This window comes from Spinacia oleracea, chromosome 6 (genome assembly GCF_020520425.1).
Source record: "Spinacia oleracea cultivar Varoflay chromosome 6, BTI_SOV_V1, whole genome shotgun sequence".
NCBI classification, from domain to species: domain Eukaryota; kingdom Viridiplantae; phylum Streptophyta; class Magnoliopsida; order Caryophyllales; family Amaranthaceae; genus Spinacia; species Spinacia oleracea.
In genome coordinates, this window is record NC_079492.1 from 144,945,527 (window position 1) to 145,004,022 (window position 58,496).

General features: G+C 33.4%; 3 protein-coding genes and 1 long non-coding RNA gene across 5 annotated transcripts in view; 3 read left to right on the top strand and 1 right to left on the bottom strand.

Moving 5' to 3' along the window:
* Positions 1 to 4,313, top strand: part of LOC130463803 (uncharacterized) — a 14,546-nt gene extending 10,233 nt beyond the window's left edge. For both annotated transcript variants that reach the window (XR_008923968.1, XR_008923967.1), the window contains 4 exons: positions 2,197 to 2,267; positions 2,655 to 2,695; positions 3,526 to 3,728; positions 3,884 to 4,313. This is a non-coding gene — a long non-coding RNA (uncharacterized lncRNA). The remainder of the gene's footprint in view (positions 1 to 2,196; positions 2,268 to 2,654; positions 2,696 to 3,525; positions 3,729 to 3,883) is intronic.
* A 15,096-nt stretch (positions 4,314 to 19,409) lies between these two features.
* LOC110796518 (short-chain dehydrogenase TIC 32 A, chloroplastic) lies at positions 19,410 to 23,230 on the top strand. The gene is made up of 8 exons (XM_022001582.2): positions 19,410 to 19,923; positions 20,376 to 20,607; positions 20,690 to 20,769; positions 20,916 to 21,072; positions 21,726 to 21,807; positions 22,313 to 22,400; positions 22,491 to 22,537; positions 22,649 to 23,230. The coding sequence occupies exons 1-8, from the start codon at positions 19,800 to 19,802 to the stop codon at positions 22,832 to 22,834; spliced, it is 996 nt and encodes a 331-aa protein (XP_021857274.1). The 5' UTR covers positions 19,410 to 19,799; the 3' UTR covers positions 22,835 to 23,230.
* Positions 23,231 to 34,001: 10,771 nt separating this feature from the next.
* LOC110796507 (uncharacterized) lies at positions 34,002 to 43,549 on the top strand. The gene is made up of 12 exons (XM_022001572.2): positions 34,002 to 34,228; positions 34,321 to 34,586; positions 34,838 to 34,911; positions 35,001 to 35,095; positions 35,177 to 35,274; positions 35,414 to 35,497; positions 35,717 to 35,797; positions 36,175 to 36,258; positions 36,369 to 36,464; positions 37,539 to 37,618; positions 39,030 to 39,118; positions 42,424 to 43,549. The coding sequence occupies exons 1-12, from the start codon at positions 34,096 to 34,098 to the stop codon at positions 42,756 to 42,758; spliced, it is 1,515 nt and encodes a 504-aa protein (XP_021857264.1). The 5' UTR covers positions 34,002 to 34,095; the 3' UTR covers positions 42,759 to 43,549.
* A 186-nt stretch (positions 43,550 to 43,735) lies between these two features.
* LOC110796498 (uncharacterized) lies at positions 43,736 to 48,550 on the bottom strand. Its single transcript, XM_022001564.2, has 7 exons — positions 47,393 to 48,550; positions 46,604 to 46,694; positions 46,339 to 46,496; positions 46,201 to 46,252; positions 45,847 to 45,926; positions 45,667 to 45,760; positions 43,736 to 45,589 (listed from the first exon to the last, which is right to left on the bottom strand). The coding sequence occupies exons 1-7, from the start codon at positions 48,548 to 48,550 to the stop codon at positions 43,878 to 43,880; spliced, it is 3,345 nt and encodes a 1,114-aa protein (XP_021857256.2). The 3' UTR covers positions 43,736 to 43,877.
* Between the last annotated feature and the right edge of the window lie 9,946 nt (positions 48,551 to 58,496).

Below are 58,496 nucleotides of genomic sequence, written 5' to 3' on the forward strand. Positions count from 1 at the left end.
GTATTAACTGCTGAGCTGCTTTATGTTTCAAATTTGTTTATCTCTTACGCTAAAATCTACTTGTTTTCTTCTATGCTGCTTATTTTTTGAAACCATATAAGTTAATGTTAGCATCAACAATTGTCAATGTGGATCCAGTTGAGTAACCATGAACTTAAACCTCTGAGGTTTGTTACTAATTTCCAATGATAGAAGCACTTTGTAGCTTCTTTTGTTCACTGGTAATTCAGGGTGTTTATGCCCTTCTTTTTGTACGTAAATGACTTCATATTAGGTTGCCAAATATATTGATGCATCAATCACTGCAAAGTATTTATTTTGCTTGCTTTGCTTTGACCTATTAGTGCATCAACTATGAGAAAACTTTGACATTTTGCTACATAATACGATACACTTCACATTTCACCCCCCTAAAATGTTTGTCCAACAATAATAATGAAAATTTTAAGCATTTATATGTTTATAGTTGTCTACCTGCTTTCACATTGTATAGGATACCAACAATGTTGACAATACAAATATCATGCATCATGCTGCTATTGGTCTGAGAACCATCTGCATTTTTCTTATTTAGTTAACAATCGACCATTCATGTGATTTCATCAGTAACACTTTAAAATACTGTTGTATTCTGCATCTGATAAATATGCTAGTGCATGATATTTGCACTTTTGGTCTTGAGTAATTCTGATAGAAACGAAACCAGCAGCAATAGCATTGTAGCTGCTACATTTATGTACTATAAGAGTTCTGAATCTCTTTTCAGCAGAAAGAATTGGCCCAACCAGGAACTTGAACCTTTGGCAGGTCATTGGATTCCTCATTCCTTTTGTTTAACCTAGTTCCCTTGTTCTTTCCCTAGAAAGGTGCCTACTGACTTCTGGTCGACATACACGGAAAAAACATCAGAGATCTGTTGAGATACCTAGTCAAGTTTAATTAATAAGATCCTTTTCTCTGTTGCCTGTGGAGTGTGGACATGGCTAACTACCATATTGTTAGTGAATCGTGTAAATTTGGATTTCATTCTTTGTTGTTTGTTTCTTATTTATTGCATACGTTAAAACAGACCATAGAACATCTAATGCCCTAGCGGCTAGATATGCATAATCAATTCTACTGCCGCTACTCTGGTCAATACTCTTGAGTCTTGTCCGATAATGAGAATTTTCATAAGACCTGTATGTGTGGCTTCAAACAACTTATATCTATGGTCATCCACGTCCTACTACTTTAAACTAGTCTGATTATGAGATTGTGCAATTCTTCATTGTTTTGATACGTCAGTCGAGGAAATTATGGGAAGAATATGCTGCACCATCTGTGCCCACTGGTATACAACCAAAAAGGAGAAGCACTAATTATCTTCAAAATTGTCAAAAATACAGAAGTACTAGAGTATATTCCTTAATTCCCTGCATCATTTCTATCCAACGTCATTAAGTATGATATATTATTGAACTGTATATGTACTATGCTTGTCTAGGAAGCATGTAGTCATTCCTGGTTTTCGTAAAGTCTATGGGTTTCAAGAATTCAGGTTGCTTCTGTTTTCTAAGCAGTTAAAGACAATTTGGCACCATGGCAGAACAAGAAAAGTGAGTACTGGGCTACTGGCCAATGGCCATGACATATAGGCTTAGGCTGGAACAAAAGAAGAGCCTGTTTTATATCGTTTTTAAAAATCTTAAATTTTGTAGAATATTGAACTGTTTATTGAGATTTGAGAGGGCTAGGCTGTTAATTTTTTCTCCTAACTGAATAACTGTTAAAGTTTTGTACAAGTATATGTCCTTTATTCGTGTCAATACTTACGCAGATGTTATTCACCTGATTAAAACACGTCTTCTAATAAATATTCATGTATGAAGAGGTCGAATTTGCTTGAGTTTCTTTTGTCTATGATATATTGATATAAGGAGTATAAGCCTTGATGTGACTAGATGTTTATGTATGAATATTGATAGAATCAACGCCTTCAGCAACAGGAATAGAGCTGCTGCTTACACTCAGATTACTTGAACTCTCATCAGAAAGAATTAGCATGACCCGAATTTAAACATATGACTGATCTTTACATTTTATGTGATCTGTTTCAACTGTCTGTGTACAAAAGTTCTTCATTCCCTTAGCTCTACTTTTTTTTCTGCCTGTTCTCCTTCAAAAGAGCTTGACCCTATTCTGGTCAATATGCAGGGACAATACCATGGATCAACTATTTCCTCAGCTATCAGATATGCAAATCCATGCCACTGTTGCTAATCCAGGTATAATACTAAACTTTTGTCCTTTTTACGATAATTGCATGACATCGTAAGGCATAAATTAATTATATATTCCTGCAAACAACAAATATTAATGCTAATCCTGCATTCCTACTACCTTAAACAAGTCTGATTATCAGACTGTCCAATATTTTTGTTACGTCAGTTGAGGAAATTATGGGAAGATATGCTGGACCATTTGTGCATTTGATATGCACTAATTATATGGAACCATAAAGTAGAAGCATTATAATTCAAATTTTGTCATATTAAGAAGCGGAGCATATTCCTTGTATCGACGTAATTATATATATTTCCTGTCAATATCGGATTAGTGTACATATTTATCTAGACAGGTTGCTGATGTTCCTGTTTTCAATCTTCCAACAGGAGTCCTTATAACTGTACAATAATGCTCCAAGCTCAGTGGAGTAAGTCTCTTTGGCTACTTTAATTTAGTATTTCATGTCAATTTCGAAACCGCATTTTAAAGTTCCAACATATTTATATCAGCCTATCTCAAGTAGAATTGGTGATTGTATGACATAGACTACATTTTACCATGATTTCTTTTTTGTTTTCCTAGTTATACTCATATTTAGTGGGTTTTGGTTGGTCTTTCGTAAGTAGGAAACAAACCAGTAAAGAGTGGGTGTTCATTTACATAATTTTAATAAAACTTGAACTGAGCCGAGTTATAGCCGAGCTCTTACTTCTTTGGTCAAGCTCTGTTCATGAGCTCTAACTGAATCCTAAAAAAGTTTTAGATTCAGGTTCGGGAAAAGGGGAAAATGGAGTAACAAGTATGTTTAAAATACCAAGTATATTCATAATTAGCATAGTTTTGGTGATACAAATTCATGATTAGCGTATTAAGTATCTATCTATTAAATTGTACTAAAACAGACAATAAGAAATTAGTTAGGGTGAGAAATGAGTACGTTAAAGATTTATTAATTAGTTACGGAGTAAATGAGTACGTTAAACAAACACTAACTATCTATTACAAAGTATTAGATTATTAAATGAGTACGTTAAAGATTTATTAATTATTTAGGATAAGAAATAATGTTCAGTCAAATATATTGTAAAAAATTGGCAAATAATTCTAGAATATCCGTGCATGCATGAGACCTGATCTATTCCAGTATAAACTTTGAATAGCATAAGAGATAACGTACACTAGAACAAATGTGTTACCTACTATGATCGAGTTGTTTACAGACATTAACGAGTAAAGTACTATGCCGTTCTATTTCAGCTCATTTAGCTTATTAGCTTACATCTCCATAATCATCTTGTATGAAGAAGCTTGTTGATTCTTACAAACACCGGACCCGCCCAATATCCGGCGGCATAACCCATCAATACACCAAGTGAAGGATGTATCAACGTCGCACCAAAGCCTCCCCCGATAGCAGCAACCACCAACGACGTGGCGCAGTTGAGTGTCACACCAAGAAGGTCAAATTCCTCTGTTTTATTCACCTGTATTATATCATATTTAGAGCTAAATAATAAATAATAGAACAGGATGTTAAATATATGAATTCCAACTCGAACAATCCAAATTGCTAACACTCCTAAACAATGAGCTCTGAATATTGTTCTTGTAACAGCACCGAAGTAAACGGTTGACGGCATCCCTCGTTGTGCCTTACGGTTGGAAGATTCCGGTGCGTCTTTTAGAAGCTTCCGTGCCGTTCGCCGGGAGAAACAACAGACAACTAGATTTTCCAGTATACTTCTAATAGTAATGATACTAATCTCGTAAACAATATAGTTTATCCCTTGTTTTAACAATAATAATCTCAAGATTGTATGTGATAATGACGACCAATGAAAAGCCGAGAAAATTGATTTCGGCTTAATGTCGTAAAATTTCTCAGTTTGTGTTAGGGAATCTGGGTCCAAAACATGATTAGTAATGTCATTATCCTTCTTCTCATAATGATCATTATCAGTGGAAGAACCAAAAGGATTCAAAGATTTTGTTGAATTGAAGTTGGGATTTTTCCTTGACTGATTTAAATTTACGGAAATTTCTGACATTGTTTCTTCGTTAATTGATCCCGAAATCCAAGAAATCACGTCTTATGCAATACATATACTGCTAATGTATACCTTGCTCGTGTGGCTAGACGATTTCCCCCCAAAGTCTTCTAACTTTGGCGGAACTCGATTTGATTTAATAAAATTATCCGCCTTCAAAAAATATAAAAAATAAAATGTATACCTTGCTCGAAAGAATTGCGGATTGAACGAAGTAAGGCTGTCTGATTATAAGATTTTCAGACTGAAACTTCAGAGGGTTTTTGGAAAGGAGGTGACCTAGTTAATATTCCTAGGGCACTGCCTTTATAGAAAATATTTATCAAACCTAACTAAAAACGTAATAGTATATCGTTATGTTCCTTTTATATGGATTTACCAAAGTAAATTCGAGTAGAATTTGGTAATACTAAAATTCTATCGAGTTCCTTTGTAGTAATAAAACTCTATTTTGGGCTCTAATTACTAAAGGTCTTAGTTTGAAAGGAGTGATACGTATGCTTAAAGTCCCCGAGAATATGTTTTAACATACACCGTCTTAAGTTTTACGGACTAAAATATTAGTCGTACTCAAACTGTGTGATTGATTTGTTTACAAGCACTGAGTAGAGTACTATAATATTCGAATACACCTTGCTTTTTTTTTTTTATAGGAAAAATTGATTCTAAAAATACAACATTTAAGCGATTTGTTTAAAAATTGCTGACTTTATGTTTATCTAAAAATAACACAACATTTTGGACCTATCTCTTTTTAAAGGGCTCTCCTCGTAAATGACTTATTACCTATTTTAACAAGTTATTATAGAGGGGGCCCTTTTAAAAGAAGATATGTCCAAAACGTTGTGTTATTCTTAAATAAAACATAAAGTCAGCCCTTTTTAAACAAATCGCTTAAATGTTGTATTTTTAGAATCAATTTTTCCTTTTTATATGGGACATGATGGGAAAAAAAAAATTAAATATTTTATAAAAGGAGATTTAATCAAACTTGTTCACAAGTTATTCACATATTTGTATCGCATTCGGGTTGGTTACATCTTTGTCTCGTTTTTTTTTTCTTTGATAATTAATGGGGAAGGGGATTGTGGATATAAATCAAAGTCAAAAGGGGGACCTTGTATTTAGGAAGAATAGTGTGACAAGTTAGCTTCTTCTAAACCATATTCCAAAAGGTTGAAAGATTTGGAGATCAAGCAATCCAATTACCAATTCCCAACTTTAGTGATTGTGTGACATCAACAAGATTCATATACACACTATGAAGATTAAAGTTGTGTCATTTTATAAGTTTACTATTTCAAATTAGTGGGTTTAATTTGTTGTTTAATCATAAATCTTGATAAACAAAGCTTAATTTTGAAGCCAAAGTGGAGGTTGATGTGTAGGAAGAATATATAGCATATGGCATATTTGTTTCTTGTTGAGGATACAACCAAGGAACTGATATCATGAAATCAATACATTTACACCTGCTCAAATCTTATACACTGCTCAAGAAAATTAACTAACATTAGGATACTTTTGGAATATGGAATAATTCTAAGTAACCAAACAATTTATTACATTTAATTTATAAATTAATATGGAGTAAGAAAGTGTCATTTACACAATTTAATTGGTGATCAATGACAAAGTCACCGCTAAAACTCCACTTCCCATTTTCCCTTGTTAATTCTACTACGTAATTCCTTTATGTAAATTATCAAAAAAAAAAATGGAATATGCTAATCATATCATATGTAATTCTAAAAAGAGAATTAGTGTAATTGATGAAGCATTATTTCGGGTTCATAGCATATTCTTGACAAAATATATAGCCTATACGACTACACCCGTTACCACATACCATAAGCAATGGTACGTCGAACGGGTATGCTTCTTTTTGTAAGATAGTCTCTCTTTGAAATTCATATGATTGAAGCTCAAATTACTACATGCATATTTGTAATCGTTATGTACTTGTGTTTTACTTTCGTCGTACATATATTTTGAAAAGGTAATACAATGTACAATTCATTTCAAATAAACTGCATATATATTTGGAGCGTAAAACTGTCGGATACACCATGTAATGACCGTCAATTTAAAGTTTACTCACATTTTAAGCAACTTTCTCCAATTATTTTACAAAATCATTGAAATTTTAGTGTTGATGAACTTAAATAGAGTAGTAAAAGCATCCCTCAAATTGAGGAGAGGGCCCAAGAGAATCAAGCCCTCCTCCTTGAAGAAAGTTACAAATCATTGAGCAATAGTATGAGCACCAAGTAACAAACTACAAAAATGCTAAAGAATCTCAAGAATATATTGATTGGGACCATTAATAAATAAATCCTCCTTTAGAAAATTGAACAAGTTTCTAACTAAAATATTTAGTTGGTTAAAAAAACATGTTATTTAATGGAACCACTGAAATAAAATGTATAATTTATGCATGTAACAATCAGTATGCGCCAAAGTTAGAGTAATGTTTTGATTAGAGGATGTTATTAAAAACCTAAAGTTAGATTAGGTGGGATAAATACTACTAACACCAGACAATTTGTTGGATAATCAATTGATTTAATTGATAATTAGGTAGGTGTATCTATCTATGGCCTATTCAGATTTCATTTAGCAACTAACCAAACATTATACTAAGGATTATTAGTTTGAAAGTAGTAGGTTAGTTTACGGGTTTACCTTTTGAAATCCTAAACAATTTCCATCCAAACAATTAATTCATGTTGTACGTAGTTTACCCTTATCTATGTGTTTCTTATTGCAATATGTAGTTGATGCGTTGAGTTCGAGGAGCTCATGTGATACATATAAATGAAAATGCAAAGTATGCATATAATTTGGTAATATTAATCCAACCTTTGGCCGGTTTTCTTTTATTAATCCCACCTACGACATATTTTTTAATAATCCCACCTTTACTACCAAACGACTTTTATTAGGCTTAAGTGACCAGTAATCGGTGAAAAAGTCATCGAGATGGTGATGAATTGATGATGATGACTGAATATAACGAGAGAGAGTACTGTCACGTAGGGATATATTACCGCCTACAATAGGTTTATGACGTATTGGGCCCAATAAAAGTCGTTGGGTAGTAAAGGTGGGATTATTAAAAAATATGTCGTAGGTGGGCTTAATAAAAGAAAATTGGCCAAAGGTTGGATTAATATTACCAAATTTTCCTGCAAATTATTGAAAACAAGTTTAGTACTTTCACGAAGTTCTTTACAGTTACTATTTGCACGAAATCCAATGCAATATTTAACTATTAATATATTCAATCTCGTTTGTGAAAAAATTATGAAAATTTGATATTCGGAAAATACATAACGATACCAGTTTAACAAGAATTTACATGTAGTGTTTTGATGTATATAATAGTGAGAATTTACGGTCAAATTAAAGTTTTTATAATTTGGACACATTTTTCAAAGCGTAAAAAACTTTCAGAAACAGAGGTAATATAAGTTAAATTAACGCTGACAAAAAACACAATCTAAATGAGATCGAGTGTTGAGATCGAGAATAATTAACCCACGCGTGAATTGTGATAGATCCATGTAGACATGGATACATTCGAGCTGATCACACTACAAGAATTTGTATATTTAACGACAACCTAATTACGACGGGTCAAAAATCCCGTCGCAAAAGCATTTTGCGACGGGGCTAACAACCCAACAATGACGGGAATAACCATCGCAAATGTCTTTTACGACGGGTTTAAGACGGATTTACGACGGGATTTTCTATTAACGACGACCCTTTTTTATGACGGGTACGCGACAGGAAATCCCGTCGTTAATCAACGATTATTGACCTTTCGCGACGGGATTTCCCATCGTTAATAGTACAATTTCTTGTAGGTTGTGGAGACTTTGCAAATCCCTGACTGAAGATGAAGATCGGAACGTTAAAGACAATTAATCAAAGATGTACTATAAATCAAGATTATTATTCTACATGATTAGTTAGTGATGACCGAAACTAATCAAAATTTGCATGTGGTGTGTGTGAGCAAACTAAGTTGTACTATACATGAACTCGTATTAAAATGGCAAAACAAATAATGAAGTTGAATTATTGGGTTAATTAACAACTCAGTTGCACAGCTTCATGGCAACAGACGTTCATTTTACAAATGACCAAGTTTAGTTTGTTTTAATTTGATGGTATTTCAGTGGTGGTTTCCAATTAACTTTTCTTTATTTTATCACTTCAATAGTTCAATAATTAAGTTTTCAAGTAAGGTTTGCCCTATTGGTATAGATTAATACTATACCGTTCTTAAAACAAATTATAATTTGGAATATGTACGTGTACAAAACATGAAAACTTTGACCGTGAATTTACACTGTTACAGTACATACATCAAAACATTATCATTTGAGATCTTGTTAGATTGGTCTCGATATACATGTATATTTAAAATATGTAATTGTAGTATTTTATCTCATATAAAATTTGATATATTAATAATCAAATATGCATTAGAATTCGTACAAACAGAAAAATGTAAATAACTTTAACGACTGGAGATAGTAGGATTCTTCTTCTATACGAATTACTACCTCCGTTTCAAAAAAGATCTTAACAGTTACTATTTGCACGGACTCCAATGCAATATTTAACTACTAATATATCCAATTTCGGATTTGAAAAAATTATAAAAATTTGATATTCTGAAAATACATCCCGAGACCAATCTAACAAGATTTTACATGTAACGTTTTGATGTATATAATGGTGAGAATTTACGGTCAAATTTTTTATACTTTGAACACATTTTTCAAAGCGTAAAGAACTTTCTGAAACGGAAGCAGTAGTTACCTACCTAAAGAAAGAATATAGATTTCCACGGAAGCTTAGATTTCCACACATTTTCCATCACTTTTGAGGGTAAAACTATGGAAAAGAATATAGGCAAAATATAACTACACAATTTCCACAGATTTCCTTATATTTACTTTTCCACACTTTTCCATTTTAATAACCAAATAGTTTTACCAAACACAGTGTTAAACAGTCAATTCGATCAGTTACTCTTCAATGAATATTAAAAGAAATCTGGTAAGAGAGTTGGAACGCGCATTAAAATCTGTAATGAGGTATATAATGGACCTAACTTATTGCTGGAATATTCTTCACGGTGGATTAATTAACAACAATTTTATTTTATTTTTGGAAATTATTTGGCAATTTTGGATGTGAATGATCAAAACTTCCTATGCATGTGTGTGTTGTTTGTAGTTTAGGGGAGTTTGCCAGTTTCATCACTTGGATTTTTATTTTAAGCTAGACAATAATTAGAAGATTCTTTTTACCTCAAATTTTATATTTATAAAATAAAGAAGATTCTTCTTCTTTGGAATCATGTTTAGAAATTTAGTTTAACTAGTTGTTGGATCGTGCGCTAGCGCGCACGATCCCCCAAGGTATACAAAATTATTTTTGTAAAAATGTTAAATGTTACTTAAAAGCTAGAAACTTACAATTTATGGTAAATGTTAGAAATGATATGTTAAAGTTAGATGTTGGATTTACATGTAACAGGAAATAGAAACCATATGCGTTTTAATTGATAGTTCGAAGGTACAATATATAGGAAATCATACCCAAAGAAAACAATACATTTTGTATAGCAATGGAAGGGTGAAACCGTAAATGCTCTATTGTTAAGAATAAGACAAAATAAAACAAAGAAGGAAATGAGGAGCATACACGTAAATGTACTTTTGGGTGAATAGTAATCAAAGTATGAAGCTTTATAAGTGTTAGGATTAGTTGACCCACTTTTCACCTTTGGGATAACTAATTTCTTTTATTAATGCTATCGGATGACATTGTTCAATGTCCGGGAAGTTTCAAAAACCGACCATTTCCAACGTTAAAATAATTCTGACTAGTAAATTATGATACATGAAATCCTTACGAATTTGTAGATGGATTGATAGTTGTTAATTAAGTTAGTAAAGTATTAGATCAAGTTTCCGGCTAGTTTGGCATATGGCTAATAGTACTAGGAGTATAACTTAGATTAGGGGCGGTTTTTGAGGTGAGTGGGATGAACGAATGCATAGGGCCTTAAATTTCAAATATAATGTAATTAGTTTCCTAATTATTAACAAAAACAAAACTGAAGAAGTAGTTTAGGTCATGGATTCAATTCTTTATTAATGCTGATATCGACGATCTTGCGTGTATATATGACGGTCTCGTAAAAGATTTACTCAAAAGGTAATTATATATATTTCGTATTTCACAATATTGTATCAAGTGGTAGTTACCTAAATGCCAATCCTCGTTTTTGTTTTCCCTTCTTTCTTAGCGTGGCATTTCTCTACCAATATACCCTCTCTTCTTATGGTTCATGACCAATTTACCGTATTCAGCCCAGTTTCACTTCATCTACCAGCGTCCAACTCTTAAGGTCATAACATATTTGTATTTTGTAATCTATACGGAGTACTCCTCAAAATCATTAAAACGTCTATATCCTTTGTATGTGAACGTAGCTGTAGAAAACCATGCTAAATTTATGTGTTCTTTATTTACGTTTTTAATTATCTTTCTTGCTTCCTTTATAACAGTTAGTGTTAGAATATGCCTTGAATCGGTCAAGCCCCTTACTGCAACGGGTATATGTTATTCTGGACTAGGGTTATCTGTTTTGGGCCTATTTTCAGCGATTTTTCGCATCTGTCTAGATAGTACTATATAAACTCTTTAAGTCATAATCTAGTCGTATTCTGTAATATGTAATCTTCAAGATCAATAAAACTTTTCTCCCCTCTACATATAGACGTAACTAACACATTGTTAATGAACCACGTTAAATCTCCGCGTTCTTTATTTACGTTATTTAATCTTTCTTTACCTCCGTTATAACCATCAGAATACAACACGTACCATTTATGGATTTGTGAAATTCTCTAACCACAAGAGATCGGTACATATAAGAATACGAAAAAGTGATTAAGAAGAAGGGAATGAAAAAGTGATGTGATGGGGGGTGCACGCACGTGAAAGATAAGGTGGGACTCGTAATTTCATGGCCTTGATCGAGCATGCTTTAATTTTGTGCCCATTTAATTTGGATATGGATGCCATATTTTCCAAACTAGATTTAAAGTGATGAACTTTTTAGTAAATATAATTGAAATGGTTGACAGATGTGTTTGATATTGTGATCAAGGAAATCCATCCTTCATTCTACATACTTGTTCCCACCATCCCACCTTCTCTATTTTATTTTGTAGATTTAATGAAAAGCATGTTTAGGTTATCCTATGAAGAAATTGATACTTTGAATGTGATACTTGCATGATTTGTCAATCATAACTAGTTAGTTACTAAGTTAAGCCGAAATCCTTTTAACCGTTAATCATTGCATATAATGGTTGAAGTAGGTTGCATTTTCATTCACCTGATTTTCAATAATTTTTCTAAATTTATCTTAACTTTTTAAAATTTATAAATTAGTTATAAATTGTACTTGTCTAACTCTTTTTTTCTTGAATTTATCTAAACCTATTTTTTCTAAAATAAGTAAAAATAAGGTACACATAACAAAGTCTTAATATATCGCACTTAAAATACACAAATTCTTAAATGGACCTGATTTACACTAAATTTACTGTGGATCATGCCTAAAAAAGTCAACAACTTGATTCTAATTTATTTTGACTTGTATATTAGAATCATTATGTAAAAAGTATCAAATTGATATCGTTAGTATATGTTGTGCTTGAATAATGTGATTTTAACTCATGATTCTCTTTAAAAAAATATAGGGTTACGTTGATTCAAAAATGATTTTTATACCTAAGAAAATTGGTACGTAGTATATATTTAACTTATTATTCATTATGTGAATAATAAAGGTCGCTATGACGCTATGTAGAAAAGAGGGTTAGAGTAAATTGTTTGGGTCCACATCTAAAATAACATTATTATAGACCAAGTTCACACAAGAATAATCTCTTAAAATAAGGCCGGAAATGAATCTTTGTCCCACGATTTATATAGGAGTGTCATGGTGGATTTTTTTATACGCGATTTAATCAAAATAATGTGATTACATATCTATTTATGTTATATATAATGGTTAGTGATTATTTCTCCAAACTGAAAATTTTGATTTTTTTTTTTTTTGCTTGACCTTACTTCCTATCTGAAAATGAAAAAAGGAAATAAATGAAGTATTGAATATTGATGGAATGGAATGGAAGATGATGTCATACGGTCCATGAGTAATGGGGCCAATGGGCTATGGGCCTTGATGAAGTCCATAAGATAAAGCTTCAATTTTCTCTCAACTTTTTTCTTTTACTTTCTCAAAACTCCTTTTGGCTCATAATAATTGTTCATAAATTGGGCCCACTTTAACCTTTTACCTTAGTCAAAGCTTAACTTGCCCTCTAGAAGCCTCATCATCTTTGCTATGAAGTTGCATGTTGATGATCAACTTCAATTTGATGATTATATGCTAATTCTTTTTTAACAGGAAACCACATTATATAATTTTATACACTAATATTAGATTAAATTTTATAAGAATATAATAATTATTTAAGTTAATAATTGAGATGGAAAGAGTACAAATAACTTTTGTAAATCTTTTCAAGTAAGATCGGTTACATAGATGATTGGCATGTAGCAAAGTGATATCTAACTTCTAATCATCATTAGTGGCTGGCACCACATACAAATACAAATTGATACCCACACTTTTTATTTATTTAAATATTTTAATAAAATTCAAGTGGGTTCAAACTGCCTTTTTTATGTGAGGAATATACCATTATTTAATTAATTAATTATAAAAATTAGAATAAGTAAATATTAATACATGATTGAATATGTATGTAGGAGAAAAAAGGGCGGTGGAATGAGGTTAAAAAGTTGTACCTTTAGTTTCAGGCAGGTGTATTGTACGTTTGAGTATCTATCTTTATTTCAGGTGTGTATCAAAGTATCTCCCTTTTGTTAGTACGGTATTACTTGTAATTTTATGGGGAAAATGAGTGTATTTGAGAGCTTTTTGTGTAACCCTTTAGTCGGATTCAAAGTTCAAATACGGGTTGAATTGGTGTCAAATTACTACGTAGTACGTAGTAGTATGCGTTATCCTATTTGAATCGGACTCGTTCACTTGTATGAAGTATACACGTACTGCACGTTAGACCGTCAGTTGTACAAGTTATCCCAAGTTATATATTCTGTAAGAAAAGTGGAGAAAAAATAAGCAACTATATTATAGACCTAAAAAGTTACGTAATCCAGCTCACTCCGTCATAATGCAGTAGTTCAATTCATATATTGATCAGTTCCCTTTAATGTATAGTAAACGTTTTTTGTTTATTACACATCTAATTATATAGTAAACACTTTGCTCTAATTCTCAAAGAGGTTTTTTTTCCCCAAATTCCAATACTTGAATTTGTAATGGTCTTGGTGCTGATCCCCGAACCTATTTGCAATCAATAATGGGGAAATTATAAGGATAACAAATGAGTCGGATATTTCCAGTCAAAGTTAAGAGCTAATAAAATTGTATTTTTATTATATTTATTTTATTTTTGAGCTAATTAATTAGGTAAAAGAAAAAAGGAGAAAAGGGAAAATAAAGTAAGAGGAACAAAAGCTAGAAATTGGATTCATGCATGTGGCGTCCATGTGTGAGTTGTATTTTTTGTAGTATTTCAAATCAGATGGTTTTCTCCATATTTTTGACGTTAATGTTTTGTTGTTGACCAAGCCGCTAAGAAATAAAAATATAGATTTGGTCGATCATTACCACTATAGAAAAAGGGCCAGAAATAGAATAAAAGGGTTATGGAGTGAAGGAAGGACAAATGATGAAATTGAGTTTTGATATTGAGTATTGAATAGATTTCACCCCCTACATTTTTTTATGGAGAATATGCATGAAAATTACTCCGTATTAGGTATATTTCAGGTATTACCGTGCATTTAAAGGTATTTTTATGTTTATCAATGGTTTCTTTTACATTTTTTTCTCATATGTAACATACATAAAAGCAACATAACTTGATGGAGTCGGTGGGGAACTCACCTTGGTCACATGATCAAGCTCCATTAGCTGTAAAATGTTTGGGAGTGACTCAAGCGAAAACGTGCATAGTTGTGCTGGTTAACCTGTGATAGGTGATAGTTCAATAGGGTCCATTCTTGTTACATAGTTTAAAAATATATTAAAAAAATATCGTAGATCAAGATGTAACTTAGATGTATTATAATTATACTAGTTTTTTTATGCACGCCATGGTACTTGTAATTTAAAATGCATGTGTAATACTACTTAATTGGTTGATTACTTTTTTCCCTTTTTATTAGTATGTTTTTCTAGTTTAAATATCTTGTGATTTTGATAAACATCTTTTGAATTGATTTCCTAAATATTTCTGTTTTTAATTTTTGATTTAAATAAAGGGTAGAATATATATAGTCAATCATTTTTTCGCCACCACCTCAAACGTTCCCTTATATAATAGAGATTCTCGGTCAATTTTAACCATCTGGTTTAGTTTTCTTTAACGCTTAATGTTATTGCATTCTCATACGGATTAACTAATTTTTAGACAGCCAAATAATGCCAATAATGAAAATTAGGTTATACACTTATCACTTATGTAGAGACTGGTTTTGTATAAACTGAGTTTGTGTTTTCCATTTTATTAAAAAGAAGTAATTGTTGCAAGATTAATAGATTAGCAACTACGTAATATTTTAATATTGAGCCCCCATTCTACCAACAAGAGGAGAGAAACAGGGAGAGATGTAAAAGAAAAAAGAGAGAGGAGTGGGTTGAAGTTTGAACATTGAACATCGAAATTTATAATTGACCATTTTCATATATATTTATTAAAAAAAAATTAAAAAATTGACCACCAAAAAATATTGACATTTTTAAAGATTCGAGGCCGTGGATTTGACCGATCAGTGCCCCAAACTAGAGCCCTCACGTGCAATACCACTTGCCCATTCTAATCTGTTTTTTAATCGGCCCCTGTTCACTGTTCAGTCTTCTTTACAGTTCTTAATTTTAGCTTACGAACATGAGTATTACTCCGTATGAAAATCAAAATACCTTTTCCGTTTCAAAATACATGTAACAATATAACTTTTAAATTTTTACTAATATGTTGTTATAATATAAAATATTGTTAGATTAATTTTAATATATATACTACTTTCGTTTCAATAAGTTTTTTTACGCTTTGAAAAATGTCCAATAATAAAAACTTTGACCATAAATTCTCACTATTATATACTTCGTATATCAAAAATTATAATGAGATATCTTTGTTAGATTCGTATCAAATGTATTTTATAAATATAAAAAAAATTCTAATTTTTGTCGTACAGAATTGGATATATTAAGGTCAAACATTGCACCGGAGTACATGCAAATAGTAAGTGTAAATATTTTTTTGAAACAGATGTAATAAACTTTTAAAACATCAATTTTAATGATATTTTAGGCACGGATGATTGCAATCCGTTCTATTCGACTTATTTTGACTGAACTTATATTATCTGAACTTAATTGAATGTATCTGAACTTATTATCTGAAATAAACTTATTTATATGCGAAAATATCTAAAAAAAAATTATTTTTTCTGAATTTTACTTATTGAAACTTAACTGAACTTATTTTATCTGAAATAAATCAAACAAAACAGAGACTATAAGTCAAACTTTTTGCTGAGCAACATGCAATAGGCCTTAAGTCCCTCATACGAAGTGAATAATAAATACGACTACATCGTATAAAGTAACATTAAAAAGGAGGGGGATGAAGCAATTAATTATGCGAGTCGTCTTGTATAAAAGTATCCTAGGAGTATGTTATGGCAGTTCATTTATGGACGTGCTACTTGGCGATATGAATATCATGGTTGTCTACTTGTCTCAGAATATCATGCAACAAATCTCCTCATATACTTATTGCTTTTGCTTCTTGCTTTATTTAATTATCTGCTTAATCTTCCATTAATTGTCGGATATATATCTATTCTATAAACAAGGGATATAATTATACACCCTTTCTACTATTTATGGACTATCTTAACTCTTAAGTGTTTCGAATTCGATCTATTGTAAGCTAGGGTATCCCAAACATTACACATACGAATTGTAGGTTAGTAGGTTATACTCGTATGTTCTACTTATGTTTCAAAATAGCAACAACTAGTTTAGGACCCGTGCAACGCACGGCTACTACTAAAACAATTTATTATTTTAATAGTAACTAAAAGACTTGTGATATTAGGAAAACATGAAAGTAAAAGGATATATGAAAAAGTATAAATTCAAAGTTGTGTAAAAATATATTCAAATGAACTAAATTTACATATTACTATACAAAGTTAAAAATTATAGTCGTTTACTTGTATGTAGAACGATCTAACAACGTTAACCAAACCCGAATGACTCAAGACTAATGTTCGAAAATACCCGAGCATAACCGAGTTAGTCAAATACAACATAATTTGAATTGAGTAAAATCTTGATAAATAAACTTATATGTTAGTCTACCTACCATGTATTATTTTTTTAATTAACATTCTTACTTACCAGTTACCATGTATTATATTATTAATAGTATACTAACATTAGAAGTTTATTTATCAATATTTTTTATATTTCTTATCATATTAAAAAGTTATAATAATACATAAATAAAATTATATCATAAAAGAAAAAATAATATTGATTTAGCTTTCCTCCAATAATATATTATGCAGTACACATCTATAGTAATTAAAATATATTTTTATCTTAGTTTCCTAAAAAAACGTAATATAATTTATTTATTTTAAAGTAAAGAAATAAAAAAAAACATTTTGGCGGGAAAAAATCGCACCAAAAAATGACACGTGTCATTCCTGGTATCTCTTTTAGTATATAGTAATAGATTATGACATATCTTGAACAGTTTAACTATGTGATTTAGAAACAATAATGACATATCTTGAGCAGTTTAACTATGTGGCTAGTACGAGAAGTGTTGGACACTATGATACGAGTATGTGATTTAATACAATAACTTAAATTCTAGGAGGGCCGAAACTAATACTACTATTTCCAAAAATAACTTAGCTAGGTTATATTCTAATCACCTTATTCTTATTGCTTACGTAGTACTCCGTAGTATATATTATTCATGAAACATTTAGTTCAAATTAGATTAGATCGATCCATATAAGAAAATTTCATATCAGAACAGAACGATAAGACCATAAAAAACAAAAAATGCTCACAGGAGAATTTCGACAAGCCCAAAAAAAGTCAGACCAAGAAGAATCTGACTTAGACTAGACTACTAGGAAACCAGACTAAAGCAGACAATCTAAGAGAACAAAGCTAAGATAATTTATTATGAACTTTTTTTTTTTTTGAAATAAGTTAAATTAAGTCGAAAAAAAACCTTTACGATTCTTTTGGAAGCCGGTAATAGATGGCGGAATGGGAATAAATCTAAGTATTCGGTAACAAAACTTTATCATCTTAAACTTGGTGTTTCATGTATGTAAAAAAAAAAATGATGTTTTTCTTCATAAATTTATTAATTTTCCTTACAAATTTACATACAAATTCAGTCACGTACACTGACGTCATTTATGTTTAGCTACCAAACGAGCCGCTAATAAAAATGTTTTGCAATTTCTGTAAATATACAAAAAAAAAAGTACTGTACGTAGCAGCATGAATATATCGCATGATAGCATGCCATCCAACATAGCACACGAGGACAGGATCCAAGTTTGATCTCAAACAGTATTTAAAACTATTTTACGATCATGCAAAATTTTGGATCAACAGTTACGTTGTGAATAAATTCATGGAACCTGATCGACTACCTGAATACGCAGTAGTTAATTTCGTTAATTAGTTTGATAACAGTATTCACTTACGTACGCACTTATTCCATTTAATATTATTCCACAGTACATTGTACCAGAATCTTCTGAACTAAACATTATTCCAATACAAGAAGATCATGAGCTACGCCATTATACAATACATAAACTAAAGCTTAAAAGATTCATCGTTTTATACAATTTCTAACCCTAATTGGTAGAAGGTACACATGGTTGTATGTATCTCTATGACTCTATATACATTCCGGTGAGTTTGTATTTTTATTCTATCAAAAAACACTTTTTTTTTTGTTTTTTTAAATCACTTATTTACCGATTAAAACACATTTTTATAAACAAAATATATCTGCATTAAAATAACATATTGTTAAGTACAACAAATCACTAAAATAAAAAGATTTTTTCTGAAAAATAAATAAATATATATATATATATATATATATGTGCTTAAACTGTAAAAATGTGCTTGTAAATGATAAAATGTGCTTTTAAATTGGAAATTTGTGCTTTTAAAACGTAAAAAATGTACTTTTAACCCGGTTGCATGTCGAACTACATACAACCGGGTGCACCTTCTAATTTGTGTTCTAACCCTTACTTAATTGACTTTATTAAATACTTGGGTTCGTTCTCTTTACCTTATCTGGTCTAATTTTTGTAGTTTATGGTCGGGTCTATTTTAAACGTTTTATCTAAGATTTATTTTTATTTTTTCTAATCTGATATGGTCTGATTTGATCAACGATCCATTTGTTTATGTTGTGTGATCAAACCTCAACATGGCAAGTTAACGTTAAATTCATATCTACAAAATGAAGTATTATCATTCATCCTCATATGTACGTAAGGCCTCTTTCTTCCTGCAAGTTAAGTTGGATCGGGTTGACTTGTGCAAGATTCCAGTCCAGTATAATTACCGATGGCACATCATAATTAATGTCAAATTGGTAAACATAAAATTAATTAACGAAAATTCTTCCTTGGGAATAGTAATTAATGTTAATAATTAATAGTCCACTAATGAAACAATTAATAACCAATCATGCAAATATTTATTTATCCTAATCAATCTATGACAAATATGTAATCCCCTTACTTTCTCTCTCCTACTTCTTTTGATAATTTCTCTCTCTAAAAAATTTGATTCCCTCCGCACCAGCAAAGTACCGATTATAAAATCCCTCCTTCCACTCCTCAACTTTTTCCATTCCCACCACCTCATTATCATCCATTAACCACTTTGATCACTTTCTCTCTCCTAAAAAAAACCAACTTCTCTCTGGTTTTTATTGCCTGCCATTGTCAAGTAAATGCAATAGCGGCTAATCTGACAAAGCCTACTCTTCTCTTTTTCACTACTCTCTACTACAAAAGTGTCGATAGACTCTACCCTATTTACGTCCATGAATTAAACTCAAGTAGTTGGCCGGTACAATTGAATTACAACAAACAATTAACTTCTTTATTTTTCACATTCTATATAAATTAAAACAACCATAAAACATCTGATTATTGTTTATCTCATCGAGCAAAATTCAAATTCTCCAAAATAATAATAAAAACAAAATGTTGGAGGCTTTGAAGTACTTGATCGGCGCCGCCGGGGCTAGCGGGTACGGGTCGAAATCTACGGCGGAGGATGTCACCGGAAACTGCCGTGATCTTAGCCACATCACTGCCATCATCACTGGTATGTACTTATAACACTACGTACTCCATCTGTCTCAATTTACTTGCTCCATTTGACCAATTTTACTGCCATCATCACTACTATATACTTATAGTACGTACTACGTAATCTATCCGTTTCAATTTACTTGCTCCATTTGATCTGTGAGAGTTTTTTCCTTGAGTCAAAATAAAAAAGTAAAATGAGATAGAGATCATAATAATGAGCTAGTTAACATATTCTTTGGCCGTGGTTCTAAAAAGATCTCACATGACTATATTTTTCGTTAGCTCTGTGAATAGTTCGTAAAATGCAATTAACAAAGGATGAAGTAGGATTGATGATGAACGCATGATTATATTATAGTACAAGTAATATGATTAGACAATGATTAAAGCTTGCAAATCACTCTTCTTATTTGTTTTGTTTTGTTTTGTTTTGTTTGGGTTGGGTTGGGTTGTGGTCCATAAAAGGTGCGACGTCCGGTATAGGAGCAGAAACGGCTCGAGTGTTGGCTAAACGAGGGGCTCGGCTTATAATACCGGCTCGAAGCTACAAGACGGCTGAGGATACCAAGGCTCGGATATTAGCCGAGTGTACCGAAGCTAAGGTGATCGTCATGTCACTCGATCTCAGCTCTCAATCCTCCGTCAGAAACTTCGTTCGCGAATTCGAATCCCTTAACTTCCCCCTCAATCTTCTCATGTAAGTTTTCCTTCATTCTCACTCACTTTTTCTCAAATTAATTGTCACGTTAATAATGATAATGAATGAATGGAATGAACAGAAATAATGCGGGGAAGTTTTCGCATGGACATGGAATCTCAGAGGATGGAATAGAGATGACTTTCGCAACTAATTATTTAGGTAAACAGAGAGAAATTATAGTAGTGCATGTGATGTACAGAGAGTTTTTGATTGTGTTAGTTTAATCATACAGTACATAAATAAAATATTAAATATATAAATTGATTTTGGATTTTAAATTAATAAATTGATGTATTTTTTTCCAGGTCATTTTCTGTTAACGAAACTGTTGGTGAAAAAAATGGTGGAAACGGCGGAAGAAACAGGAATCCAAGGGAGAATAGTAAACGTGTCATCCAGTATTCACAGCTGGTTCACCGGCGATATCATTCCTTACCTCGACCTCATCACTAAAAACAAAAGGTATTAATTCTTCTATCATTCCGTTGTTTTATTACTATATTTTTTTACTTCAAATATTACTGGGCGTTTTATGTTTGGTTCACATAGTGGTATGAGTTTGAAATCAGAAATATAATAAACCACGATAGTATGACTGTATGAGATTAGAACTTGATTCTTAGTGTCATGTGTTTGGGTGTATCCAGATATGCATGGTATGAACGTATGAGTCGTATTGATCTCCACTTGGATTTCTAAACTTCGTATGGGTTTGGAATCAGGAATAAACTAGGATGTATGGCCGTATGGGGTTAGAATATATTGAACTTTGATTTTTAATGTCATGTGTTTGTTTATATACAGATTTGGTATGACCGTATGAGTCGTACTGATCTCTAGCTAGTTGGATTTCTAAACCTCGTATTTTGTGTGTTTAACATATGGTCCAAACCAAACCCACAGTATGGTTTAGCAAATTCCAAACTCATAACTCATATAAAAAATACGGGAACCAAACACCATTAAATCATTATTAAAGGTGATTAGAGAGAGGTTTGACCAAATTAAAAGAGATAATTATGTTTAATAATTCATTTTTAAGAAATAAAGTTATGTGTTTTAGTTAAGGGTTAGTCGTCTTTAAATTAATTTAGTGTGTGTGTGTTGAATTGCAGTGAATATGATGCGACACGTGCTTATGCTCTCTCTAAGCTTGCTAACGTACTTCATACCAAAGAGCTTGCTCACAAACTTAAGGTAGGTTATTATATCACTTATATAGTTACATTGTCACATTGTCACATTGTCACACCTTTGATGATTCATAAGTTCATAACGTTAAAGTATAAGATGCGTTTGGTTCGAAATATCGAATAAAAGTCTTATCCACGATGACTAGCTTAGGCTTCGTTCTTCTATTCCTTCCCCTTTTGTGTCCATGGGGTTTTCACTTCTTTCATTACGGAGTATTTTTGTACGGATATTTGTCGATCAGAAACCATCTTTTAAAAAGTCAACCATAGATCTGTCTTTTGATTCTCAACTTTCAGACGTCGAGGAACCAAATAAAGGAAAATGAATTGAAAATTGAAATTTATTGTCTATAGATCACTTGATTTACAAAATAAAAACCTCCAACCCAAACATAGACGAAAAGTACCCTAACTAGCTAGTTTGACCTGTTTTGGGTATGTTTATCTTTTTGAAAACCAAATGTTAATTAATTTTCTAATTAATATAAAAATGAAACTTTTTAATGCAGCAAATGAAGGCAAATATCACAGTGAATTGTGTTCATCCTGGAATTGTGAGGACTAGACTAACTAGAGACCGTGAAGGCCTTATCACAGGTAATTTATCATTACTATTCCCCATGTTCAACTGATTGTTACTTATCTATTTTTATCTGAACTTAACTAAATTTATCTTTTTACCGACAGATTTGGTGTTTTTCTTGGCTTCTAAGCTCCTGAAAACTATTCCTCAGGTACATCCATCATTTGACTAAAATTAAAATATCAGCTTAAAGTTTAATTAATTAAGTATTTTTGTAATTTTTACTTAATTAACATTATTTTATGTGATTTTTATTGTACAGGCAGCAGCAACCACGTGTTACGTTGCAACACACCCCAGACTTGAAAACGTATCAGGGAAATACTTTGCAGATTGTAACGAAACCTCCCCGTCAAAGCTCGGATCAAACTCGTACGAGGCCGAAAGACTATGGATTATTTCGGAAATTATGGCACCGGAAAATCCTAAATCAGTTTTTCATCTATAATTCTATAAATATATCATTATTATTATTATTATTACCGATTAGTAATTAGTTAATTAAATACTCGTGTATATTACACCGCGACAAATATAATATATATCACTAGGAATTAGAGAAAGTTTGAGATGTATAATACTATACTTATGTAATATAATTAGTAGTTAGTAGTTAGAAGTGGAGTTGCAAGCATATATCTTTGTTTAATTAAGGGAGATTATAATTAAAAAGAAAATTAGTGTTAGTACCTTGTAATTATAAATTAAACCAATAATCTTGCTTCTTCGATCCAGCTTCATATACAAAAGCAAATGTGGCACGTAAAATTCTTATTGTCATTGTACTTTAAAATAAAGTTCTTTTTGGAGAAATATACTATCCATATAACGTACCATCGTATCATATATTTTGTGGGGTTTTATGCTTTACTTCCCTTAATTAAGTTTATGTACTGTAATTTACCTTTTTATGTTGTTTATTATGCTTAATTAATGTATGATCCGTACATTTTCATGATGATTATATATGCAATTTGGATTTCAATACAGTTGTTGTACTATTAGTTGATTAGTCAATGTCATTGTTATCATGAAACTTGATCGATTATTAAAAATGGATTTGACAAATCATACGTACTTCATCACAATTTTACTGTTACGTGGTACCCAAATTCGAATTGCATTGTCAATGTAACTATTCGAATTTAATTTCGGTGGAGCCCGTATATAAAAAAAGAGGTCGTGGAATAATAGGAGCATATGGTGGACGTACTATTCTTTTCATTTTTATTTCATTGTCTTAAGTATTGGGTTATTTATACGAGCAAATAACTTGGTTTGAACCGTGATGTAAATTGTGTGAGGTTGTAAGGAGATCACATAGGTTTAATTGTTTACTCCCACTGTCCCTTAATACTCGCACCGTTTTGACTTTTCGTACTATTCACATAATTTACTTTGACCCTATTTTATTTCTAGTATATGAAAACAAATGTGAGTATATGATATATTGTTGGCTTCATCTTAGTATATATATTTTCAAAATATTAATATTTTTACAAGTTTTTATAATATGTAGTTAAAGATATTGATAGTCAAAGTTATGTATTGGCAAGCGTGTCAAGTAGAAACGGTGCGAGTATTAAGGGACGGAGGGAGTATTGATTATTTAGATTAAGAAAAAATAGCATCAAATAACATTTGATAGTACTAACAGCAACATTAAAATACAGGTAATTAACGGGGATAACGAACATGGATATAGTCAATGCTGAATGGCATGTGGGTGTTACATTTTTTTAATAATTTGGTTTCTGGTTTATTGTGCAATTATAGGAGCCGTGTTATTGTCTAAAAAGGATTTGTTTAACAAGAAGGTGATTAAGACAAATTGGTTAGTTTGATCAATAATAACTAAATAGAGTTGTTTCAACTAAAAGTTGATAAAATTAATTAGGAGATCCATCCCTAACGAAGCTATGTAGTACGAATTATACATGTTAACATGCAAGAGCTAGACCACTGAATACATACAATGCATGTCTACCAAATCAAATTATGTACACTCGTCGGAATAACTCACATGCGAGTTACGACTAACGTCATCTCTCATGATGTACGTTGAAAAAGTAGAGAGATGATGACTACGGAGTAAACATAAGAAAGGGGGTAATGGTTCAAATATTGCGCATAACTAATTGGGAATGTCGTGTTGCTTCATCATGTGAATAACCAGTTTAATTTGGTTTATGATTTCCTTATGGATTGTCTCAATTTTCATTTTGGGTTATCCCTTTAAATTTGCCTTATGCGAAATATCATTCTTTTTACCAGTTATTTAATATAATAAATGACCGTATGAGGCCACAATTTAACTATTACAAACACTAGGTACTTTTACTCCCCACCAATTTTCTTTCTCAATCAACTAAGCCAAATTGAAACTTATAAAAAGTAACATCTTTTCCACGGAGCAGTCTTTAAGGGATGGAGCGATGGATGAAGGAGTACATTGAAGGAAAAGACACCCCTCCAATTATATTCCTCATTTTTCCCTCTGTCCGAACACATGTATTCTTTTAGATGGTACTTTGTATTCGCATTATTAACAATAATCGTCATACCAAATACACGAGATATTTAACGAAGAAATTCATAGGTCATATCCCAGTGGCAAAAACTGAGTGCATGTATACGACAATTCACAAGTTCAAATCTTTCGTCCTTCACTTATTATTTATTGTAATGCATTTGTAGTGAAAATGAAAAAATAACACGTTTTAGCGTGAACTCTATCTAATCACCGTAAATAATTGAGACTAAACATACGCAAACAAATTTCCCATAATTCGAAATAGTGGAGGAACAAAAAGGAGAATATGAGGTTGAATATTAAGATCGATGTTAAATTAGTTGTCACATTAAAAGCCTAAATAGGGGATCCCTTGGCTAGTGTATAGGTATTAGTGTATTACTATTATCTTGTTCCACAAGTCATATTCACAACACGTAGGCCGTATAGGAGTACATAAAGAACGTAGGACATATATAGACTGTAGGCCGTATAGGGTCATGGGCCCATGGCCCAATACCATTTTGGCAAACCCGCATCTTTTGGTACTTCAAGATAAAGACATGCAAGAATTGAACACTATCCCTTTGTCGTTAGCCATAATCTTGTGATCAATTTTCCACACTGTATCTTTGACTTTGTGAGGTACTTGTACGGTTTTTGAGACAACTCATATTCTTGGGTAACTAGATGGTTATCAGATCAGCCAACTGGTAGTTGTACTTATGGTTGGGATTAAACGAATTACTCTTTCCACATTCCGAATGTTCCGATTCAGGTTTTTAACACTGTTCACAATTAAAATGAATTTTCTAAATTATTTTCAATATACAGAGTAATTTTTAATACTCCGTATTAGTATGTAACTAAAGATAAAAATGATATTATAGGCAAACGTGGAAAAAGAAACTGGAACATCATCATCTCACAACTAAAAAGTGATTGTGTAGTTAGTTCTCAATAGGGCTAGCTATTTTGTGATTTGAGTCGAGGATTCCCTTACCTTCCTCCTACGTAAGAAGTATCCTTAAAGGGCCTTGCGGTCTTGCCCACTTGCTCCATAGGGTCGAGTTGACTTGTTAATTTGAGACAACTCATATTTTTGGTCCAACTTTTTAAAAAAAATGAGAATTAAAACCGAAACCTGTTACAACTTATTTCCAATTATATTACCCAAATTAGAACGGGAACCATAAATTTCGATTCTGGGTTTCAAATCAGGATACCATGATTTTTGCTCACCTCTACCTCCTTACCACCAAAAACAAAAATTAGAGTTATTATAGTATCAAGATTAACAACTAATGAGCTGTGGTGCCAACTAATGGTATAGAATTTAGTAGTAGTCTAGTTTAGTAGAGTGATATTATTCCTGATTTTGTAGATTTGCAACAAAATCAATCTTTAACATGTTTGACATTTACGCACAATTACTCTATTTAGTCTATTATTCTATCAAAATTCGATACGTTGGTCAATGTAATGTTTTCACCGACAAGATGAGATTGACAAACGAGTAAAGCTACTTTCCTTAAGGATTTATAATAATGTCATTCGAGGCGCGTATGCTGGCTAAACCTATTGTTCAATTTTTTTACCCTAATTTATGGCTTATATTCCACTCACTCAAAAGTTTAGTCGATATACTCGTACTTAGCACTTCTCCTTCGATGTAAGAAATACTTGTAACATTAGAGTTTATTCGGTATCATTGTTAGTTTTTCAGTTTTGGTTTCATAATTTTGAAAGTCACATTATTTATATTGATTCATGAACGTACTAAAAGATAATCATACATTGTAGTTTTTTGAAAACTGGAAATAAAAAACTGAAAACCAGAAATAATTAAAAAAACTATGATTCGAGCGAAGCATGTTGCCTTATTTGATCAATTAATTAGTAAAGATACACACATACGGAGTATTTATTAAAACAAATTAAACCGCAACACGCTAGCCAGTTCTTCTTATCGTATCGATAGTATTATCCTACTACGTAGTACTCATATTCTAATAGCATATGTATGTCACATGAAATCCTCCAATCACTAGAACATGTCATGCCATCTCTTTAGCGAAAAAAATATGTACTACATGCTTTATTGCACATTAAAAAAAATTTGCAATAAGATTCGAACATGAGACACTTCGTATATACGAAAAGTTGATGTTTTACCATCGTAGTCAGCCATTGGATAATGCATACCAATATACCATAACATGATGTTCAAAGGCCCTGTTCAGCAAAACTAGCGTTAGCTAGTAGCGGGTAGCGTTTAACGGTTGAGTAGCGATAGCTGTTAAAGTAGCCGGTTAGTTGTCGAAGTAGCGGGTAGCTGTTGAAGTAGCCGGCAACGGTCAATAGTAACATGTAACGGTTAGCTGTCAAAGTAGCGGGTAACTAGTATGAGTGTTTGCTAAAAGCAGCAGTTAATATAGTAAAATACAATAAAAGTTATATATATTGTTTAAAACTTTATTATAATTTTATCAAACGCTTATCTCTACCTACAAACGCTATTATTTTTAACGTTTAACAAAAGTTATCCAACCACTATCTCTACCGCTAACCGCTACCTTACCCGCTACCGTACCAAACACTTACATATTTTACAAGTAGCGTTTTAAATTGATCAAAAAGCTATCTGCTAACTCAAATGCTACAGCCGAACACACCCAAAGTAGTACCTATAAACTGCAGTATCTCCTAGGCCAACACTAAGTACTTGTTAATTTATGTGTTGCGTGCAAAATAATTTCTATAAGAATTGTAAAACGTACCTTGCACTATTGCACGAGTATAATTTGACAGACTGATGACTGATCATAGTGATCAATGCTGAAAAGGGGGGTTGGAAAGAAGCATCGTGATAAAGAATTGAAGAATGGAACATTCAAGCTTCAAAACAGTAAAAAAATCCAAATTATACCCCTTTTTGTACAGGAAACCATGTTAACATTTTTTCTGTTTTGTCGTGAAATATGCTTTTATTAATTTGTTGTCTTTCAAGTTTCAACAACATTTGAGTCATTTGACGTCTCCACCACGAACTAACCTTATCTATAGCAAATGTTGTTTGGTTCTATTTTTCCAAAACTACTAGACTCCTACCATAACATCCGAAATTTATTTACGGAGTAATTGTCAGATCATACTTAATAGGCTAATAACATAACAAATGGATTATATTGGTGGATTTTAAACAGTTTTATGAGGGACAGTAAAAAAATTAAGCAAAATAGTATGAACTTATACAATTATACACAAAATTTGGGAGTGTAACTAAAAATACACTATAAAATTTCCGTCAGGGGATAAACTCATCCAAAGCAAAGGGAGGATCCACCATTGAATGGGTAGGAGACAAGTAGGTGGGATTTGGATTGGGTAGAGCATCACCTGCATTCATCCGCTACACCCGGTCCGTCCGTCACCCGCTTTACTCATCACCCGCATTCCGTCCATCCATCAACCACGGATGAACCGGGTGAATCGGGTGAAATTCGGGTGAAAATGATAAACCATTAAAAATCACCACCTAATAATATGCATAATAATTAACCAAAAGAAGAAAAAAAATTATATACCAATATTCATCTCCGAAACAATTATTTCTTATTACGCATAACTTATACTAAAAAAAATAAAACAAGCACTCACTTTAATAAGTAATGAATTTATCAACACATTTTATGTTTAAATATAAATATAAATAATCTATTTTAAATAAATGGGTGACGGATCGGGTGGTAAACGGGTGATGGATAAAACAACATCATCCGCTTCACCCATCACCCGCTTTTCATCCATTTAATCCGGGTTTTCATCCGTTTAATTATAGTGGGTGACCGGATTCATGGAGCATCCACTGGATATTTCCATTCCCTAATTCAGGCTCATAACATATTTACATGTAGTCTGACTGTTATTACTAAATTATCGTGTGATATTTAACAAGAATTATGTTACTATAATCTATATAATATACTAAAAGAGAGGAAATAAATGTGGTAATGACAAATGTCACTCATTGATTCGCTTCTCTTATAATATTAAAAAAACTATTAAAAATAAATATGTCAAATATCTAATTATTTCAAATATCTAATACGTCAAATATCTAATTATGTAATAAGTTATTAGTTACACTAAATATGTCAAAGAATATTTAAATAATAAAACATTCTATGTATATGCTGATATCATATGTTTACACATATAAAAAAAACTAAATACGGAGTAATTACTTTATAGATTACAAAATTGAGTTATATTTATATCGGTTCTATATATGTAAATGCTACATTATAATTGATGATGGAACAAGTTTGGATTTTAGATTTGGTGGACGACAAATATAAACGTAGATGATTAAATAATGTTGACTAAGACCCCGTTTAGTTTACTTTATTTCTCATGATCTAATCTGAATTTATTTTTTCTGATCTGATCTCATCTAATATGTGAATTTATCTGATTTTTCATAATTAAGATCTATATCTATATATACTCTACTAAAACACATGACGCTCGATGTAAAGCTTACACGTGTCACTATCAAGTGTTTATAATTTACATATATATCAAATAATTCTTTAAGGTAACCAATATCTTTTACAAATCCATGTTTTCATATGCGAAATATTTGGAAGCATATAATAATTCTATTACTTTGTCATACTTAACAAAAGTTTCCTAATATAATGATCTACGGAGTATTATTTTGTTAACCTTAAGTAATTATGATTTCAAACAAGTTTAAAATGACCAAATATAAATAAGAATGTATAATATTTTGTACGTAATATAACATTTTAAAAAATAGATTCGTCTTAAGAAATACAACTATTAAATGTGATATTATACAACATTGAATAATTACACATAGCTTACAAGAACAAGAAAAATATAATGTAACTTATATATTACGAAGTATAGAGTATTTAACTACGTACTACGTATTAAACAAGCAAGTTGATGCATTCACAACTAATACATCGTGCTCTCGATTTTTTTTTCAAAAGTACGTCATAATTTTTGAAAATAATAATAATAATAATAATAATAATAATAATAATAATAAAAATATGGATACTACTTCGTACTCCATATCTTATAATATTATAACATTACTTAAATAATGCATTAAGATTCTATGAATAATATACTAATTTCTAAAAATCGTCTCATTTCTATAAACTATTGATTATGATGTATACCAAATAATATATAGTAATAAACACTTCATGAAAAATATCTTTTGATATTTCTAAATAAAAAGTAAATTTTCTATATATTCTTTTAAAAAAATCAATTTCAAAAGTAACATATGAGTATGGTAATAAAATAAAAAAAACATTTTAACATTATAAAAAAAATTGATAGCATTTTGAACATATTTAAATATTCAGTTCTACAAATAATAATACTGGTGAAATTAAAACATTTAACATTACTAAAATACAGAGTATACTTATAACATTACCGATTTATCTATAAAACGAAATATATCTTATCGAGTATATAAAATTGGTATGTGCTTCCTCAAACTATGAAAAATATGACCAAAATCAAATTCTACAATTGGTAGACTATGGTTATATATAGTCATATATGATATATGCATTATAGTCATGAAGTCCAATTTAGTTTGAGATGTTAGTATTTTTGGAAATGGACACAATTATATAATTACTTCTATTTTTTCATCTACTATAACCTAGGGTCCATACTCACTCTCACTCAATGGAATAAAAAATATCTATCTTTCTTTCTACCTACCTTCACAATATAAAATATTGAGAACCACATTTCAACAGTTATAGTAAAATTATGTGTCATGATATGTGAACGCTTTAAATTGGGATGGATGGAGTAGTTTAAGAATTATTTTTAAATAACGAATTAATATCAATAAATATATGCTAAAAAAATATAAGGGTTAGTATAGAATTAAAAGGTGGTGTTTAAGATGAATCATGGACTATATTTGATATAAAATTACTTAAATAACACTCTCCGCATTAAGGCTTTGTTAAGTTATTGTTAATAATATTTTTTAACTGTAGAATAATAGATTAATGTCACGAATGCAATATCATTTATGTATAAAATTTTGTATGAAATTAACTTTTTGATACGTAAATCGTGCGTTTCGCCTCGGTGGATTATAGGGATAAAAATGTATATGTCAAGCGATGATGGATTTTAGGGGGTACTGCGTTCTATTCACCTGATTTTCACTTATTTTTTATGAACTTATCTTATCTGAACTTACCTGAACTTATTAGAACTTATCACAACTTATTTTAGTTATAAATTCTACTTGGTCAACCCTTATTTTTCCAAAACATATCTTACTTGAAATTATATGAACTTATGTGAACTTATCTGGACTTATTTTTGAAATAAGGTGAACAAAACAAAGCCTTAGTCTGGAACCGCCTGCCTATGTTATCTTTCATCTTATTAATTATGAATATATCTACATCTTTTCACTACTAACTTGCATATTATATATTCTGTTTATTTACTCAATAACTCGAATCAGACAACCGGATTAAATAAGAGAAAAGAACAGTGTTTTAAAATTCAAAACTCTCCTACCAAACAAAATAAATTTGTTTGATTTAGGGGTGAGTTTGAGCCGGATGTGGATATCTGGATGGTGAAGGAGCGGGGATGACTTTTGTTTAGTACCCCGCTAGGCAGTGATTGGGGTTGGGATGGGAATGAGTTCCATATACTATCGTTGGGTAGTGAGGATGGAGATGACATTTTAAAGCTGGCATGGAAATGGAGGGACCATCTTCCACATGCTCCCCACTTCGGAGTAATCCTTACCTGAATAAAGTAGATGGTGTATGTAGGTGTTAATTGATCGAGTAATTGGTAGATGGTATATCCAGTATTAGATGGTAAGATTATCAAAGTAAAGGTAAGTGAAAATACTTTATGTTTGACATGGTGATGAATGGGGTTCAAAATAATCTTTGTGTGGAATAGGAGGGTCTCCCACAAAATTTCGTCAAATGTGGTAGATTTGGTTTTAATTAGAAGAATATCTATAAGATTTATTTAGAAGACAATTGTATATAATTATAGTTTAGATTTCATGCAAAATTAATATTTAGATCATAAACCGTGCATCGCACGGGTACTATACTAGTACCATACTCAACTCAAGTATAATGTTCTCTCGGAGCTCTCGAGGCAGGCTACATCGCTGTCCACCAGCGACAAAAAGACCCCATACCCAGGGCAAAATTGAATTTTCGCTACATGAGTTGAAAAGTCAAACAAATTACTAAATATTGGCAATATGACAGTAATTGATACAACAATGACAGTATTTTAATACAACAATGACAGTATTTATGTAAACGCTGATAATACTTATATAACACTTGTATACATACTTTTATCCATTCATTTAATATGCAACACTTTTATCCATTCATTTAAGTGGTCCCTTTACTTTTTCTATTTCATTACACTTGTATACATAATTTCTTTTTTTGGGTGATTGTGACAGTATTTTAATACAACAATGACAATATATATATAACAATAACAATACTTATATTACCAATGAGGCAATGACAGTATATAACAAGTTAGCAACACTTGTACACATTTATTTAAGTGTGGGCCATCTTTCCAATTGTTTTTTTTAGGGTGGGTATGGGTTTTTTTTTCGCTGGTGGACAGCGATGTAGACTAACTTCAGAGCGCTCACTCAAATATGAAAATGTAAAAAAGAATTCGTTACCTGAAACGATTCACCCGAGTGTATATAATATACTTCCTCCGTTTCGGAAATTTCGCACCATTTGTTTTTTACACTATTCACACTACGACTTTGGCCATTTTTTGTGATTCGTACGTAATGAAATTTTAGTCATGTGGGGTCATGTTAGATTCGTATCGATATATATTCTCTAAATATTGATTTTTATAATTTTTACTTGCACGCAATTTGAGATATTAAGAGTCAAAGTAACGGTTAGAGAGGTAAAAATGAACCATGGTGCGATATTTCCGAAACGGAGGAAGTATAAAAATTCCTAAACTATAGTGATATGGGTCTGTTAACGGGCTACCTTCCACTCTTCCAGTCTTCCACTTCAGTCATCCACTTTGATTTGTCTTATAAAAGTAGAAAATAGTAAATGATATGGGCCCTATTTCACAGACATACCCATCTCTCTTCCTATCATCAAATGGGCCCAAAACTTAGTGGACTGTTTGTTGTTTAACTTGTGTTGTAGAATTAGTAGTTTCCTAAAAAGAAAAAAGAAGTTTATTTAATTTGTTGACTAAGAATTTGTCACTTTACTTGATTGCCAATTTGCTACACTAGTACACTATTAGTTCTGTTGTAGAATAGTAAATTTACAAAAAATCATTGTATCAACTAAAGAAAGTAACTTTTATTTTTTATTTTAATTGTACTATTCTACAACAGAACTAATAGTGTACTAGTGTGACAATCAAGTAAGAAGTGATGATAATAATAGTGAACAAGCTAGTTGATTGTTACTGGTAGTGAACTTGGAGTATTTGATTGTTTCTTCTTTTCAAGTTAGAAGTGATGGCTTTATTTGTGTACTTGTGTTAAAGAAATTCAAAAGTTTTGAGGAAGTTATTGTACTATTCTGAAAATCCTCATTTGAAATTAAGTATTTGAATAATAAAGTTATATGATTTTTTCCGTTAATCGGGGAGTCACTCGTTTAATAGAACACAAGAATACAAACTTAACTGGATCTAAACTTGAATTGCAAATACAATTGGTAATTGTAACAAATTCGAGGTATGTCTTATCCGAACTTGACCCAAACTTGACCCGAATACGAAACTTAACCATTATGAACATGACCTGTACAGCTGTACCCGAAGTAAACCAGTCAAGTTGTAGCTGAATCCGACATACACCTGAACCAAAGTCACTCTGAACCAAGTCAAATCGATAGTAAATCATTTAAAACCCGAACCATTTTCAACAGAACACAATATTGACCATAACCGAATCCGAATTCAATCCAAAACAATTTATGGGTAGAATACAACTATCAAACAGCCCATAAGCCAGGCCCAAATGCACTCTCTCACATCTTCAACTTCATTTTCATCAACTGTAGTAAATAAGAACCCAAAACCCTCCCGTCGACTAAAACCCTTCTTCGGCGAAGGAAATGTCGGCGTTAATACCGGAAACCTCCCGTCGACTAATCACACCGGAAAGTATCCGTTCGGCGGCGAAACAGTCGTCAAAATGCCTCGTCATCCCTATCCGCCTCCGCCGCGCCATTGAAAAGTACCTCCAAGGTTTGTCCTTTATTTTTCTTTCTCCTTCAATTTCTGTTCCCGGTGAAATTCCGAGATTGAAATTTCTTTGTTCTTTTAAAATGATTATTTAGAGCAAGACATGGCACACATGAAGAAGAAAGTGCTGAGATTAACAGCATCATTTGCGGAAATTAAGGATGTAAATCGGCTGCTTCCATTGTCGGTATCAAAGGAGCTTGTTGAGGATCCATTTAAGTCGATGGAGCAATCAAAGAGGTGGAAAAACAAGAGTGAATATGGTGATATTGGATTAACTTATACAGATAATGAAACTGTTGCTTACATTGCAACTCGAATGCCTGCTGTTTACTCTGCTTGTTTTAGAATCCTGCGTGAGGTAGCTTTATTTTTCATGCCTTTTCTTTTCAAATTCAGTTCAGTTTTACCTCAATTGTGCTAAGAGAATGAGTACGGGAACGCAATTCGCTACCTAGTTTTGTTAAATTAGTCAAAAAGTGTACAAATTTTCACATGTTTTGGATTGTGGTTCTTAGAGGGCTTAGCTTATTAGGTAACACTGGTTTAGTTTCAAGGAAATTTCAAGTGTTCATATTTATAAAAGTTAATTTAGTTATTGATGATTTGTAGATAAAAAGAAGGGTGCCTGATTTTTCTCCTGTTAAAGTGTTGGACTTTGGGTCTGGTACTGGTTCATCTTATTGGTGAGAATCCGTTTCTTTCTCTTTGCTTGTAGTAGTAAATGATAATTGTTTGTTGGTGTTGAAATGGTTTTGTGGACATTATGCTGCAGGGCTTTGAGAGAAATTTGGCCACGGTCAATAGAACGGATCAATTTGATTGATCCCTCACAATCAATGCAACGTGCTGGCGTTAGTCTTTTACGAGGTAACTACTGAACTTTATGACCTCTTGGAAGCATTTCACTAAGTACTACTTTTATTCCAACTTTTTTCCCCCATTTGGTAGATATCAAGAGTTTGCCACTCGTTCGCAGCTACGATAAAATTCAATCCCTAACTAAAGATATCAAGAAGTCTGAAAGGGCACATGACCTTGTCATTGCTGTAAGTTACTATAGTTTATCTCAAGTGCTGCATTGCTATGTTTATGTACTAATACCCGTTTCCCTCACATTGGACTTGTAATTTGTGCTTGCCATTCATATTTGCTTCTTTTGCTATTGCATGGATCTTTGTTGTGAAGTCCTATGTTCTTGGAGAGATTCCATCACTGAAGGATAGGATTGCTATAGTGCGTCAACTTTGGGGTCTTACTCGAGATATGCTGGTAATCTTCATACTCTTGGTTGAGCTGTCCTTGCTGCATTCATGTTGATTTTTGTGTGGTTAAGAGTGCTATTTCTCTCGGAGTGGGAAATGCCTTAAAGTCTATAAAGAGACAAAAACGTCATCTAGTTCTCATGGTGTTCCATTTTTTGTTAGAGACTTCATATTTGGAATCAGTTTTTACATTAATTACATTCTTATGTTATTCACTGCACTTCAGGTACTTGTTGAACCAGGCACACCTGAAGGGTCAAATATTGTATCTCAGATGCGATCACATATTTTATGGATGGAGAAGAGGGTAAGTTGTAAGTTATGGTGTAAAAATCTTGTGTCAGCACCCTCTTTGATATGTTTAAAGCAATTGTTACTCAGATTTAGCTACCCAGGTGGGCCAGGTCAGACATAGATCTGTAATGCAATATCAGATTTAGCCATTTTGTGAAGATCTTGCATTCTTTGATTACACAATGAGTTGCTGGTATCAAAATCTATGTTGGTATAACTGTATAAGTACTTTGGTGAAGCGGTGAATATTTGCATAGTGGAGTATTATGGTTATGGTTTTTCTCATCCTTCTGTATTTGCCTATAGAAATCCTCGTTATATGTCCATTATGTCCTTTTATTTATCCTTTCATCTTGTTGTATAACATTATTTGTGTGGTTTCATTTCTAGAAATTGCGTAAACGTAAAGAAACATCAGATGGCGTTTCGAAAAACTCAGGAGCTTCTAAGGATGGTGCATTTGTAATTGCTCCTGTGAGTATGAATAAAGAACTTTGTCTTTTTCTTTCTGTTTTTGCTCCTCCTTCCCATTCCGTAACATGCCAGGAAGAGATGGCTTACCTCTGTTACGTCTTTTGTCGCAGTGTCCACATGACGGACCTTGTCCGCTGGCAAAGACTGGAAAATTTTGTCATTTTGTTCAACGATTAGAGAGAACGGAGTCTCAACGTGCATTTAAGGTTCTTCTTTCATCTAAAAGTTCTTGTACGTCCGTTTTATCATGTAGAATAGGAATGCATTATAAATTTGGCATGTGATTGGATTGAGAAGATACATCTCTCTCTTAAATCTTACTCTGACCTGCCTATTTCACCAGCCTCCCAAGTCTCTTACACCATTTACCTGATGATGCACTCCATTTTGAAGATATTGTTATAACCCTTGAGATGTTATTGTAGGATAATAATGATAATGAATCTCAAGTAGAAGATGTTAGTTTTGGCTCCAAAACCCATTTTGTACCGGAGAACTGAAAGTGGTAATGATATTTCATTGTTTATCAGAGTTTTAAACTTCTAGAGTATTGATCCAAGTCATCCAACTACACTCCACTTTCTAGAAAAAAGACTACAATGTATTCCTTGTTCTATTCACCTTATTTCCTCTTATTTCTGGAAAAAAAAGTTCAAATAATTTGAGATAAAACAAGTTAAGGAAAAATAAGGGTTATCCAAGTACAATTTATAACTAAAATAAGTTCTAATAAGTTCAGGTAAGTTCAGAAAAGATATCAGAAAAAAGTAAGTGAAAATCAGGTGAATAAAACACACCCTTACCCCACTTGCACAATATAATGCTCCATAAAATTAACCCCATAAAACTATGTTCCCAGCCAAGTGAGCACTTATTTAGAAATAGAGAGAGTTAAAACTTGGGAATTTTCATTTTAGCAGGTTGACAACAAGGACTAGACAATTATATTATATAGGTCATTAAATATTTGTTTCCTGGGTTGAGCTTTCAAAGTTTCTTTAACATCTATATATATCTCTCTTTTTGCGGAAAGCAGTGTCTCTGCTTCACCTTCAAGGTTGAAGGAAAGTACCTTGGCTTTAGATCCTAATAGGGTTGAGGGGTCTGGTATTCTGGGAAAAAGCCATTGTGTATTCAGCGTCTCAGTTGCCTGGCCTGAATGGTTGTCTATGAGATGGCGGTCTAGGGCAAGCTTTGTAATTTCAGTTGATTAGAGGGTGAAATATAATAAAGTTAACTTATGTTGTGACCAATCTTCAACTTTTATGATTGTCATGCAGAGATCAAGCGGTGGATCTTTACGTGGCTTCGAGGATGAGAAATTTTCGTATGTTGTATTGCGACGAGGAAAAAGACCGCAGTGAGTATTTTTCACAAGTGCTACGCTTATAAAGTTGTAATGTGAATTTCTCAAATAATAACTATATACTCCCTCCGTCCCGGAATACTCGACCCGGTTTGACCGGCACAGAGTTTACGGGACTTGAATTGACTTATTTAATTTAATAGGTAGTAGTTGATAGTGGGTATTATTTTAATGTAGTTAGTGGGAGGTGGGTTAAGAGGTGGGGTTGGGGGAGAGTAGGGGTTGAATTTTTAATTATTTTTTGTGTGGAGTAGGGGTTAGGTGGGTTAATAGGGGTGGAGTGAGAAATAATATAATATTGTTAGAATATTTCCATTTTTAGAAACAGGTCAAGTATTAAGGGACGACCCGATAAGGAAAACAGGTCAAGTATTCCGGGACGGAGGGAGTACAAAGTATGATCTTTATGCCTATAATGGGTTAATTTAGTATCATGGGAATTTTTGTCAAAAAAATGGAATTATATCGATGTTGTTTGAGATGAAATGACCACGCCAATCTGAAGGTTTGGAGTATGTTGTGAACCTAATTAAGTTTTGTTTGAAGGGAGTGTGAACCTAATTAAGTAGTTGATGTATTTATTGTATCTTTTCAAGATGGTATATATAAATTGGTTATTTCACATTTAGTTAATTCTTGCTTCTACTCTCTCTGTTCCTATTTATTTTCATGGATGGAATATGGGGAAAAAACAAGGTAACTGGGATTCTTGAGGGTAAAATAATGTAAATTCGGTGGGTGGAGTTAATAGGGCGAGTCTGACCCATTAAGTGGGGCATTTTTGGGATAAATGATGATAAAAAGTGAGTGTTAGTGGAACCTTAGATAAAAATTCGGGGATAGGAGAAAGAGAAGGTGTAAAACCATGAAAACTACAAAAGAACGACCTAAAAATCTAATACAGAAAGGATGAAGAACAAAAAGGAAATAGATGTTATGTTTATCTACTTTTTCTCTAATAATGAGGGACTTCTCCATTGCTTCCTGCTTTAAGTTAAACTTCAAACCGTCTTATGTGTTATCCTAGATATAACAATATGAAGCTGTGTTAGTATGTTACTCAGACTCTCTATGTTGGACCTAACAGACATGGATCTGAAAAGCTTTTCTATGCTTGCCTATGATTTTTTAAGTTGCATACCAAGTATTCATGTCCAGTTGAGGTGTCTGATGCTTGTGTGACCCGAATACAATGTGGTATTCGGGAAGTTGGAGTAATAGAGATAGGAAGAATACACAAGTTGCATGTTTTTCCTTTGACTGGTGCAGTACATTCTGTTGGTTTTTTTTTTCTGATGCCATTCATTCTTGCTACTTCTTCCTTGCTATAGAGTATAATAGACTTCTTAATGTATAGGTTTGAATTCCTTGATGAATGATGTATCAATTTTTTTGAATTGAACAGGGAGCCCTGGCCTCTTGATGGAATAAAGTTTGAGACCTTTAAAGAACTACGTGCCAAAAGGAAATCTGAGGATCTTGAAATTGACTATGGTATGCTCTATGCACATCTTTTACACATTATTCCCCTTCGTGAGAATATCTCCTCAACTACCATTACTTATCCCTCTTTTAGATGGGCAGAAACAGTTTTTCCTGGACTTTCTTAAATGATCTGGAAAAAGCAAAGTCCAAGCCTCTTGCTAAGTAATGAAAGAGGATATATTTTATGCTTGTGAACACCAGAGCCAGCCTCTTGGCTCAAGCTTACCTTTTAGCTAATGAATACAGAATTGCAGATGCCTCTGCCTATCAGAATCATTTTCTCCCTTTTGTTGATTAATACCTTTTTTTTCTCTTAAAAACAAGTATTGGCGTAGGGTAGGAATATGTATATAGTGTCCGTCTACGAACTTGTTCTACAGTAGTTTACTACTTTTATATACTCAACTCAGTTTCACAACTAGATTATGGTTGAAAATTATTACTGATATTGTTATAATTCTATGTGGGGCAGCTGGGTATGTATTTCAACTTGCATAAGTAGTAAAGGATTTAAAGTTGAATTCTTGCTGACCAAATACTCTATATCTTGCATGATATATCAGCCCAAGTTGTATCGTATGTATGTTTACAGTGATAATCCTCACATTACTTAGATGGTAGGTTGGCTTCTAAACTTCAAGTTTTGTTTGGATTGTTTCTAGGGAAATTGGTAGTTTGCTCCCATTTTTGTGGTCCTGCTTGCTCCAATGTTGTCAAGGGTTCTTTTAGGATATTGGTCTGTGTGACCTATCCTCTCCTTTTTGGGTTTGAAGACATACTTTAATGTGTTTAGATATAGTGGTGAAAGAAGGGCTAGTGTGAGGGGGTTGAATGCTTGTCTTCGAGTTTGTGAATTGATGGTTATACGCATTTTAGATGCTCATTTCTTTTGCAGTGTAGACGCTAGGTTGGATAGATTTGTGTGGGCTAACATTTGGTTTGATGTGTTCCACAATTGAGTCCATATGATTCGTCTGAGAGTAGACTATTTCTCAATTTTATCAGGTGCAAGTTTTAGGGTGATGTAATAATGTTCAGCTGAGGGTTGGAGTGGTTTTATGATGATGAGGAAGTTAATATTAGTAAAAGATCGGTGGAAAATGTGGAATTTGGAGGAGTCTGGTGGTATTAGGGTATAGAAGAGAATGGACATTCAGGGCATTACTTAAGTTATCACGGAGAATGAAGGATTTTTAACTAGTGAACTGGAGCATCGAAGAGCTCAATTGAAGAATGAGTTACAAGATCTGTTGCTTTTGGAGAATAGAAGTAAACGTCAGGAGATCTGTTGCCTAGTGGGCTAGAGATTAGTGAGGAGATTTCTTCTTTGATATGCTGTTGTGGAGAATCAGTGGCATGCTTCTTTCCTTTTTCCCATCCTACTTTTGGGTATTTCTGGGTATGTTATGGACTATCAAACAATTTAGAAAACACATGGATTGATAGGAATGTAAATTTTCCTGGCTCTCTAACTGTTGGCAACTGTGATTGCAGTGAGGTGGTCTGAACATAACTTTTTTGTACCCTACGTTTATAAGTTACTGTGTAACATAGACATTTACGTTTGTTTGGTTTGGGGTCTGCTACATGCTGGTTACACCAGCACCACCAATTCGTGTGCCTCTCCTTCATACTTGCTCTGTATTCCAAAACTTGTTCAACAAATAAAAAATCACCAACCAATAATCTTGATTTGCCACTCCCGGCAGCAACCAATGGTTAAATTGTCATGGATCTTTCTGTCAGTCACTGTTAACTGCGAATACTGGGATGACATAAACTGGTGAAATCACCAGTGAAATACCAGCAATACAACCACTGCTGCGGTAAACAGTGCTGGCGGGGATGAGCAAAGATTTGGATATAAATAATGGAGCAGTGATAGTGAGACCCTATTGATCATATTCTTTTTGTGTCTATTGCTCTTCTTTTTGTTTTGCCCACTATTCCAAATGCCGTTGCATGTGAGACTGTATATAGTTGAGAGCTTGAGACATTCAGCATGAGCTCTTTAGCTGTCATTTAGCTTAAGGTATGCTAGGTGCTAGATTCTAGAATCAATTGCATTCGTCAATGTTATCAGTTGATTTTAATGGGTCGTACAACATTATGATGTCTCTGTCTTAGATCATTGGCTAGCTTTGGGCGTAAGTATGTCATCGCCTGTGGCTGCTTGACCATGTCCTTTCACGAAAGTTAAGAGGTTTTAAATACTTAGAGGCTATTCCACATTCCCATGGACTTTGGTGCTGGCCAAGCCAATCTTATTGCTTATTCATGATGGCAGCAGGGGCGAAAAGGTGCCTGTTCAGCTTGTACCAAAACCTTTTCCTCACAAATTGCTTTCCCACGATCTAGAGCTTAGCTTTTAACATCTTGAGGCCCCTAGGGGCATGCTTGGATTGAGGGTAATACATTAAAGGGGGTAATAAAAGTCAAACTAGAAAAAAACAAGATAATGAAGGTGGGAAAGAGATTAAGTTAGTGTTGGTAAGAAGAAAAGAAAAAGAAAGGGGGAATAGTTACCCTCGTTGTGGGGGTAATTGTTACCCACCATCCCACTAGCCCTAGGGTGATTAATATCCTCATTTGGAGGGGTAATATTTCCCCTTCTTCATTCTCCTCACAACACCACTACTTCTCATCATAATACCACCACACCACCCTCCTTGCAACCACCTCAATACACCTTCGTTTTCCTCTTATTAAGGTGGTTTGACTTTTATTACCCCTTAATCCATTACATCTAATCCAAGCATGTCCTAAGTGGAAAACTTGTGCTGCCTGTTTGGTGAGCTTTGTAATAGATTACCTTTATGCTGGGATATCCACACTCATTTGACCCTTCAAAGCATTAATTCTTAAGTGAGGTTGATATTCAATTCAACCTTGTTAGAATCCAAGTTGGGCTTTCTTTTAGGAGGTTGATATTTAGTTAATTTTCTTCTTCCTTTTTTAGAGCAAGGTAGTTTTTACTTGTGTACTAGTACTGTGCAGTACAAGGCTAAACTTTTAGAGAGTTAAAGAGGACTTTCTATTTCCCAAGGCTTTAATAAAATATGCGTTTTGAAGGAGGAATCACCAACTTCTATAACATTCTTGGACTTAACTACATAAAAGTTTTTTCTACTGGATAATTATCTAGCTCAAATTAAATCCGTAGTCCTGTTTTAAGTGTTTTAAAAGTTGCTGTTGACTTGTTGAGGATTGCATATTACGTTAAGAAAAAGTTGAAACCTTATATTCTGGTTAGCATAACTTGTCTATACGAGTCGTGACTGATATTCTGATGTTGAACTCGTTTCTGTTGCCAGAGGACCAATTTGAGCTCGAAACTGATGAGATTGAATCCTCCAACACCAATCCTTCGTACGATTCTGATGCAACAGAATCTGATACGGTTACTGACCACGAGGACGACGAGGAAGTAGAGGAATCATCAGGTCTTGCAGATTTGGGAAGTGGGTGGGGTAGAATAATTTTCATGCCTCAAAAAAGAGGTAGACGTGTTGAAATGGATGTATGCAGGTCTACCAAGCGTGATGGTTCAGAAGGCTCATTTGACCATTTGGTCTTTACACGGGCAAAAAATCCAACTTTACATCTTCAGGCCCGGAAGTCTTTGTGGGGGGATTTGTGGCCTTTGTAGGTGAATCCTTTTGCCTGCCTATGGTCTATAACTCTATACTCTGCATGCTGGGAGTTTGGATCAACATCGGGCTGAAATTCAGTATAACGGGAGAGGATTTTTTTCGGGGCAAAGTGCCCAAATTAGCTACCCGGTTCATTATTGGGGCAGATGTCGCAATTGTGACTGTTGGCCCGGGAATTGCTTGATTCTCTGCTAAGCTACTGGAGAATGCAGAGCTGCATATGTTTAGATTCAGTGTATTCAGAGATGTGAATCAACATGTTCTCTTGTATGGTGCAAGTTTCTGTGCTGTCTTTTTCTTGAATCTCATGCGCATCAGGCCGTCAGCGGGACCCATCTAAATTCCAGAGAGCTGCTCCTGGTAGTGGTGGTTACAACTACTTGCAAGGTCTTTTAAACTCCTCTCATTTCATACATGTATATAAGTTTGCCATATCTTTTTCGTATTGTTGCAGTCATATATGCTTTTTTCAAGTTGGTACTGGTATAAAATTTCAGATGTGGTTAACTTTCTGTACAAGGCTTTACCATGCTATATGCTTTTTTGACGGGTCTTTGTACCAAGTACTTGAATACCTGACAATTTGGGTGAACACTGAACATGTTTTGTATGGTAAGGAAAACTATATAAATGGTAAGATAATTGTATGGGTGGTTATAAATCAAAAACTGTTATTTATGTATAGTACAAATCAAAAGGCATAATAATAAGCAAATTGACTTATGAGAGTGACCAAATTTTTCGCTTTTACGCTATTTTTTATTCATTTAAATTCAAATTTTATTCATTTTTATTTTGTTATTTCCACCTTTGTTTTTTGTTTTCTTATTGATTTGCGAAAGACCATGGTATTTACACTATTCATAAATCACAGTTATTGTTGTTCAATTTCCCTAATTGTACAAATGATAGATGGATTGTATTGGGGTGGCCGGGTCGACTTCCGGAATAAATTAAAATTTGAAGAACATAGTGATATTTCAGTATACAATCCATGCATCAAAAATTCAAAATCATCAGTCATGGCGATTGTTGAGAATTTCTTTAGGTTAAGTTGCTATCAGATTGTACACAGAAAACATATTGGTATTTAATCCTACCTTCCAATGTCTAAATTATCGACTAAAACTACTTGAGCTTACTGAGTTGCCACAGTTTTCTCTGCAACGGTTTCTGATATTAGAAAGGGAGAACGATGATTTCAGAGACTTCCCTGTGGGATATCGAACGGGTAGTCCGTAATTGTGATACGTTCTAATATGACCGTCTTTACCTCCGGTTACTATCACAAGCCCCCACATGTGAGAACCACTTAAGATACTCTCACATACGTTTCTCAAGAACTCGTAATCAACGTCACCCATGGCAGGCGAAAGAGCGGTTGATGGCACTCCATCATGGCTCACAGACCGGAAATTGCCCCTTGGAACAGAGGACTCCGGGGTATGTCCTGGCGATGGCACTCCATCATCGTGGCTCAGAGAACGGTATTTTCCCCTTGGAACAGATGATTCCTCGGTATGTCTTGGCGATGGCACTCTATCAGTATGGCTCACAGTACGATAGCTGCCCCATGGAACAGATGATTCATGGGTATTCCTTGGCGATGGCACTCTATCAACATGGCTCACAGAACGATAGTTGCCCCTTGGAACAGGGGATTTGTGGGTATGTTGTGGCGATCGCACTCCGTCATCATGGCTCACGGAATGGTAGTTTTCCATTGGAACAAATGATTCCTTGGTATTTCTTGTCAATGGCGCTCTATCAACATGACTCATAGAACGATAGTAGCCCCTCGGAACAGATGATTCCTGGGTATTTCTTGGCAATGGCGCTCTTTCAACATGGTTCACAGAACGATAGTTGCCCCTTGGAACATCGGATTCCTGGGTATGTTGTGGTGATCGCACTCCGTTATCATGGCTCGCGGAACGGTAGTTTTCCCTTGGAACAGATGATTCCTTGGTACTTTTTGTCGATGGAGCTTTATCAACATGGCTCACAGAACGATAGTTGCCCCATGGAACAGGGGATTCCTGGTTATGCCGTTGCGATGGCATTCCATCATCATGGCTCACAGAATGGTAGTCTCCCCTTGGATCATATGATTCCTGGGTATTTCTCGATGATGACACTCTATCAACATGGCTCACAGAACGATAGTAACCCCTTGGAATAGATAATCTTGGCAATGGCACTCTATCGACATGACTCACAGAACGATAGTTGCCCCTTGGAATAGATGATTCCCGGGTATTTCTTGCCGATGGCAATCCACCATAATGGCTCACAGAACGATAGTTGCTCCTTTGAATAGAGGATTCCTGGGTATGTTTTGGCAATGGCACTTCATCATCATGGCTCACAGAATGATAGTTGCTCTTCTGAACAAAGGATTCATGGGTATGTCTTGGCAATGGCACACCATCATCATGGATCACAGAACGATAGTTACCCCTTGGAAGGGAGGATTCCTGAGTATGTCTTTGTGATGGCACTCCATTAGCATGGCTCACAGAACGATAGTTGCCCCTTGGAGCAGAGGATTCCGGGGTATGTCTTGGTGTACTAGGGTGTCTAGTTGTTGTAGATGGTAGTGTTGAGGTAGATGTAATACCATGCCAAGGTAATGCTATCAGAGCATTGGGTGATAAGAAACTCTCAAAAGACCATAAGTTTTTTGATTTGCGGTTTCTAGCTCTCTCATTGTTAACATAATTCCAGATGTATACATTTGAATCATCAGTTGCTGAAATAATGTGTTTCCCGTCTGCAGTGAAAGAAGCGAATACTTGGCTTCCTCGATCAATTAGTGGAACGGAACCTGAAAAAATCAAATGAACAATGATTCAGTTATTCCGGCTGCTGGAAATCAGAATTGAGATGTTAAAAGTTACCAACCTCTGAGTTTGCAGATGATATCAGATTCTTTAAGAATTCGGACTACAGAGTCAGTCGTGCTAACGACTACTTCGCTTGGGTTACTTGGAGAGAACTGTGGTAAGATAATCTTGTAAGATCTTGTAAGAAAGATGTAAAGCAAAGAAGGATAGAAGAAGAAAGAAAGATCAAAATGCTCACCTGGAAACTAGTTATTCTCTTGCAAGTTAACGTCTTCTTATCTCGCACATGTATAAATACCCTGCGGAAAAAATCATCATCTGGTGCGATGCAATATTAATCAGCAATTTTCCGACTTCAGAACTCAAGCTCTATATGGACTATATTTAGGGACTGATAGCTCTACATGCAATCGAGTGGACCTTCTAATTTATGATACCCAAAGGTGAAGCAGTATATGGACTATATCTACTGACTGATAGTTATACATGCAACCGGGTACTAATTTGTGATATCCAAGGAGGATTCAGAAAATTCCGACACGTGAACTTGAATTCTAACAAGGGGGGAATTAGATTAAGATGACTTATATACCTGTAATGTCGAAAAAGGAGCAATTTCCGACCATAGAACCAACAATACCACCCTGCAATCAGGAAAAAAATCTCATGAAAAACCAGTTGATATTTCAGATGGAGAGCTCAGAGAAAGCTAACTGGTAATTAATATGACCTTTCCATCAGGTCGATAGCAAATTGCAGTGACGATTTCCTTGATATCAATCCAGTCAAGAACTTGACATCTTCGAACATCCCAAACACGGACTTTTCCATCTATAGAACCACTGATGAAGTAGTTATCATCTACTGGGTTGAACTGTGCACAAGTTACTGCATCAAAAACAATGACAAACAGAGTAAACAAGGTTATGTCAAGCCAATGACACAAGGAGAAAAACGTATAGGTAATTAGGATAATAACATTAACTTCACTTTACCAAAATCATTGTGAGGAAAAACTCTTATACATTTGTTACGTCCGACTTTCCACAAGCGCACTGTGTTATCAACTGAGGATGACAACAGACGCTGCATTGAAGGGTAAACAAAGAATTCAGAGATCCAAATTGTTGCATGCATTTAACAGTCCAACTCTGTTTGGTTTGGTGTAAAACGTTTTCTGTGTAAAATGTTTTTCATGGAAAACAATTTGCAATGGGAAACACAATTCCAAATGTAAGAAAAATAATGAAAGGAAAGGAAAATAAAAGGGAAAGTAAACAGGCAGTGAGAGGAGTGTACAAGAGAGATAAGGAAAAGGAAGGAAAACAGTTTTCCCTTCATTTTTGAAGGGAAAATGGTTTTCCATCATTTTGAGAGCAATTTTACTCCTACAGAAAATCGTTTTAATACTCATTTGTAAACCAAATAATGTAGAGGGAAACTGTTTCCAGAAAAATGTTTTACGCCCTAGCAAACGGAAACGTTTTTAGGGAAGAATGATTTTCCATAGAAAATACAATTCCAAACTAGTTTTCTTTTGTTTAATTTCTAAAAAGGAATGGGCGAAGATGGTGAAGATTAAGGAGGAAGAAGGGAGAAGGAGGTAAAGAGGAAAAGTGAAAAAGTGGTTTTTCTCCCTTTATCCACCTTTTTGAGAGAGTTATGGAAAATCGTTTTATCACCCCTTGTTAAACCAAACAACGTAAAAGTATTGAAAAAGGAAAAATCATTTTCCATAAAAATGTTTTACGTCCTATCAACCAGGAACTGATAAACATACTCACCCCATTCTTAGACCATGAGATATCAGGGATCTCACCCTCATGTCCATAAAACTCATGACACGGCGTCTCCACAATCCTAAACACTTTTCGAGGAACCATAATACCATCACCACCTGAATCCCCAGATTTCTTCACCTTATTCATCACTCTAGCTTCTTCTTTAAACCTAAGTAATGAAGCCAACTTTGGTATACCATTTACAGAAACATTCAAACCTGCAGAAATAACACTGAAACTCAAAAGATCTAAATCAGTCATCCTTTCTTCCTCAACTATATTCCATACTTTCAAAATCCCATCTTCACCACCAGTTGCAAGATACTGTCCATCATGACTGAATTTCATACACAATATTGACCCTTTATGAGCAGGAAATTCCTGTTTATGATACAAAGAAGATAACTCCTTTGACCATTTCTTATGAGAATGAACACGAACTCTCGGGCTTCTTGACCCGAAAAGTTTTCTACTGTTATGAAACGTCTCCTTGTTTTCTTTATCTTTATTATTATGGAACATATTTGCGGCTTTGAAGCTAAGTCTTTTTAACCAGCCTAATTCCTTGCATTCGTCTTTCCTCTTACACTGCTGCGCGATATCATCTGCTGATTCTCTCATGAAGTGTTGCATGAGAGTAGATGATGATCCAAATGTTTCCTGAAACTCATCTGATTCATAGACTTTTGAAGAACCAACTTCATCAACTTTCCTATGCATTCCTTCATCATCATCATCATCTTCAACCTCATCTACATTATCCAAGCTTCTTCTTCTTCTTCCATCATCCAACCTCTGAATTCTCAGTAACAGATTCTGAAAATCTTCATTTACTGAAACCTCATGGCTATTATTACCAGACAAATCGTTCCCATCACCATGCTCGTTATTAGTTTCATCAGGCCCTTCTCTTGCAGTTTGGCACCGATCTAAAACAAAACCCGTCTTTCTTATAAAATCATCACGTCGTTCATCAATACTTTTGGGATTTCCACACCAGAAATCATAGTGTGAGCTATGAAATTCTTGATTGGTATGAACTTGTTGAAGTTCAAAAGTTGAGCCCTCAGAATCATCTGATAAACTATCAGATTCTGAAGAAAGTTCTTCCACAGCATCAAAATAATCATCATGTTGTTGTACGCATGCATTAGTAGCCATAATTTTCCTTAATAATTTGTTGTTAATCAACTTACATTATTTCTTGATCATCAAACACGAATATGACTTCATAATAAACACCTTCAAGAATCAAGATCAATGTAGCACGTACATCATATATACATGGACATTTTCCTATAGTAAGCTGCAAAATTACGTGGTCTACTCCAATATTTTCGCATATTTACAAAGCCGAATTAATTCTTAAAACATGATTAGGAACAAGAACAACCATTCATGTCATGTGTGATAAAAATGCAGTAAAAAAACCTTAAGCACAAAAATGTCTTAGAGGTGCAAATTGTTCACAAAGTTGGAAAGATTCAAAATGGATATTTGCTCACCAACAATTTCTCATGTAATTTTATCAACCAAAATGTTGATTTTGCGTATTTGATTTGGATCTGAGCAATGTTTCAATACAATTTTGAGAGAAGAAATTCAACAAAATATGATCAAGAAAAGGGAAATGTGAAAACCTTGAGATGATATAAAAATGAAAATGGCTAAAAAGTTCCTCTAAAAACTGCTCTTCCAATCTGGATGTTGGTTTTCTGAAACGGTTGTCTTGCTTAATTTCGTTGTACATCTTGTATTCTTGTCTTGGTGTCCGAAATTTGCCAAAATAATAGTAATAAAAGAAAATCTTAGATTAAATATAACAAAATTTTCAAATAACCACCCATGAAGGGGAGTAACTTTGTTCTCACAAGTCCTATTTTTAAAATTAAAAAAATTGGCTAATCGGCTAATTGTAATAATAAAAACTAGTTTGTGTCCGTGCATTAGCACGGGATTTTTATAAAATTAAAAGGTCACTACAAGGATGTGTATCTTTAACGACAACCTAAGCCTTTTGCGCGACGGGGCAAACAACAAAACAAAGACGGGAACAACCGTCGCAAATGTCTTTTACGACGGGTTAACTACGGGATTTTTCATTAACGACGGCCCCTTTTATGACGGGTACGCGACAAGAAATCCCGTCATTAATCAAATGTTATTGGCCTTTAACGACGAGATTTTCCGTTGTTAATGGTACAATTTTTTGCAATGTATAAAAGATCACTAAAGTAAGGGATTTCATGCTTTGGCAGTTTCCTATTTGGTTCAGCTTAATTTGAGGGAATATATTAAGGGTGATGACGTGCATCGGTGCAATAGTTGCGGTTTGGGATTTAAGGTTTTTGAGGTTTCTTATTCTTCACCACTGTACTTTAATAATATAGATTTGACACCTGCTCCCTTTTAGGTTTGCCATTTTCCGTTTTAAACCGTACCTAAAAGATTATCCGGATACTAAAAATGATCATAGAAACCACAATTTTACTCTCGCATAAAATACGTTTCATTTCACAACTTTCATCTCGACAGGTGGGTTGCCAGAGGGTAATCAAGAGGGGGTGGTTCTTTGTGGACACATGATTTGGTCGGGGTCACCTTTGAACTTAATTAAGTTGAATGTGCGTTTCTAATTTATTTCATATCACCTGAAATTGGTGGATATAAGGTGCGTAAAATAAAGCCTTATTGTTACTCGTGTATCATTTCTTATAAATGTCAATCGTCTTGTCATTTTTATCAATGTCATACGAAGTATTATGTAGCAATATACATCGTTTTATCATTTTTAAGAATGTCTTATCAAGACCCAACATAAAACATAATTTTCAATTCCAAACAACAACAACAATAAAAGTCTTAGATCCAAAGTGATTTGAGATTGGCTAATATAAACTAGTATAAGGAACTGTGTATGAAGCGTTAAGAAAAATAAAATAAAAAGGAGATTGATGATATACATTTCCAATTCCACGAGCATAAAAATCATAAAGTGTTGATATTCTAATATTAGTGAATAAGACCTCACATGATTAATATAGTACTCTTTCCGTTCTTAAAAGATTGACTCATTGCAATTTTTTTGAGTCAAATTTTGAACATTAATTCTCATTATGCTACAAGAAATAATGTAGTTGTATAGGGTCTTGTTAGATTCGTTTAAATATACTTCATCCGTTCTTTTTTAGATGACATAATTTTTTAGACACTGCCAATATATGATTTCAAACATTAATATCTTCAATTATCAATAAGAAAAATTAATTAAAAAGTTGATATCCAAAATACTCATTGAGACGAATCTAATAAGATTTCACATGAGTATATTTTTTCTCAAGTATAAATCACAAAAGAAAGTCAAATGAGCTTGTGTGAATAGTGTCATAGTCAAATTGTGTCATTTAATAACAAATGGAGGAAATATATTTTTGAAATATTAACTTTTCATAACTTTTACGCGTGTGGAATTATAGATATTTACGTTTTAAGTCGTGTCTGTGGGATCGTGACAAGTCAAATTGTTGAAATTGAGGAAAGTGGAAGAAGAAAGGAAGAAGAAAGCATGGAAAAGCCATTGTTAGAGCTTGGTAGCTCGTGGCTTAGAGAGAGAAAGTGAGAGTCTACATTTTTATTAATGATGTGATTAAATGTAAGATAGTACAAACTACTGTATTTATACTAAATATTTACAAGCTACGGAGTAGTGTTCAATAATATGTTATATACTTCAATGCAAATGGTGCAATATTTTAGGAACGGTGGATTACAAAATATGTTTTATAAAATTGTAAAGATCGTAATAAACGTTAAACAGAAAGCATCCAAATGGAAAACATAGTACTCCCTTCAGTCCTTCACCCTGAATATATATTAAAAGGTATTTTTAAAAAAGTTTGTGTGGCACGTGTCTCTCTATTTATTATTTACATAAGGTTTGAACTTTAACCTTGTGTTTAAACAATAAAGTCTTTACCACTAAGTCATGACATGTTCCATCTAATCATTGCGAAAATAAAAATAAATAAATGTAAATGTTAATGATGCAAAAAATAGGGTTTTATTAAGAGCTAGGTGGGTGGAATTAAGAAGAGACAAAATTTGTGGGACCAAATATAACTTATGTGAAAGTAAAAAAGGTGGTCCAGCGGACATTTTTAGTAATGATACAATATTTTGAGAACAGACACAGATAACAAATAGGACAAACAAAAAGGAATAAAAGAAGTACTCCTTACAAAGAAAGGTAATACGTAGTATTGCGAAATACGAAATATTTAGGGAACGGAAAGAGTAACTTAGGGATGTTAATGAGCCGAGCTGAGACCGGGCCTTTATAGGCTCGGTTCGAGCTCGAAACTCATGAGCACAGGCTCGACTCGAGCTCGAAGCTTGTCGAGCTGGGAAATTGTGCTCGAGCTCGAAACATTAAAGACTCGGTTCGGCTCGAATATCGGTAGGCTCGCTCAAGATTGGTCATCAAATATTTAATTAAAAAACATGTTTATCAAATTTTTTTATGTTTTATGTGTTAGAAATAAATATCTACTTGAATCGAACATCGAGTAGTTTACAAACAGATTCGGCTCGTTAACGCCCAAACAGTAACAACGGGTAAGGAAAAGAGTAAGACGCATGCGGAATGAGAGTGAGAGTGAGAGTGGGTGTTGAGTAAAAGAGGGCCCCACACACCGTCCGAAACCACTAAGAGCGCCCTATCCCATCGGCATCGCACGTTTTATTCTTGGACAACACACACAATTTCACAATTTCACAATGAAGACTCCCTCTTTCCGGAAAGGAATACTGTACTAGACTGTATATATTGACTGTACTAATTATTCTGTGTTAATGTCGTTAACCTCGACACGTTTCGTAGTACACTCAATTACCATTATCTCCCTTCTCTTTCTCTGCCCACCATTTCTAATCTCACGTCTTCTCTATTCTAATTTGCCGCTTGTTTTTCCCATATTCCACAACCCACCTTTTCATTATCAATTTATCTTTATCATCATCTACGACTACGAGTATTGTTTTTAGCCGTAACTGTTTTTTTAATTCTTGTTTTGTTCAAACACTCGAATCTCTTTTGTCCCACCCCGAATCTATTCCGTTCCTTTTCGTGGTTGTCGTTAAGCTCAAGTGCGTTCCGCGGCTATGGAGCTGGAATCATGTACGGGTCAATTCAATCTAAGTTAGCATATTAGACACTTTGAAAATAAGGGTAGGTAAAGTCGTAAAGGGAGTCCCTCTAACAAAGTGTCCTTACTAGGATTAAAGCTCTGTTTAATTCACCTTGTTTCAGGATCTTATTGATTTTTTTCGATTTAATCATATCATAAAAAATATGTTCAAATCAGATCAGATCAGATCAGAAAGAAGAAGTTCAGATCAGATGATAATGATTATGATTATTATTATTATTATTGGATATATTTATATCATTGTTATTATAAAATTACTACTCCGCATTTTTTTATTACTATAATTGCCTTAATAATAAAAAAAATGTAATTGTGTAGATCAGACCCGGTAGGTCCAGATCAGAACCTGTATGATCAGATCATATCCAAATATAAATGATTAGTACGTATCATGTGCAGATCAAAATCGATTTGTATATATTACGTGCAGATCAAAACCGATTAGTCTAGATCAGAACTGATCTATATAGATCATGTCCAGAGAACCAATATGTCCAGATCAGAACAGGTATGATTAGATCATTTTCAAATGATAGCCGATCTGTACAGATCATGTCCAGACCCGAACCGATACGTGCAGACAAAAATGATCGGTATAAATCATGTTTAGATCAAAATCGATATGTCCAGACCATAGCTGATTGGTACATATCATGTCCATATCATATTGGTACAGATCATATCCAGATTAGAACTGATTTGTACACATCATGTCTAGATTTGAACTTATATATCTAAATTAGAACCGGTATGATCGATATGTGCAGATCATGTCTAAATCAAAATCTTCGTGTCTAGATCAAAACCGGTATGTGCATATCATAACCATTATGTCTAGACAAAACCGTTATGTGAAGATCATGTCCATATCAAAACCGATCTATGCAGCTCATGTGCAGATTATAATCGATCTATACCTATCATTTTCAAATCAGAATTGATATGTGCAGAGCAAAATCGATCGGTATAAATCATGTTTACATCAAAATTGATGTGTACAAATCATATATGACCGGTACATATCATGTCTATATCAAAACCAATCTATACAGATCATGTCCAGATCAGAACCGATATGTCAAGATTAGAACCGATTTGTACACTCATGTCTAGATCTGAACCGATATGTCTAGATCAGAACCGGTATGATCAATATGTGCAGATCGTCCAGATCAGAACCATCATGTCCAGATCATAACCTTCATGTCCAGATCATAACCATTATGTCCAGACCAAAACCGGTATACGCAGATCATATCCAAATCAAAATCGATCTATACAGATCATGTCCATATCAGAACTGATATACGCAGATCATGTCCAGATTTGAACTATCTATCCAGATCAGAACCCATGCATACGTTCAAATCACAACCGGTGTGTCCAAATATGTCCAAGTCAAAACCATTATGTCCATATCAGAATAGGTATGTACAGATCATGTGCAACTCATAACCGATTTTGTCTAGATCATGTCCAAATTAGAACCGGTCTATCTAGACCATGTCCAAGTCTATCTAATATATGAAATAGTTAAATAATGACTACAATTAAATAAATAATTGTAATTATAACAACATTATAAATTTGAATATACTTTATTTTATAGGTAAATCATTTAACATTAATAATTGTAGTTTTTGTTATTTAAATCTTAATTATGGAAAAACATATAAAATCAGTTCCGATTAGAAAAAATAAGTTCATATCAGATCAGATAAGGAGAAATAGGGTGAACTAAAGGGGGCCTAAATCTTTTAACCTTTTTGGTTGAAGGGTGAAATTTTTTTCATTGGGCCAACTCTCTGATTGGTTTATACCGACTTCACAAGAGACATATTTCATACTTCCTATATTTTTTTTATATGACACAAATATTTAGGTACGTTACCAATACACAATTTCAAACATTAATATCTTCAATTACAGATAAGATATAGAATTATAAAAGTTGATATTTTAAAAATATTTATTAAGACAAATCTAATAAGACCACACAACTATGTTTTCTCTTAAGTATAAATCACAAAATGAAGTCAAATGAGCATGTGTGAATAGTGTCCAAAATCCAATTGTGTCATATAAATAAAGAGGAGAAAGTACATAAGAAGTAGAATGCAGTATGCACAAAATTAGTGATACGCCATACCCCGTACATGTCATGTGTATTAGGCTGCGTTCTATTCACCTGGTTTTCACTTATTTTTCCTGAACTTATCTTATCTGAACTTAATTGAACTTAACTGAATTTATCTGAACTTATTAATAACTTATCAAAACTTATTTTAGTTATGAATTTTACTTGGTCAATCCTTATTTTTCCTGAACTTATCTTATTTGAACTTATCTTATTTGAACTTATCTGAACTTAACTGAATTTATCTGAACTTATTTTTCCTGAAATAAGTGGAAATAAGATGAACAGAACAGAGCCTTAATTAGGCTCCCATTTGATTCACCTTATTATGACAAATAAAGATTACAAGATGCGGGGTAGAAGATATCACAATCTTGTGGATTTAGTAAACCTTGTGTCCCACAATCTGTAACACACATAGAACATAAAATGCTGGGTAGAAGATATCACTACAAGAATTTGTATTTTTAATGACAATCTAATAACAACGGGTCAAAAATCCCGTCGCAAAAAGATTTTGTGACGGGGCTAACAACCAAACAAAGACGGGAACAACCGTCACAAATGTCTTTTACGACGGATTAACGACGGGATTTTCCATTAATGACGCCCCCCTTTTATGACAGGTTCGCGACAGAAAATCCCGTCGTTAATCAACGATTATTGGCCTTTAGCGGTGGGATTTCCCGTCGTTAATGGTACAATTTCTTGTAGTGTATAGAATAGACTTTTAAATTATAAATTAGTTCAAATTTTATAGGCAAAAAGAAAGCATCATAGGAGATACTGAACGTAAAATCAATGCGTAGTATATTGTTGGGGAAAAAAAATACACAGTAAGATGGTAAAAAGAACATACATGACGAAAAGACTTGACACTATCGTGTTTGAATCGTGTCGTGTTATCATAATGGGTAGATTAACTTTTACTAGTTCTATTTTAAGATAATTTCACACCCGTCTTATTTGAGAGTTTATATAATTAGACGAAAAACTATTTTTGAATAGAATGTTTTTTATCTTTTTCCCTAATAGAAGTTTAACCAAGCTACAAGCCTACTTTCCAAATGCTCCATACTAGGAAAGATTTTGCGTTGAATTTCTTCAAGTGTTCAACAAAACATTAAAGATGGAAGTACTGTAATTAACACGACACATGCTTCTGAAAGCAAGGATGGCAGTACAAGAGTCAAAATGTATCCAAAAAGCATTTAATAAAGTTTATAATTGTAGAGTTTTAATAGTTGTAGTAGTTTGTTTTCCTATTTACGCAAAAGTTGAATAAGAACATGAACATAATAAACATGAAGATGAATTCGTAGACAATCTAGTTTTTCAGTCAAAAAGATAAATCTTTTATGTTCCAAAAAAGCTAATTTACTTGATCAGTTGATCTTGACAGGTTGTTGTGATTTGTGAATGTAACCATCTAAAATATAAAACCTAATTAGTTTTATTCCTTTTTTAACCGTAGCTTCACAACAAAGATACAGCACTAACTAAGATATCTTCCTACTTGCATGTGAAGTGTGAACTGTCTAGAGATAATATAGTTTACTTAATTAATTAAATATCTTAATATGCAATTAAACGTACAACGTCATGAGTGTTGATCTTCATTACTTCGGCCATGCTACATCAAATAGTGACAAGTCATACTTATACGAAGTATACAACACAATCTGACCTTACCTAGTATCATCTGAATTATTTGTTGTAGTTTAAGATTATATACGTGAAAATTCTATTACGAGTATATATATAGCTAAATCACTCAATATATATTTCTTACATATTATGTACTACCTCCGTTTCTGAAAGTTCTTTACGCTTTGGAAAATGTGTTCGAAATATGAAAACTTTGACCGCAAATTCTCACTATTATATACATCAAAACGTTACATTTAAGATCTTGTTAGATTGGTCTCGGTATGCATTTTCAAAATATCAACTTTTTATAATTTTTTCACATACGAAATTGGATATATTAGTAGTTAAATATTGCATTGAAGTCCGTGCAAATAGTAACTGTAAATAATTTTATGAAACGGATGTAGTATTATTTAATGTGTTTAACTTTTTTTTCTCTTCTCATAAACATTTGTTATTTTTAATTTTTAAAGAAAAAGGCAATGTAATTGTTCAAATTTGAATATCAATGTAACGAATCGGTCTTATTGTTAAATTTCAAAGAATAAGAAATGGCCTGGTTTGGGCAATCCAATAAAGAAGAGGAGGATTCATTCCACTTATAAGCATAACAGAAGTTCCGTACTAAAATTAATTGACAATAAATCATCTTACAGCGTATGTTGGTTTACGGGTGGCTTGAAATAATGCCCAGTTAAGGTCCAACAAACCTAAGTGTACGGGTAGCCCTACCGGTATGCCGGTAGGACAACCCATAATAGCTGTATCATAGACATATACTCACAAGAAACACCAAAGGTGCAATCGGCATTCAGGGTTTACAATCCCAGTCGGCATTGCTCTGACATCATCTACCTATCAGAGCCGAAAGGAAGGATCCGGAACCAACGGGTAATAACTCGGGTCCTCCGTACAAATAACCCGTCTATATATACGGACCCCCATCAATGCCAAAGGTACGCAATTCCAGCCCAATCATTCTTATAAGCATTTATTACAGAGCTATCAGCATAATCTGATTTAAGCATCGGAGGGGTAATTCTCGGATCACCCCCGAGGCTAGTTAACGGTTTCACTGTGCAGGATCCAGTCAGCAATCTCAGTCGGGAGTCAGTCATCCTTTTCCTGTTCCAAGTCTGCTACCGGAACACTAAGCATATCGATCATATTAATTAAGGGGTAGCACAACAATATAGCAAACTCATAAATAAACCGGTAGTATTAATTTTTTTGGGGCCTCGCGCACACAGTTACAATATGATCTATTAAAGATAAAATAAAAGAAGTAATAATAAAAAGAGGAGTGTATTTGAATAGATGGAAGCATGATAAGTAAATAGAGTTTGCTAGGATGTGTTAATCAAGGTGTCAATTAGCAATCACTTGCTTTGGCAATTGCCATAGTAGTCACTCTATGATGACTTAATCGTTGGTTAAGGTTTCACATGATAGCCACATAACATACTTGTATTTATCTAATCTAATCATAAAATGGTTACAATTTTATTTTTATTTTTATTTTTAAAGGGACCAATTCTATATTTTCCCCCATAAACGTATAAAAAAAGGGATGACAAATAATGGTGTTTATCTTCAAGGCCAAGGTTGCTGCACGGTCAATTTTACTTTATTTTAGTTACTACGACTACGATCGAGTACGTATGGATTTGCCTGCCTGAGTGTGGTTTTTTTGTACCTTCAAATATGGTACGGAGTACTGCTTTTAAGAACTTAAAAGAGTGACATTTTTGTTGTCTTATACGGAGTATTGCCCGATCACATACTCTCTTTGTCCCTTAATACTCGTACTGTTTTGACTTTTCGCACTATTCACATAATTCACTTTGACCCTATTTTATTTTTAGTATATGAAAACAAATGTTAATATATAATATATTGTTGGATTCATCTTAATATATATTTTCAAAATATTAATATTTTTACAAGTTTTTTTAATATGTAGTTAAAGATATTGGTGGTCAAAGTTGTGCATTGGCAAGCGTGTCAAGTAGAAACGGTGCGAGTATTAAGGGACGGAGGGAGTACATCCTATGTCGAATTTGTTGTACTCCGTATATGGTTTAAACTTATACTTCCTCTGCACTTTAATGTT

What these genes read in the sequence shown, in the direction of transcription:
- LOC110796507 (XM_022001572.2), top strand. Translation starts at nt 34,096, where the DNA reads ATGTCGGCGTTAATACCGGAAACCTCCCGTCGACTAATCACACCGGAA. An exon ending in TGGCGTTAGTCTTTTACGAG is followed by an intron (nt 35,096 to 35,176) that starts GTAACTACTGAA and finishes CCCATTTGGTAG; the next exon opens with ATATCAAGAGTTTGCCACTC. An exon ending in CACATGACCTTGTCATTGCT is followed by an intron (nt 35,275 to 35,413) that starts GTAAGTTACTAT and finishes TTTGTTGTGAAG; the next exon opens with TCCTATGTTCTTGGAGAGAT.
- LOC110796518 (XM_022001582.2), top strand. Translation starts at nt 19,800, where the DNA reads ATGTTGGAGGCTTTGAAGTACTTGATCGGCGCCGCCGGGGCTAGCGGG. An exon ending in CATCACTGCCATCATCACTG is followed by an intron (nt 19,924 to 20,375) that starts GTATGTACTTAT and finishes GGTCCATAAAAG; the next exon opens with GTGCGACGTCCGGTATAGGA. An exon ending in TTTCGCAACTAATTATTTAG is followed by an intron (nt 20,770 to 20,915) that starts GTAAACAGAGAG and finishes ATTTTTTTCCAG; the next exon opens with GTCATTTTCTGTTAACGAAA.
- LOC110796498 (XM_022001564.2), bottom strand. Translation starts at nt 48,550, where the DNA reads ATGGCTACTAATGCATGCGTACAACAACATGATGATTATTTTGATGCT. An exon ending in TTTTCCTCACAATGATTTTG is followed by an intron (nt 46,497 to 46,603) that starts GTAAAGTGAAGT and finishes TTTTTGATGCAG; the next exon opens with TAACTTGTGCACAGTTCAAC. An exon ending in AGAGAATAACTAGTTTCCAG is followed by an intron (nt 45,761 to 45,846) that starts GTGAGCATTTTG and finishes ATCTTACCACAG; the next exon opens with TTCTCTCCAAGTAACCCAAG.